The sequence below is a fragment of the Ambystoma mexicanum genome, chromosome 6q (genome assembly GCF_040938575.1).
Source record: "Ambystoma mexicanum isolate Mex_15411 chromosome 6q, UKY_AmexF1_1, whole genome shotgun sequence".
NCBI lineage: Eukaryota > Metazoa > Chordata > Amphibia > Caudata > Ambystomatidae > Ambystoma > Ambystoma mexicanum.
The window spans coordinates 520,195,256-520,267,344 of NC_090937.1; positions in this window are offsets into that span (position 1 = coordinate 520,195,256).

The window sequence follows — 72,089 nt, forward strand, 5'->3', positions numbered from 1 at the left end:
GTTAATTGTGAGATAAAAGTGAGACAAAGCATGATAGCGATTTAAAATACAGTTTCAACTACTGCTGTGTATCACACAATACTGACACACCCCAAGCTGCATGACTTTGTGAACTCCTAATTCGGCCAGGCCATGCACAGTGGGATTCGAGTATGTGTCAAAGATCGCACATTTTGTTCAAGCGCTGTAGCCAAGATTCTTTCACACAAACTGATTGAAATGTCAATTGTTTTAATGAGGCAAGTACTAGTGTGTTACATTGGATGCAAAATGCGGATGCAAAATGCGGATGCTTACCCTGCAAGATATGTATTGCGGCAGATGGAAAATTGCATTTGAATGTTTCAAAGAGGTGATTGGCGCTATGAAAAATATGTCCTATTATCTGTTTCTCTATCATCTTTGTATTTTTAGAGACACCATGCATTCCAACAGTTGGGATGCGCAGCCAGGAGCCCCTGAAGAAATGAAGTGTGCCACCCAAAAACAGTCAGCTGTTGGATTTATGGAGATTTGTGCATGCCAGCTGTTTTGGGACCCCAAGGATGGGGTTACATAGTTTTTCCAATTCTGTAAGGGGCAGCTAGGGTTGATGGAGTGTCTGGGACCCCAACACAGTGGAGTTGTTCTTCAGATTCAGCAGAGGGCATTGGAGGGTTGTGGTTCTCAGTATGGGTAAACAGATGGGGCACCCCCGACATTGGAGAGTTTATTTTCTGGTTCTTCAATATACCTCGGCAACAGGTACCGCGGCAATGTCTCCACAAATGGACACCTAACTGGGGGCGCAAGAACCAGCAACGGCACCAACTGTTTTGTTATCACAAGAGATCATGCATCTAGGCCATCACTGCCATCAAGGCAACAAATATGGAGCGCTGTAGGTGGTGATGTTGACACCCCCTAAGTGATGTTACAGGATGTGATGGTGGACACTACAGTTTTTAAGTGTAAACATTGTTTTGCTGGGGATGGAGATAGGGCCGCCATATGCCGGATGAATCATTACAGCATCTAAATGTATTGTGTGTGTGATACGCAATGGATGAAGGGTTTTATAACCTTTAACCCCTTAAGTACTAAGGACGAGTAAGCTCGTCCTTTTTGCAGATACTTGATTAAAGCTCATTCATTCAAGAGGTCACAGTTTCTTTTTTATATTTGCTGCTTCTAGGTAACATAGAGCAGGCCATTAATTTTTTATTGTATGATTTCAAGTACCGCGAATATAGAAGCCCAGGTACAGCAGCATTTGATTTAGCCAAAATCAAAGGCGAGTTAGCCCTGCCGGGAAGTTCGCCCGTAGATATCTGTAGATGGTGTATTAACCCAAACGTTTTTGGCGGTATGGATACCAGGCTAAAACATCCATTTGCTTGTGTTCTGTCAGTGCCTTCCATTTGGGGCAAGAGCTACATTGTGAGAAAACGCTGACACCATGATGAGTCATACTCCCAATAAAGAGGTTTGGTTCTATAGCTGCTGGAAGCTACTTTATACCACCTTGCAACAACAGTTTAAGCACCTTCAGTTTGTATACCGTATGCCAGAAAGTCTAAACCACAATTGTTTACAAATGCTGAGCATTGTGAATGTGATCGCCATGGAGCATTTAATGATGGCGGGCGGCCACAGAAGTGGTTTAGTAAAAACCTTTACTCAATATTCCCATCACCGCAATCTAAGCATTTGTTATATCATGCAGAACTTGTTCAACCAGGGGAAAGAGCAACAGATCTATACCGCTAAATGCAAGCTATATAGTGTTATTTGAAAACCCTGTGATAAACAACAATTAGCTGTGATAGCTTGACAGATCTAGCCATTCAATTTTGATGGAGGCTTTTGAAGACCTGACCAGTAAGAACGTACGGATATCAACAACTACTCTAGAGGATTATAGATTGTGCACCGATATATTCTTGCCAGGGCTACCCACTGTTTATGCCCCTAAAGAGACATCTAAAAACACCATTAATCGCATTAACCCGTCAGTAGCTGGCCATGCTTTCACCATGTCCACATGCATACAGAGAAACATTGCTTGTATGTACCACCTCTCAACAACATAAGGCCATTCTAGCAATGGCCTCTGATGATCTGACTGCAGCTATTTCGTAGATTTCCAAAATCACTTTAAAAGGACACTTCTCCCTAACACACAGTGAAGTAAATGTGTTCAAAAGAAAAGGGGCATCATCAAGAAACTGGTTAATAAGCGGATATCGCTACAGGCTAACAGAAAAGTGATCTCTCAGGCCGGCAGATTCATAGGATCTCTCATAGGCATAGCCCTACCACGAATTACCAGTTTTCTCATGGGTTAGTAATGACGCATACCCATAAAATGTATTTGCTGGACAAGCAGCAGTTAGAAAGTCTGGTGACCATAATACCCTCTGTGGATTGTGATATACGGAATGTTGCCATCATGCTTTAAACAGATTCAAAGTACTGGTCCATGATAAAGCAGCCTTTTGTACAGATATTCTGCATAAATACTTAAACCATGCTCGGCACGGTGGTGCAAAAAAAAAAAAAAGTAACCGTATATATGCCATCCGAAGAATCTAGTTGTGTGAAGGCTCTGGCGTGGGCACACCATGTTGTGGCATACGTGGTGAATACCCTTAGCTAATGTTATCAACACAGAACTATTGCTACATAACTCGGAACTTGGAAAGGATGTGTTCCATGGACTGATACAGGGGAGTTTTTCTACAGAGGCAGGGTTGTGAAAACTTGTTTGCTTTAATACTGCCTGATAATATATAGGCCTGAAGCACACTTGCATTACACTGTAGCATTACGAATAGCTGGACCTGAAAGTGACAACTAAGAAGCCATTTTGTTTTGTCTGCCATTTTGTTGTCGCTCTCTCTATTCTCTGATGCTCCGCACAATGTTCTATGTCCTAGGCCTAAAACTTGGTAAGATAGCCGCGATTTGAACTCTGAAATGCTTACATAGGCAGGAATATGAAGCAACTGCAATATATTGTTTGTCTTGCATCGTAGAACCTTGAAGCTGTGCATGAGCACGACTAATCAGCAAGCCAGGTGCCATCCAGTCTCGTTAGTGCTATTGTAGAGGGCAGTAAAATAACAATTATGTGAGGCAGTATGTGCTACTCCGCCGAAGCTGGTATTTTCTCTGCTTTAGAACTGTCTGACCTTATCCCAAGAAAGCAGCACCAAGATAAAGTTAGTTGGTAGAGCAAGGAATGTCACCTTGCGAGAAGCAAGATATTCTCCGACATGCTTTGTTCCCAGACAGTAAATTGTCTTGGAAATGGCGGCAAGGAAAGGTCAATGTTTAGGCAAACAAACTATGTATATGATTTGTGAACCCTAGCTCGAGAGTTACGTGCAGGGGGCTGGGCAATGCTTTGATATTGCAAATTGACCTGTATGTATATAAAGTGAAGCTTTTCTGATGCTCACTCTCTCCCCTCTAACAGTGTCTGCGTGCACACGATGTGGGGTGTTGAGATCCGCTTGGCCATATGTGTACTTAGAAGAAAAACATGTTTTGCCTTTGAACCTCGTGACTGGTGCGTCCTTAGAATATGGGTGTAAGTCTTAATTCATTAGATGGTCTAACAGGGTTCTAAGGGGCTCAAACCTGCACAATCTAGTACAGGATGTTAGAAGCCAAGAGCCCACTTCTATAATAAATGCCACCATCGGTTGGAGCATGTTCATACAAGCGTCGCTGATTTAAATATCCCAGCATTCGTTGTCTGCAATGTCACCCAACAACGTATTTTGGCACAGCTAAAAACTGGTGCTGCAGCTACCCCACACCAACAACACAGCCCTCTAGATCCATTGAGAACAATCACTTCTGTACACAGATCCTGTTACCACAGCCCTGAAGAGGGGTAGAATACCAAATGGTTTAAGAAGTCTTTATCCACCACCTTACAAATCTACGACGCCCCCATCACCCATACCTCCAAAGCATCTAGGCTACATCAGAAACGTCTCCACCCTATTTGGTTTGATTAATGCGAGCCATCCATTGTCTGAATGCATATGTTTATTTTCTTTTTGTATTTAAATATTTGCGGTATATCCTTTTTCCTTTCTGTGTTAAGTATGTCTTTTTATTTTTTTATAAATAAAATGTGTTTTAAATTCATAAAGTGGACTGGTTCTTTATTTTGTTGTCCTATTTATTATGTATTATACCACATAATGCTTGTTGATTTTGAAAATGTATTTTATTGATAAATGTACATCTAGCATTTTTGAAACATCGTAAACATTTTGGGAGATCTATACAGCATAGGTAATGTCTTGTTCAGAAATCTGGTCACCATTTCATTGTTTTGCTTGCAATTGTTTGAATACGTTTTCAAAACAGGTGGCAGTAATCTCCATTCTAACATTCGACTGATAAAGAATATACATTGCTGACCATAGGTAATGGCTTTGGAGTCTTGGGCCAGCACGGTGGTATAATGTAAATACTTTGTGATGTTTTTCACATTATAGTCCGTTAGAACTTCAGCGTACATGGAGTGTTGAGTAAAGTGTAAACACAGTTAGCACATCCCCCTCAACCGCACATCTATCCAGTCTGTTCCCCCATGGGCCTGCAGAGCGGTGTTCATCACCAGGCTAACCGAGAGATTACTGGGTAGGCGCTTGGGGCATTCATGGCTGACATAGACACTGTGACATTGTTTCTGAGCGTGTATTTGCTTACGCAGAAATCCTTTTATTTGTAAAGTATCTATTAAAAACCAAAGTGTATGTTCCTTTGTACGTTGATCTCGAGAACACTTTTAAAAAAGCTCCACACTAACAATGAGTGCGTAGCGGTTAGTTTTCTTTATCTCAGCACGCAGGTTCCCGCTCCTCAGAAGTTTTAAATGACCTGCTGATGTGTGGTCAGGTGTTAGATCAAAGGCCATTAGGTATAGCTGAGGGAATACACATTGCGTGTGATTGAAATGGCGCATTACACATCTGCTTCCCCAAGACAGCCAACAGTCCCATGCATTCCCTGATTATGGTGGGAAATTCAAAGTTAGGTGCGTATGCTTTGGTAGGGATCAGCAAACTGTCGTTATGAAGTACTGTTAGGAAAGATTTCATAATTGTATGTAATTATCCCTCCATGTGTCAACCCCCAAACTTTTTGCTGCTGTTTACAACCTGATCTAGACTTTGCCAGAGAAGCGCAGCCTTCCGCCACACTCCTCTGGGCTTTCGTTCAATTCTTATGGGGAAACTGACATGCCCTTAAGACAGTCAGTACTGGGAGACTTCGTTTCCCTTAGTCCTTTCCTCATGTTGCAGCTTTTGTGCAACATGAAACAAGAGTGCACTGTAACTTACTTTACCGCACTCTTGGATCTCTAGTCATTTGAAAGGCCCTAGAAAATCTCACTGGACTTATTATGAACTGTGCAAGTGTGTCACGGACAGGACTGGTGGCAGCTATCGTTTCTCTTGTGTTTTGAACCCTTTTTTGCCATGTTATCCGGGCTTACCGCGTTTGGAACAAATAGGTGGCCTGGCTCCCAAAATGGCCATGCCACGAGGTTCTTTGTCCTGTCCGCTGGCGGTCTTGCCCCTTCACCTTCGCCAGGTCTAGCTGACCCGGGTCAGTCCGTATTTGGTCATGCACTTTCCCGCAAAACCCAATGCTTTTGCAGGCTTCTGCATGCCTTATGTGTGCCTCCAGGATGTGGACTGGGATGTCTGATCCCAATACACATCCTGGGTGCCAGAGAGTCTAGAGTGTCCTGAATGCCTGGGACCACCATGGTCCGTGATAGGTTCACGTATGGTGTGAGTGTTTGTGAGCAGATCTCCCATTGGGTCCTCTCCGTTTTGGCGTGAAGGGAACTTTGGATAAGAGGAGGCTGAAAACACCACTACCATGTCGATCTCCTGAGTTCACACCGAACAAGGGATAAGGAGTCAAGTAACCTGCAACAAGAAGCTGAGTCTAGGAAGCGCTGGTGACCCGCTGAAGGTTTGGCACCCTGAGGCGCTGTCGTCCTGCGAGACCCCTCTGCATCTGATCGTCCTAAAAGGTCTGCGAAGGCGCTTCGACCCATTGGAATATTGGGATCAACTATTCACGGCACCTTCATCAAACCCTGCAAGTAAGCCTCTTCGGAAGTGTCCCTGGGCCAACCAGTGGACTGACCAGCTTACGCATGATGCTTTGCTCTGTCACCGCAGCCGTTTCGGGGAAGCCCTTGAAACTTGGTCTACTGCTTACTCTGTGTCCACGGCACCCTCACACCGAAATTCGTACACTTGGCATTCCCAGGTATGAAGTGAGACGAGTGTGCCCGGACCAGAGTAAACGCAGTTGCCGTGTTGCCCTGCTGCGGTAACAACCTGTGCACGTCCGCTGCATTTGGGACACCCTCTACCCTGCATCCTGGTACGCAGAATCTACATGGTGTTGAGACGTCCTGATCATTGCAGCTGAACCTGCCAGCAACGTGCACTGAACTGGAGAAGTCTGGGTCTGCCTGCGTTGGGGACCGGTGAGTAGTCCATACCCTAACCGATGGCCCCTCGCACAGGAGCCCATTTCTTTTCCACCGCTGTTGCGAAATAGCGACTCTATCCCGCACTCTCACCCTGCCTCTGCCCACAAGTTGAGGCCTTGCTTGAGTAGTGGGGACTTGTTCTGCATCGCTTCATTCACCTTCCTGAACTTCCTGAGGCCCTTGAAGAGACTCTACTTTATCCATTGGCACCAGCGCGTACAGGTCCTTTTGAGCATAAGGCTCCTCTCTTCGTAGGGCTCAGACTTCCTCCTACTTAGGTGTATTTCTGATGTCGAACTGGGTCTAATGATTACTTGCACTGCCTGTTTTCCTCATCATCTAGGTGGTCTACATATTACGTGCTCATAACTCCTTAGACTTCTCGGTAGTGTATATATAGTGTATTGATTGTGATGTGTTGGTTTACTTTAGTATTATTGTAATTCTTTGCTATGGTCGATGTTATAAAAAGCTTTTTAATTAATGTGTCTATATTTTCAAAATAACACCTTTCTGGAGTAATTTGTAAGTGTCCTTGCTTTGTGTGCTCATTGAGGTCTTTCCGTCACCCTCACCCCTCTTGAGATTTAGTCTTGACCGCCGCCATCGCTACCCTGATTGGTCTGGCTTGTCCAGAGGTTACCCTGTTCCAAGAAACTAGGCTGGCCTTCTGAACCTCTGCCCCTTCAGGTCAGAGTTCAGAAATCCATCTTAACAAGATCTACATAGTTCATATTACAGTGTTTGAAGATGAAGGGATCGTATGCGCTAGTGATCGATACTGTCATGCACAACAAATCAGTTGCACAACCAGCACAACCACGCACCATATTGCCTGACACCCCGACACACACTGCTAGACTCCCCGGACCACAGTCCGCCTCCCAAGCCATCCCTTCACCTATGGTGCGAGGGAGTCGTCATCATCGGCGGTTCCGGGCCGTGCGCAGAGGCCGGCCTGGTTTGTTGCCTCGTTTTCATTGGCAACTCCCGTGGAGGCTGCGTTCAGACTTGAGCACCCGATCACGGTTACTTCCTGGGTTCGCGATGGTTCCCCGATCACGTGGTCAAGTTTCCGCTCATGTGACTGGGAGCCAACGCACGTAAAAGCCGGGAAGTTCGAGTGGCTCACCGCTTCACAGCTGTTTCACAACTCTGTTTGGCGCTTTCAGGATTTTTTGTTGTTTGATTCATCGGATTTTGGACTCAGGCGTACGAACCACGGATTTGCTCTCTCTTGCTCCACGGATACTGTCACTCGGAACTTTGTACGGATTTTTGGTACTTTGGACTCTTTTGCTACGCTCAACGGATTGCTTTTAGATTTTTCCCCTTCTGGCTTTTGATCTTCCAACCATAGACTTCGTGATCAATTCAAGTTCCCTTCAGCTACGGAAGAGCTACATGCACCAGCCGGTACCTACCATCTAGAACACGGCTGTCCGGATCTTTGACGCTCCCTCGCATCTGACCCTAGGCACCCTAGCTCCCTCTCGCTAGATTTAGGTAAGAAAGTTATTTAACACTCTTTCATATCAAAGTACTGTGTTTGCCTGTGCTAACCTTGACTTCCTTTTAACAGCCTCTGGGATCCTCGGCGTCATCAGATCCAGTGAATCACCAAAACCACCTGTGGCCTCAAAGCTTGCACAGGGAGTTCTTTACTTCTTTCTGTGGGTGATTTGTGGACAGAGGCCCCTTTACTCTTCACTACGCGGCAAGTCACGACAGACTGTGAAGCTGTTGCATTGTGTTGAGTATGGAGCCTGCAGCTGAGGATCCCGTGGCTGCCTTGGTACAGGCACTCACATTGCTAAGGGGGAATATGGGTGCAGCCACTGCTGCGATACACCAGAACTAGATTTGATCCAAAGTACACAACACCCTCTGCCTGCAGATGCTGAGTTCGGAGAGGCCGTGGCCGCGGCTCAAAACCCACCTGTTTAGCCTATTGCTCCTCAGCCCCCTAGTGTCCCTACCACACCTCAGTTGCCAGTCCTCATGCCCACGTCATTTCCCTTGGCCGCCCCCGAAAGGTTCCACGGTGATCCTAGGAAATTTCGTACATTTATAAACCAATGCAAACTACACTTCCTTTGCAGACCTCAGGCTTTCCCCGATGCCACCACAAAAGCGGCATTCACTTTGTCTCATTTGGCCGGCACTGCGGCAGCATGGGCTAACCCTCTGTTGGAAAGTAATAATCCTGTTCTATACGATTTTTAACTGCTGATCACAGAAATGTCTCGTGTGTTTGATACACGCCACAAAGCACAGTCCCGAGACCTCGAGTTGCTAGATTTGACTCAAGGAAAGGGATCTCTCATAGAATACATTGCTCGATTCAATCAGCTAATTGCTGAAACGTCATGGCCTGAACAAAAAAAGGCAGTTGTCTTCTATAGAGGGCTCAACAACACCATGAAAGACGCTATGGCTGTCATCCCTTGCTTGCCCCCAACTCATACCGATTTAGTGGATCTCGCATTGCAGATCGACGCAAGGCGTTCCGAACGCCGTCTTGAAACCGGAGTTCCCAATACCAATCTGCCTTCCTCCTCCTCTGACAAAGGTGTCGAGCCCATGCAGATAGGTGGTATTCATAGCCCTATCACACAAGTAGAGAGAGACCGCAGAAGAAATGACCATGCTTGTTTCTATTGCGGCCTGAATGGCCATTTTGTAAAGTCATGTCCTAGATGCCCTAAACTCAAGAATCCGGTTTTTCAGAATGCTCGACCTTAGATCCGGGGGCTGGCTCGAGCAATACTTCCCTTTCCCCGGACAGGTACCCCAACTTTGGTAGGATTAGGCCAGTGTTAGTGCAAGCTACGATAAAACCAACACCCAATATTGTTCATGCTGTCTCTATTTATTTAGACTCAGGCGCCACCGGCAACTATATCGACATCAAACTGGCTGGGTCCTTAAATCTGCCTCTGATTACCAAGGAACGTCCAGAGCCGGTACAGGCGGTGGATGGCACAGCACTGATTTCAGGCCCAATCAAGTAACAGACTGCCCCAATCACTCTAACTATTCAGAACACGCATCAGGAAGTTATCTCATTCGACCTGATTACTATGCCACAGTTTGGGATCATATTGGGTCTCCCATGGTTGCATCTACACAACCCTTTGATTGATTGGAAGTCTGGGCAGGTTCATTTCGAATCTGAAACATGTCAGAACTTTTGTCTCATTTCGCCTGACAACACTGTATCACCTCCACGAGCCCTAGGGGCCATAGCACAACTCACACTACACGAGAACGCTACTATGGCCATAGAGCCTCATGTGGTGAGGGCTGTTGCCACTGGTTTTCCTACAGAATACGAGGATTTCCATGAAGTATTTGATAAGGGTTCCTCGGAGGTACTCCCGCCACATCGTTCCTACGATTGCCCCATCGACTTGATTCCTGATTCTGTGATTCCCTCAGGTCGTATCTATTCCTTGTCTCCCTCTGAAGAACAAGCTTCAAAGGAATACATACAGGTAGCCTTGAAAGTCGGTCATATACGTCCCTCCACCTCACCGGCGGCTAGCCCTATTTTTTTTGTCCCCAAGAAAGAGGGCAATCTACGTCCTTGTGTGGACTACCATCGACTAAATTCTATTACCATCAAGAATCGATATCCGATTCCTTTGATTACCCCTTTATTGGACAGGTTAAGTCATGCCTCCATCTTCACAAAACTTGACCTCCGTGGGGCCTTTAATCTGGTCAGAATTCGTTCCGGAGACGAGTGGAAAACGGCCTTCTGTACTCGCTACGGATTGTTTGAATATGTGGTCATGCCCTTCGGGCTTTGTAACGCCCCTGCTACCTTCCAACGTTTCATGAATGAGATCTTTCATGATTTGTTGGATGTGTTTGTAGCAGTATACTTGGATGACATCTTGATATACTCACAGAACATAAAGGACCACATATCACATGTACGCGAGGTACTGTCCCGTCTCCGCCAACACTCACTCTATGCCAAACCTGAGAATTATCAGTTCCACACTGAAAGTGTGGAATTTCTGGGTTTCCATATCACCCCTGGGGGTCTGGCAATGAACCAGTCCAAGGTCCGTGCTGTCTTGGATTGGCCTAAGCCCTGTAACATTAAGGCCCTGCAATCTTTCCTTGGGTTCTCAAATTTCTACAGGCGCTTCATCCAGGATTTCTCATCCCTTGTAGCTCCTCTCACTGCCCTGACCAGTCCCAAGTCCCCTTTTGTGTGGTTACAGGAACACCAAGCCGCTTTTGATGCCCTGAAATTAGCATTTACCACAGCTCCCGTCCTGAAGCACCCGGACCCAGAACTCCCGTTCATTGTGGAGGCTGATGCTTCCTCCGTTGCCCTTGGTGCAGTTTTGTCCCAACGCTGTCCTTCCTCGGGCCAATTGCACCCGATTGCGTTTCATTCTCGAAAGTTCTCTGCTACAGAGTTGCACTATACCGTCACGGAGAAGGAGCTGTTGGCCATCAAGGATGCCTTCCAGGTTTGGCGGCATCATCTGTTGGGGGCAAGGCACGCTGTCACTGTGTATACCGACCACCGTAATCTTCAGGATTTGGCCTCACGGTGGCACTTGTTTTTTGCGGCCTTTGACTTTCAGATCAAACATAGGTCCGGTTTGTCCCATGGGAAGGCGGACGCGTTGTCCCGCTCTCCGGGTGGGGTATCCTTGCCTGTTTTCCCAGAAAATTTGTTAGACCAGCATGTCATTTGTATTTGCACCGCTCCTCTGCCTTTGTTGGATTCCATTCGCAAATGGGTTTCACTACATCCTGATCAGGTTACTGAGTGGGATCCGGTGTTTCATGACGGGCTATCGTATATCCAAAACAGATTGTGGTTACCAACGACCGACGCTCGTAATCCTGCTTTGGAGTGGTCCCACGATAGCGCCATCAATGGTCATCCCGGACAAAGACGCACGTTGGACCTCCTCAGACGTTGGTGTTGGTGGCCCTCCATGAAACACGACGTAGAAGGATATGTTAACACCTGTGCAATATGCGTCCAGTGTAAACATCGCAGAGGGCGCCCGCTGGGGCTTTTGCTTCCTTTACCTATACCCTCCAGGCCCTGGGACACGGTATCCATGGATTTCGTAACAGATCTACCCCGAACCAAGGGATTCGATACCATTTGGGTAGTAGTCGACTCCTTTTCCAAAATGGCTCGATTCATTCCCTGTTCCGGTATCCCTTCAGCCCCGGCCTTGGCCGATCTTTTCTTCAAATCGGTCTTTTGTCTCTTTGGGTCGCACACAGTTATCATCTCAGATGGGGGTCCCCAGTTCACTTCTCGTTTTTGGCGAGCACTCACGGTCCTTCTAGGCATCGATTCCCGTTTCTCTTCCGCATATCATCCAGAAACGGACGGTCAGACTGAGAGGGTGAACCAAGCCATGGAGCAGTATTTGCGTTGTCTAGTGTTGCAACACCAACAGTCCTGGCTGAGTTTGCTACACCTCGCTGAGTTCTCCTACAATAATGCAACGCACTCCTCCATTGGCTCTTCTCCCTTTTATGTTTTGTATGGTCAACACCCCCGCACTTTGCCTATCCCAGACCTTGCATCTTCTGATAGCCCTGCTGCTGCTTCCTGTACCCGCGACTTATCGGTCGTTCATGCTCAAACCCTTACTCACCTTCGGGAGGCTCAGGAGTCTACAAAGGCTGCAGCGGATCGGAAGAGGGCAGTGGCACCTTCCTATGTTGTGGGGGACAGGGTTTGGCTCTCTTCTCGCCATCTCAAGCTTCCTGGTTGTCGCAAACTACTCCCTCACTTTGTGGGTCCATATAGGATTTCCGCTGTAATAAACCCTGTGGCTTATCGCCTCTCGGTTCCTGCCTCCTGGCGCATACACCCTGTTTTTCACACCTCTTTGCTGAAACCTTGCCCGGCTCCTACCCGTCTTCGGTCTATGCCTGGTCCTGTTTCAGTGGGGGACTCGATGGAATACGAGGTTTCGGGTATATTGGGTTCCCGTATGGTTCGGGGTGGTCTCCAGTACCTTGTGGATTGGGCGGGTTTTGGCCCCGAGGAGCGTTGTTGGGTCCGTGCGTGTGATGTCCATGCCCCTAGGCTTGTTTCACGTTTTCACCGGGATCATCCTTCTTGCCCACGTGGTCGTGGGCCATTGAGGGGGGGCTCTGTCATGCACAACAAATCAGTTGCACAACCAGCACAACCACGCACCATATTGCCTGACACCCCGACACACACTGCTAGACTCCCCGGACCACAGTCCGGCTCCCAAGCCACCACTTCACCTATGGTGTGAGGGAGTCGTCATTATCGGTGGTTCCGGGCCGTGCGCAGAGGCCGGCCCGGTTTGTTGCCTCGTTTTCATTGGCAACTCCCGTGGAGGCTGCGTTCAGGCTTGAGCACCCGATCACGGTTACTTCGTGGGTTCGCGACGGTTCCCCGATCACGTGGTCAAGTTTCCGCTCATGTGACTGGGAGCCGACGCACGTAAAAGCCGGGAAGTTCGAGTGGCTCACCGCTTCACAGCTGTTTCACAACTCTGTTTGGCGCTTTCAGGATTTTTTGTTGTTTGATTCATCGGATTTTGGACTCAGGCGTACGAACCACGGATTTGCTCTCTCTTGCTCCACGGATACTGTCACTCGGAACTTTGTACGGATTTTTGGTACTTTGGACTCTTTTGCTACGCTCAACGGATTGCTTTTGGATTTTTCCCCTTCTGGCTTTTGATCTTCCAACCATAGACTTCGTGATCAATTCAAGTTCCATTCGGCTACGGAAGAGCTACATGCACCAGCCGGTACCTACCATCTAGAACACGGCTGTCCGGATCTTTGACGCTCCCTCGCATCTGACCCTAGGCACCCTAGCTCCCTCTCGCTAGATTTAGGTAAGAAAGTTATTTAACACTCTTTCATATCAAAGTACTGTGTTTGCCTGTGCTAACCTTGACTTCCTTTTAACAGCCTCTGGGATCCTCGGTGTCATCAGATCCAGTGAATCTCCAAAACCACCTGTGGCCTCAAAGCTCGCACAGGGAGTTCTTTACTTCTTTCTGTGGGTGATTTGTGGACAGAGGCCCCTTTACTCTTCACTACGCGGCAAGTCATGACAGATACTGTTTCAACAATCCCCATGGTGATTATTTTTGTGAGCTGCCCCAGGAACAGGTTTTCTTGACTGGTACCATGGCTACTGGTAGTAATGCTGAAAACCTTAAAGGCGACCCGCTCCACATGGTATTTCAGGTTAGATAATTGCAATGCCTCTGTATGGGCCAGTCTAGTGGTCAGAGAGATGCACAAACATTTAATGAATAAACTCGCTGATATGATGACTAGCTTGTATTGTTCGGTGTCCCTGCTCATGAGACATAAAAGCATCCGTGCTTCAGGATAGTTTCACTTTAGGTCAACGCCATTGAGCATTAGTTTATTCTAGAACAAAAGGTCTGCGTGTAGACAGCCTAGTAAATCAAATACTGTACTGGGCAAGTTGTGCTTTTGAAATGCCCTGCATTGTCATGATAAAAGAGGCCTGCTGACAAGTGCCTATCCAGGGTATTGTGGCCATAATTTAATAGGCTCTCTGTATAGGCCCTGTAGGCAGACATATTATCACTCTGCATTATCAGTTGATCCCCCCGTGTCACATCCACCTGGTTAAACATGGTGGCTAAGGGTTAGGTGATCGTGGCCACATGTACTCTAGCCATAATGTCGGTTCTGTCCGCCTTTGTTATTTTACAGGCTAGATGCAGCAGCACATCGTTCAAATCCAGATACATGTATGTTGTGCCTGATGCACAGAATTCTTTGGTGGCTTGCAATGATAGAGCCGCCAGAGGGAAGACCTCAATGAAAAACCTGTATTCAATGATGGTCTGGGTCGGTGGTATTGTGAAGTGATTGAGCTCCGATTTCACACACTCCCCAGAGGTTCCATGCAGGAAAGCTATTGTTCTTAAAAAGATATCACAGCCCTTGTGTCTTTTAGGTATAGCTCGCTTCTTCTTCTTCTTACTCGTCTGTCCACGTCGGACCCTCGAACTGCTTTTCTTGGTGGGTTTTGGTTGGTGACCCAGCTGGGAAACTGACCTCTTCCTCTTAATGGTCCTACATGGTTTATAAATGACAGACTATATATGGATTGAGAAGTGATTTGCAGTGGCAGTGGGAGTGAAGTCTTACCATTCTGCTATTCACTGGAGGTGGAATTACCTGCTGTGTATTCCCCTACAAGCATTTAAAAACTCATTACACGTGTGGAGGGCCGCGTGGACGATAAATGGATTGAGAAGTGGTTTGCAGGTGCAGTGGCAATTAACAGGCCGAATCATGGAATAATTAGCGCGGCGCAAGTGGGCAAAAACGTGCGAATCGCAGTTGAATAGCGAAAATCGCAGTGCAAGTGCGAAAATCGCACGAAAAGCAGCGCACATCGATTCATGGAAGGGCGTGCGCGAGAAAACCAGCGGATGTGCGAAAAAAATGTGCGCGGCGCACGTTGGCTCACAGGCCATCTAACTGCGTGCGCCAGGTCACAGCGAAAATCGCACAGGCCACAGCGAAAATCGCACATAGCGCGGCGCACGCAACAAAAGTAGGCAGAACACGGGCGTAACACTTGGAATGGGGAACAACTTGCCAAAACCTGGGCGTCACGGGGGAAGTACAGGGCACAAGTGCGCGGAACGCCCACACGCTCGCCTACAACACGTATTCATGGAATAGAATAGGGCAAAAAAGCGCACGCTCAAACCAGCGCACAGGCACAAACACGACCGCCACAAGAAAGCAGGCGGTAGCGTCTCTGCGGCTGTAAGAAATGTGCGCCAAAAGGGGCGCCAACAAATAGCACCTATATACTGCCATGATGAATGTCCTATACTGTGGCCCTCCAGGACAAATGACGTGCAAAGGGGTACCCACAAACACGGACACCCGCTGACCAAAAATACGTGTTTGTGTATACCGGGGTGCGCGGGAAGTCTCACACGCGATTTGGCCGGGTACGTGTATTTCAGGGGTGTGCGGATAGTTCCACACACGATTTCAGCAGGGTACGTCTATTTCAGGGGTGCGCGGGAAGTTCCACACGCGATTTCATCAGGGTACGTGTTTTTCAGGGGTGCGCGGGAAGTTCCACACGCGATTGGCCCAGTGCGAGCAGGGTACGTGTATTTCAGGGGTGCGCGGGAATTTCCACACGCGATTTCAGCAAGCAAAGTGTATTTCAGGGGTGCGCGGGAAGTTCCACACGCGATTCGGCCAGTGCGAGCAGGGTACGTGTATTTCAGGGGTGCGCGGGAAGTTCCACACGCGATTTCAGCAGGGTACGTGTATTTCAGGGGTGCGCGGGAAGTTCCACACGCGATTGGCCCAGTGCGAACAGGGTACGTGTATTTCAGAGGTGCGCGGGAAGTTCCACACGCGATTTCATCAGGGTACGTGTATTGCAGGGGTGTGCGGGAAGTTCCACACGCGATTGGGCCAGTGCGAGCAGGGTACGTGTATTTCAGGGGTGCGCGGGAAGTTCCACACACGATTTCGGCAGGGTATGTGTATTTCAGGGGTTCTGGGGAGTACCACACGTGAATTGGCCGTGTGGGTCCTCCCAGGTGTACGCTCCACAACCTCCACGGACCCTGCAGGCAGCCCACACCACGGGGGACTACCCTGCACCCCTGCTCATGTCCCGCAGGCAGCCCATCCACCATGGGCATGCCCCCCAGCCAACCCACATGTCACCTTGCACTACTGATCAACAATGCATGTCTCCCACCACCCCCACCCCCCAGCACTGTGGGGCACCTGCCAGCAGGCCCCCACTAATGTCCAACTCATGTCTCCCACCACCCCCACCCCCCAGCAGTGCAGGGGCAGCCTCCACCAGGCCCCCACCCATGTCTCCCACCACCCCACCCCCCAGCAGTGTAGGGGCACCCTCCACCAGGCCCCCACTCATGTCTCCCACCACCCCCACCCCCCAGCCACCAGGGGCACCCTCCAACAGGCCCCCACCCATGTCTCCCACCACCCCCACCCCCCAGCCACCAGGGGCAGCCTCCACCAGGCCCCCACTCATGTCTCCCACCACCCCCACCCCCCAGCAGTGCAGGGGCAGCCTCCACCAGGCCCCCACCCATGTCTCCCACCACCCCCACCCCCCAGCCACCAGGGGCAGCCTCCACCAGTCCCCCACTCATGTCTCCCACCACCCCCACCCCTCTGCCACCATGGGCAGCCTCTACCAGGCCCCCACTCATGTATCCCACCACCCCCACCCCCCAGCAGTGCAGGGGCAGCCTCCACCAGGCCCCCACTCATGTCTCCCACCACCCCACCCACCTGCCACCATGGGCAGCCTCCACCAGGCCCCCACTCATGTCTCCCACCACCCCCACCCCCCAGCAGTGCAGGGGCAGCCTCCACCAGGCCCCCACTCATGTCTCCCACCACCCCCACCCCCCTGCCACCAGGGGCAGCCTCCACCAGGCCCCCACTCATGTCTCCCACCACCCCCACCCCCCAGCAGTGCAGGGGCAGCCTCCACCAGGCCCCCACCCATGTCTCCCACCACCCCCACCCCCCAGCCACCAGGGGCAGCCTCCACCAGGCCCCCACTCATGTCTCCCACCACCCCCACCCCCCTGCCACCATGGGCAGCCCCCACCAGGCCCCCACTCATGTCTCCCACCACCCCCACCCCCCAGCAGTGCAGGGGCAGCCTCCACCAGGCCCCCACCCATGTCTCCCACCACCCCCACCCCCTAGAAGTGCAGGGGCAGCCTCCACCAGGCCCCCACTCATGTCTCCCACCACCCCCACCCCCCAGCAGTGCAGGGGCAGCCTCCACCAGGCCCCCACTCATGTGTCCCACCACCCCCACCCCCTGCCACCAGGGGCAGCCTCCACCAGGCCCCCACTCATGTCTCCCACCACCCCCACCCCCCAGCAGTGCAGGGGCAGCCTCCACCAGGCCCCCACCCATGTCTCACACCACCCCCACCCCCCAGCCACCAGGGGCAGCCTCCACCAGGCACCCCCTCATGTCTCCCACCACCCCCACCCCTCTGCCACCATGGGCAGCCTCCACCAGGCCCCCACTCATGTCTCCCACCACCCCCACCCCCCAGCAGTGCAGGGGCAGCCTCCACCAGGCCCCGACTCATGTCTCCCACCACCCCACCCCCCTGCCACCATGGGCAGCCTCCACCAGGCCCCCACTCATGTCTCCCACCACCCCCACCCCCCAGCAGTGCAGGGGCAGCCTCCACCAGGCCCCCACTCATGTCTCCCACCACCCCCACCCCCCTGCCACCAGGGGCAGCCTCCACCAGGCCCCCACTCATGTCTCCCACCACCCTCACCCCCCAGCAGTGCAGGGGCAGCCTCCACCAGGCCCCACCCATGTCTCCCACCACCCCCACCCCCCAGCCACCAGGGGCAGCCTCCACCAGGCCCCCACTCATGTCTCCCACCACCCCCACCCCCCTGCCACCATGGGCAGCCCCCACCAGGCCCCCACTCATGTCTCCCACCACCCCCACCCCCCAGCAGTGCAGGGGCAGCCTCCACCAGGCCCCCACCCATGTCTCCCACCACCCCCACCCCCCAGCCACCAGGGGCAGCCTCCACCAGGCCCCCACTCATGTCTACCACCACCCCCACCCCCCAGCAGTGCAGGGGCAGCCTCCACCAGGCCCCCACACATGTCTCCCACCACCCCCACCCCCCAGCAGTGCAGGGGCATCCTCCACCAGGCCCCCACCCATGTCTCCCACCACCCCCACCCCCCTGCCAACATGGGCAGCCTCCACCAGGCCCCCACTCATGCCTCCCACCACCCCACCCCCCTGCCACCATGGGCAGCCCCCACCAGGCCCCCACTCATGTCTCCCTGCACCCCCACCCCCGAGGAGTGCAGGGGCAGCCTCCACCAGGCCCCCACCCATGTCTTCCACCACCCCCACCCCCCAGCCACCAGGGGCAGCCTCCAGCAGGCCCCCACTCATGTCTCCCACCACCCCCACCCCCCAGCAGTGCAGGGGCATCCTCCACCAGGCCCCCAACCATGTCTCCCACCACCCCCACCCCCCAGCCACCAGGGGCAGCCTCCACCAGGCCCCCACTCATGTCTCCCACCACCCCCACCCCCCAGCAGTGCAGGGGCATCCTCCACCAGGCCCCCACCCATGTCTCCCACCACCCCCACCCCCCTGCCACCATGGGCAGCCTCCACCAGGCCCCCACTCATGTTTCCCACCACCCCACCCCCCTGCCACCATGGGCAGCCCCCACCAGGCCCCCACTCATGTCTCCCTGCACCCCCACCCCAGAGGAGTGCAGGGGCAGCCTCCACTAGGCCCCCACCCATGTCTTCCACCACCCCCACCCCCCAGCCACCAGGGGAAGCCTCCAGCAGGCCCCCACTCATGTCTCCCACCACCCCCACCCCCCAGCAGTGCAGGGGCATCCTCCACCAGGCCCCCACCCATGTCTCCCACCACCCCCACCCCCCAGCCACCAGGGGCAGCCTCCACCAGGCCCCCACTCATGTCTCCCACCACCCCCACCCCCCAGCAGTGCAGCGGCAGCCTCCACCAGGCCCCCACTCATGTCTCCCACCACCCCCACCCCCCAGCAGTGCAGGGGCATCCTCCACCAGGCCCCCACCCATGTCTCGCACCACCCCCACCCCCCACCCACCAGGGGCAGCCTCCACCAGGCCCCCACTCATGTCTCCCTCCACCCCCACCCCCCAGCAGTGCAGGGGCAGCCTCCACCAGGCCCCCACTCATGTCTCCCACCACCCCCACCCCCCAGCAGTGCAGGGGCAGCCTCCACCAGGCCCCCACCCATGTCTCCCACCACCCCCACCCCCCTGCCACCAGGGGCACCCTCCACCAGGCCCCCACCCATGTATCCCACCACCCCCACCCCCCAGCCACCAGGGGCACCCTCCACCAGGTCCTCACAATCCCCAATCATGTGCCTAATGGTCAGCCTCCACAGCCAAAAAGTCCTACCAAGTAACCCATTCACCCACATGGAAATGGAAATTACATGTTACACCCCCAATGTTCATGAAGCTAATGAACCCATGTCCATCACACACAATGGTTGCAATTGAATGGGAAAACACCCAACATGACATGCATGAAACCAATGAGATGATACCACACAGTGAAGTATGAAAACAAAGTTGTATTGAAAAAAATAAAGAATGCTAAAGAAAGGAAACAAACTACAATGGGAATGAGAAAAAATAAGCTGCATGTCCGTATTTAAAAAAAATAACTGCAAATCAGAATCCAAAAAAATGTCGTCCAAAGTCAAATGTAAAAAAATCTCCATGCAATAAAGAACTATGTAAAAAAATACCAAGGGTCCATGAGCCCAACTGAACAAAGGAAACCTACTAAAAAACCTAACTAAAAATCAACTATATACAAAAAGTGGAGCAGTGTCCGTCGACTCCAAATCATAATAAGAAACAAAGGAAACCTAAAACTAAAGAACTATATACAAAGGCGGCGGGCAAGTCCAGCGGCTCACTCCGTGGTGTCCCGGGCCAGGGCATCATCGAACTCCTGTTCGATGTCCCGGAGGCGGTCCAGTTCCGTGGCCCCGAGGGTCCGCAGGGACGACGCCGTGTCCTCCTCCAACCCCCTGCGGATTGCCTCGAGGCACTCGGCCCGCCTCAGGGCCCTCCGCATGGAGTTCTCCGCCCTGACCATTGTGAGCCGCGCCTCTTCCGCCCGCCGCCGCTCCGCAGCTATGGCATGGCCCAACCGCTGCCACACGGAAGACACTCTCTGTCCTGGGTCCTCCTGCCCTCCGGCCGATGCCTGCCCCTCCGATGTGGAAGGCCCCGAGCCTTCATGTCTCCCACCATGTTGCTGCTGCTGCTCTGCCTCTGCCCGTGCACTGCCTCCTGCTGCCTGCACATCCTCCGCCGGGTGGGGTGCAGTTGTTGATGTGGCCACCCCTGCTGGACCTCCGACTCCCGACTGTGGCAGGGATGCCTCCTCCACCAGCCTGGCCGCACCGTCAGAGGCAGCTCCACAGGGCACCCAGGTGACTGATGGGTGGGAAGATGGCACAGAGGACGACTGGCGCGTAGGGGGTCCAGTTGAGGAGGGGGTCGGAGCAAGCCCCATCAGACGGAGCAATCCGGCCTGGGTGACCTGTCCCAGCAGGCTGACGTGGTCAACGAGCCATTCGAGATGACGTGCAGTCTCTCCATGAAAAGACTGCAGGTCACCTCGCATGGCCCGTTGACGCAACGCCACACCAGCCAGGACAGGCTCAACCCGGACCTGGATGGCCACGTCCGCAGGCAGAGGAAGGCCAGTTGACGTCAGCTCATCCCCTGCCTGAAAACGGGTCTGGACGTAGGCATCCCTGCTGGTGCAAGATGATGCAGGGACAGGATCGGGGACAGGATTGCACACAGGCACCTCCGCGGCGGCCTGTGCTGCCTCCTGTCCCTGGTCCTGCACTGCACCACTAGCACCAGTGGGATCCCCACCTCCAGACCCCGTCTCTGGTGCTTGCACGGCCTCCTCCTCCACCAAACCCCCCACCAACCTGGATGACTCCCTGCCATCTTCCCCTGTTGGGCCCTGTGGGGTCCCAGCTGCCCCTTCTGCTGCCGAGGAGTCCAACTGCAACCTCCGCCTCTTGGACCTCCCCCCGGCAGCTGCGGCCGGGGACGCGGCACTGGACTCCTCACTCCCCGACGAGATGACAACACGGGAGGGGAGCCGGGCCTTGCGTCTCCGGCTGGCGGTCGGATCCCCTCCGCTGTGCTCCACAGCACCTTCTCCGCCCTCTTCATCAGTTGACGCTGCCGACAGGGAGAAACAAAACACAGGCATCAGGGCACTGTACAATGGACACATACACACATGACAGTTGCACATGAGTGGCATTGGCAAACCTCAGACATGTCATCACAATCCACAACACACATGTCATAGCAACTCGCACACATGAGCCATACCACAGCCATATCGCAACTGCCACCACCATCCCTACACATACAACAGCATCAGCAGCCAAAGGGGAGCCAGACATCACATGCAACACAGGAAGTGCACCACACATGTACACACACCACCACACTTGCATGCATGTCTACACCTCTGCCAAGTGTCGCACTGCTCAGACGGGCATCCATGTCACATCTGCCAATCAGGCTTCCACATACCGCTGTCACATGCATCCATGTTGCATCACTGTTGCACCCTTGTCAAATACACACACATGCACATGTACACAGTGCTCGTACATGCAGCCGAAAACAACATACATGCCTGACATGACGGACATGTCTACTTACATACACATTCATCCAAACATGTGTGCACGCACAACTGCATTTGCCATGCAAGCCTACACACACAAGCACCATCCATGTCTCACACATTACAGCCCTCGCATGTGTCAGCCCCACGGCCCTGTACACCCCCACCCATACTCGACCCCATACAAACAGATGTGCAACCTGCACAATACCGAATAATCACCACACGCACTGCTCACAATCAGGATGCATGTACACTCACCGCTCGACTCCAGACGGGTCTGCTTCTCTAGGACCTGGACGTGGAGCGCTGGGGATATGCGTTCCAGGACCCCCATCTGTTCTTCCGACAAGTGGCCCCGGCGCCCCTTGACATCCGCTGCCTTCAAGAGGCGCCGGGCCTTGTTCAGGGTCCTGGACCTGAAGTCCTCCCAGCGCTTCCTGACATGTTGTTAGTCCCGGACTGCCACCCCCTCCGCGTTGATGGCATTCACGATGTCAGTCCAGATCCGAGTCCGTCCTTCCTTGTCAGCGTGGGAACTTCCGAAGAGGGCATCATACTGCCCCAGGACTTGCTCCACCAGGACACCAACTTCGGTGGCACTGAAGCTGGTGCCCCTCTGCCTCTCTGGCCGGGGGTTGTCAGTGGTCACAGATGGTGTTTGCCCCGACATGACAACCCCAGAGGCAGGAGTGGGTGGGCAACTGGGTCCTGGGGCTGGGCTGTGGAGCGATGGAATTCCAGTCGGGAGTCTTTGGTTCCAGCAGGGGTGGTCACAGCAACAGCACCCCTGGCTGATGTGCAGGCAGCAAATGGCAGTGCACGTGGGCAGCAGGCATTTAGGCTGCAGCAGATGGCAGGTGGGAGCGTGCTCGGGGCTCTGGGGGGCAGTAGTTAGGCCTTCTGGGCAGGAGCGTGGTCTTCCGTGTGCTTACTCGTGGCCAGCTTGGTACGGAGTGATTTGGCACGTGAAAATCCTGCACGTCAGCGTGAAAATCGAGGAAAGGCCCTTAGCGCGTAAGCGCATCAGCACGCATATGCGATTCTATTGGACCAAAGGCCCTCAGCGCGTAAACCCGTCTGTGACGTGACCCGCACGGGTGTTTCCCACACAGCACGTGATGACAGAGCACACGTGGAAAGACTGCACGTCAGAGTGTCATCGCGTGTAATTGGACAGCACGTCAGAGTGTCATCGCGTGTAATTGGACAAAAGTGCGCGTACACGCGATTGGCCTATGTACATGTATATCAGCGGTGCGCGGACACTTACACACGCAAGTACGTCAGCGCACCTGTATCCCGGGGTGCGCGGGAATTTCCACACGCTATTGGACTGGGTACTGGATTTCAGGGGTGCGCGGGTCACACACTCGCCTACAACACGCGCAACGCATAAATTTGCGCGCTAACAAAATAACAAGCTCAGACCCAGGATGAACATACCGTTCCTAGCAGCAGTGGGCGTGGGCTACCAAAGGAGGAGGAGGAGGATAGTCAGGGCCAGAATATTCACACCCAGAACCAGCCTTTTCGGGATGCCTGATGACCAGGTGCATGGGAGGTACAGGTTTCCACCACACATTATACTGGACCTGGTGAGTGAGTGGGAGGATGACCTCACATCACCCACCCTGTGCTCCGAAGCACTCAGCCCCCTGGAGAAGGTCCTCAATGTACTGCACTTCTTAGCCACTGGATCATTTCAGCGGACAAGTGCCATTGTGGGTGGTGTATCACAGGCCACCCAGTCACGCTGCCTACACCAGGTCTTGAACATCATCACTGCACGGCCATCAGTCCGCAGGCACATATACCTGCCCAGAACACCTGCAGAAAGGCATGCTGCCGCCCTGGATTTTTACGGTGTGGCACGATTCCCCAAAGTGCTAGGTGCCATCGACTGCACCCATGTGGCTCTACGTCCCCCCAGGGCATCAGAGCACATCTATAGGAACCGCAAGCACTGGCATTCCATCAACGTGCAGGTAGTATGTAATGCCAAGGGAATCATCACCTCAGTATATGCCAACTATCCCGGGTCAACCCACGACAGTTTCATTTACCGAATGTCCACCCTAAGCCGGGACCTAGAAGCTGGGCGGCATGGCGATACATGGCTGCTTGGTGAGTATGAATGCTACTGCACATGCATGCATGTCAGATACTGAGCAAGGTCATAACCCCACCAATGATACCAATCACCACCTCCACAGGGGACAGTGCCTACCCTCTCAGCCCCCACATGATGACGCCAATTCGGAACCCCACCACGCCACCCGAGGTAAGATATAACACAGCCCACATTACAACCCGGGGCATAGTGGAGCGCACATTCGGAGTGCTAAAGTCAAGCTTTCGCTCCCTTGACCGTTCTGGCAGCCAGCTGTTGTACGCTCCCCCAGTAGTGTGCAGGATCATAGTGGCAGCATGTGTCCTGCACAACGTTGCAACATGCCGGGGCCTGGCCGTGGACATGGTGGTGGCACCACATCCCCAACCACATGCACAGCCGCTGCGCATGGGAGGGGAAAGGGCACGGGGGGAGGTAGCCCGTACACAGCTAGTGGCTAATTACTTCACATAGAAATCACACCCCTGTGGAGTGCACACTGCCCTGGCACATTCCATCTGACAATCAATGATGACTCAACCTGACACTGATCCTGAATGTCTGGAGAATGAACCGTGAAAACCATATCAGCCTGAGATTGTTCACCTGGAAGTGTCACAATGTGTGCATCCCTACCCACACAGACACCACCAATGCAGTTTTGTGAAGTAACACATTCAAGCAGCTAAAATGAATACCCACTTGCAAAATGCAACAAGAGGACAGTGCCATGTCAGCCAACCCATCCCCAGCACCGCCACACGACACACCGTGCCATGTCATGCTATTTGCAGGTAAACAAAGTAATCCCCACAACATGACACTAGTGTCACAATGTACAGTGTCCCTATTAGAAACTTGCAACACCTGAAATGCTCACAGTAATGCCGGACCAACAACAAACTTGAGCACGTACTACCATTAACATGACATCACAAATGTTAAATATTAGTAGTGTCACCACCTGGAAATGCCTGCACTCCCACCACTACCAACTGTGCAGTGTTGGCGCCATGTAGAGTTGTAGGTGCACTGCTGCCAACATGGACCCCATCTCCAGACTAGAGGTCCTTGTGTAGACATGAGGTAGGGACCTGCAAATTGGGAGGTAGACACAGAAGCTGAGTTACACATCAATGCAACATGCAGTGTACAACACAACAGCAATATGCACTAGGAATGTATACACAGTATTGACTACAGACTGCCCACACAGCTCATGGGAGTCCAACGTCACTGTGTAATTCACTGTCACTTGGGCACACCCTTTGCAAGCCTATGGAAACGGGAAGCATGAGGGGTGTGTGTGACTCAAACCCAAGCATCTGAACCAAATACATTACAAGCCTGCATGTGCCCAGCCACAATGCAGCGTATGCCCACAGGAACCACGGAAGCCAACAAATCGTCCCAAAAAAATTGGGAATAAAATAAATAAAAATAAAAATAAAAATAAAAAAAAAAATAAAAAAAAAAAAAAATGGCCATTGATGGGCCCGGGGGGGTTGGGGAGGCCACCCAGGAGGTCCGAGGACAGGATGCACACCAGAACCCACCTGCGTGGATCCTGGGAAAAAAAACACCTCAATGGGCTCATGGCCCACACGGCTACCCTATTGTGGGAGTATCACTGCTGTCGCTATTATCACCCTGTGCAGCTGCATCCGGAGGTGGTTGCACTATGGGAGGCAGCCCACGCAAGGCCCTAGTCTGCTCCTCCATGGCTGCAAGCATGCGGGTGTGGTAGGTCTGGTTCTGGAGGATGAGTGTGCGGAGGTCCCCATGCAACAACTCATGGGATGCCCGGACCTCCGCCCTCGTTGCCTGCATCTCAGCTGAGAGCGTACGGGTGAGACGCTCCAGCTGCTGTTCTGTCCTTTGGTGTGTTGAAGCCTCAAGCTCAACAAGAGTCGTCCTGAGGTGAAGGAGCTCCTGCCTCAGGGCTTCCCTGTGGCCCTGGGACTCAATGGAGATGGCCTCCTGCAGAGTCGCCAGTGCCGTCCGCCTGTCCCTGTTGGACCCCAACATGTCCTCCCTGTGTGACTGGCAGATGGAGTCGGTTGCCTGCTCTAGTCGCTCCATCAGCCTTTCAGGGGTGACAATGGAAGTGGCCACCCTATCCATGGCCTGAGCCATCATCTCGGATGATGCTGCCTGTTGGGTTGCCATACCGTAAATGGATTGCTCCCATGCGGTATTGCCAGGTGGCGTACGGCCACCACGTCGGCGGGCACCACACCTGTCTGGGGCAAGGCGAACTGCGCCTTGCTGTGCCGGCACTGCCTGAGGCTGCAGGACTGCATTCCCCCTCTGATCTGCTGGCCCAGGAACAGGATCAGATGTCGCGGAGTGTGACCCTGCATCCCTAACCACCAAAGGCGTAGCTGCCAACACTGACATCCCCATTGAGGGTTCTGACCCTGGTGCAGGTGGGTGGGACAGAACAGAATCCCTCCCTGGAACACTCATCTGCGACGGCACGTAGGTCTCATCCGAATCAACACCTGAGTACAGCTCGGGGGAGATGCAGCCAGAGACACCCCTTTAGAGCATGACCTGCAGCACTTGTGGGTTCTCACCCACCACCACACCACGTCCCTCACTGGTGGTTGGTCGGCCCTCGGACACCTCCTGGGTCTGCACCATCTCCACAACCCCAGCAGTATCAGGTGCGTCTTCCCCTGCAAAGACATAAAAACAAAGAAATGGAAACAGGCATTAGCACCATGGCACACAATGAGGGCTGAGAAGCAAGAGAACCAGTACTTGATTGACACATGTCCCACATGACTAAAACCCTCCCATGCATGCACCCTCACTGCGTATGAAGGGCAGGCAAATGGCACACACTGATGACACCAAGATGGAAGATGAACACATTTTCTGCATGCTGCCTGGCAGTGGCATGACACATTGGCCTGTGATTGCCAGGTGAAACACACATGCCATCACACAGATGGCATGTACCATTGCTATTGAGCGAAGATGGAGAGGAGGGCAGTACCTATTCATTCAGTCCAGTTCCCGCATGTAATAGCTTTTCTAATTCAAACAGGTCAGATTCTTCACCTGGAGCTGCCAGTCCGAAATGGTCCAATTGCACAGGGACATGTTTGAACAAATGATATCCAGGTAACAAAGTCACTCCACTTTATCATAGCCATGTCAGACATGTGACTAGAGGACTGCGACATGCCTAGTAAAAGTGGTGGAATGCAAACAATCTGACTAAATGAACGGTGAAAAATTAAGCAACAACGTTGTGGCAAGTCGACACTTCAAGGGCAACTGGCGTGCAGTTGGGCTAGATGTCTACTGTTGGCAGAAGGGATACTGCTATGGCCAAATGCAGCTGCGCAGGATGTATTGCATATAGCACATGGCTGACCCATACGACTCAGGTGCACACACTCTCACCTGGCACACAAACAGAAGCCCTCACACACACCATGCACATGGATGACACACACATGCATGTGCACTCACCGGACAATGCCTCGTAATCAGCCAAATCTCCCACGCCTTGGATCTGTTCCTCCGTGACGTAGGTCCCAGCGACTGACTCATGTGGAGTGAGTTCCATGTCTACTACTGGAGACCCACCTCCAGTCACTAGAGTTGCGGCATGACTTGAGGCCAGCTTACTCTTTGCCCTGCGCTTTAGGTCATTCCAGCGCTTATAGCAATCATTGGCTGTGCGCCTCACGATTCCAAGGGCACTTACGATGTCTGCAACGGTCTGCCAGTGTGCCTGGCATTGTGCAGGTGTGGTCTTGGATCCTGCAACAATGACCATCTCGTTGTCATGTGCGAACACATACTCGACAAGTGCATTCAGTTCGTCATCCGTGAAGCTGGGCTTCCTGGACGGGCCGGACTGTGTAGCCGTGTCTGGGGCATCAGCCTGTGCCGGACGAGCACTCTTCCTCTTCCGCTTGGAAGGTGGTGGTGATCCTGAGTGTCCTGCGCCGCTCTGGACACTAGGGGCAGGAGCCCTGGTGGACTCTGTATCAGGAGTGTGGGATTGCACACTCAGCATGGGAGTTGGTGCAGGCATTGGCTCTAGTGTGATGGTGTCAGGGGGAATGTCAGCAGCATGGACTAGGACCGACACTGTCCGGGCTGGGTGTGTGAGGGCTGGGGTGGATGGAGCCGCAGCTGCCCAAGCAGCCTCTCCGCCCTGCCTACTTGGTGCAGCAGATGACCTTGCTGCCCCAGATGCACGTGGCATGGTGACATCAACGTGCACCAGCGCACGTGTCATAGGCCTGCTGACCTGGAAGTCAGCCATGGAGTCAGCCAGGTCTGGTGCCACAATGGGCTGGTCCAACAAGGGCTGAGCATGGATGGTGTCAGCCACATCAGCCTCAACGGGAGGAGGGGGGGGATTATGGGTGCCCTTGACTGGTCCTCCACACATGGGGGGACAGGCTCACCCTGCAAGTAACAACCACGTCCCCTACCGGATCCACCACGGCCACCACTTGTGGCTCTTCCACCTTTGCCACCCTTACGGAATCCTCGCCTCCCAGCCATGGCACTGATGTTAATGTGCGTATGGGAGTGGCTGTAAAATATTGTCCTGGGCAATTGGGGGTCAAAGGGGTTGGGTACCAGATGGTAATTGTACCCTAGTTCTCTTGCAAGGCTGATTGTAACCCCTGGGGAAAGATGACGGGTCACGCTACGCACAGGAGCCCCAAAAAAGGGAGATGACGTGCACGCAACCCCTCCTAGACCACGTGTGCAGAAAGAAAAACCTGCACTACGCTGTGGCACCCAGTAACACAAGAATGAACGTATGCGTGTCACACGCAGCCTAGAATGACCTCTGAAGGGGTAGGCTACACACGGGGCGAGCACAGATGTTCGATACGTGCGTGACTCACCGTCTGCCAGGTAAAAGAGCGTGAAAAAGGAGCGCGTTTGGTTGGCAACACCCCCGCCAAAAGAAGATTTGTACGCTGTCTGAGGAGACAGGACAACAGTAGAAGGGAACACTGTTTGAGGGAACAGGCCCAGGTAAACCAGTAAAAGAGAAAAAAGAGAAAAAGCTGTCAGAGGTAACAGGGAATACGAATTTGAAACGCCGTGAAGTAAATCGCGTGTGAAACGACAAGAAGTACAGAATTCACCCACTCGCTCTCCACGAAAAGCACGTACAAGGAAATGGTGTTCTACGCGTACCTTTTATACAGGCCCATACGTCCAGCGTCACTTACGCGGCGTGTACGCGCTAGGGCCATTTCCACCAATTACACGCTTTGTCACTTATGCGTGTAGGGCCATTTCCACCAATTACACGCTTTGTCACTTCTGCGTGTAGGGCCATTTCCATCAATCACACGCGATGACACTCTGACGTGAAGTCTTTCCACGTGTGCTCTGTCATCACGTGCTGTGTGGGAAACACCCGTGCGGGTCACGTCACAGAAGCGCTTACGCGCTGAGGGCCTTTGGTCCAATAGAATCGCATATGCGTTCTGACGCGCTTACGCGCTAAGGGCCTTTCCTCGATTTTCACGCTGACGTGCAGGATTTTCACGTGCCAAATCACTCCGTACCAAGCTGGCCACGCGTAAGCACACGAAGACCACGCTCCTGCCCAGAAGGCCGAACTACTGCCCCCCAGAGCCCCGAGCACGCTCCCATATGCCATCTGCTGCTGCCTGACTGCCTGCTGCCCACGTGCACTGCCATTTGCTGCCTGCACATCAGCCAGGGGTGCTGTTGCTGTGACCACCCCTGCTGGAACCGAAGACTCCCGACTGGAATTCCATCGCTCCACTGCCCAGCCCCAGGACCCAGTTGCCCACCCACTCCTGCCTCTGGGGTTGTCATGTCGGGGCAAACACCATCTGTGACCACTGACAACCCCCGGCCAGAGAGGCAGAGGGGCACCAGCTTCAGTGCCACCGAAGTTGGTGTCCTGGTGGAGCAAGTCCTGGGGCAGTATGATGCCCTCTTCGGAAGTTCCCGCGCCGACAAGGAAGGACGGACTCGGATCTGGACTGACTCGTGACTGCCATCAACGCGGAGGGGGTGGCAGTCCGGGACTTCCAACATGTCAAGAAGCGCTGGGAGGACTTCCGGTCCAGGACCCTGAACAAGGCCCGGCGCCTCTTGAAGGCAGCGGATGCCAAGGGGTGCCAGGGCCACTTGTCGGAAGAACAGATGGGGGTCCTGGAACGCATATCCCCAGCGCTCCACGTCCAGGTCCTAGAGAAGCAGACCCGTCTGGAGTGGAGCGGTGAGTGTACATGCATCCTGATTGTGAGCAGTGCGTGTGGTGATTATTCGGTATTGTGCAGGTTGCACATCTGTTTGTATGGGGTCGAGTATGAGTGGGGGTGTACAGGGCCGTGGGGCTGACACATGCGAGGGCTGTAATGTGTGAGACATGGATGGTGCTTGTGTGTGTAGGCTTGCATGGCAAATGCAGTTGTGCGTGCACACATGTTTGGATGAATGTGTATGTAAGTAGACATGTCCGTCATGTCAGGCATGTATGTTGTTTTCGGCTGCATGTACGAGCACTGTGTACATGTGCATGTGTGTGTATTTGACAAGGGTGCAACAGTGATGCAACATGGATGCATGTGACAGCGGTATGTGGAAGCCTGATTGGCAGATGTGACATGGATGCCCGTCTGAACAGTGCGACACTTGGCAGAGGTGTAGACATGCATGCAAGTGTGGTGGTGTGTGTACATGTGTGGTGCACTTCCTGTGTTGCATGTGATGTCTGGCTCCCCTTTGGCTGCTGATGCTGTTGTATGTGTAGGGATGGTGGTGGCAGTTGCGATATGGCTCTGGTATGGCTCATGTGTGCGAGTTGCTATGACATGTGTGTTGTGGATTGTGATGACATGTCTGAGGTTTGCCAATGCCACTCATGTGCAACTGTCATGTGTGTATGTCTCCATTGTACAGTGCCCTGATACCTGTGTTTTGTTTCTCCCTGTCTGCAGCGTCAACTGTGAAGAGGGCGGAGAAGGTGCTGTGGAGCACAGCGGCGGGGATCCGACCGCCAGCCGGAGACACAAGGCCCGGCTCCCCTCCCATGTTGTCATCTCGTCGGGGAGTGAGGAGTCCGGTGCCGCGTCCCAGGCCGCAGCTGCCGGGGGGAGGTCCAAGAGGCGGAGGTTGCAGTTGGACTCCTCGGCAGCAGAAGGGGCAGCTGGGACCCCACAGGGCCCAACAGGGGAAGATGGCAGGGAGTCATCCAGGTTGGTGGGGGGTTTGGTGGAGGAGGAGGCCGTGCAAGCACCAGAGACGGGGTCTGGAGGTGGGGATCCCACTGGTGCTAGTGGTGCAGTGCAGGACCAAGGACAGGAGGCAGCACAGGCCGCCGCGGAGGTGCCTGTGTGCAATCCTGTCCCCGATCCTGTCCCTGCATCATCTTGCACCAGCAGGGATGCCTACGTCCAGACCCGTTTTCAGGCAGGGGATGAGCTGACGTCAACTGGCCTTCCTCTGCCTGCGGACGTGGCCATCCAGGTCCGGGTTGAGCCTGTCCTGGCTGGTGTGGCGTTGCGTCAACGGGCCATGCGAGGTGACCTGCAGTCTTTTCATGGAGAGACTGCACGTCATCTCGAATGGCTCGTTGACCACGTCAGCCTGCTGGGACAGGTCACCCAGGCCAGATTCCGCCGTCTGATGGGGCTTGCTCCGACCCCCTCCTCAACTGGACCCCCTACGCACCAGTCGTCCTCTGTGCCATCTTCCCACCCATCAGTCACCTGGGTGCCCTGTTGTAACGCTCACCTGATTCCCGCAGAGGCACCGGTCTTGACTGGGTGAATGCCGTATCTTCAAAGGTGATGTGTAACACACGGTTGGCTCTTTGGGCTGGACCTCTGTGCACTGTATGTCTGACTTGAAGAGTAAGATGTCTGCAGATCGAAAATATGGGATTAATGAACTGGGGTTATTGGGTGCCTCTCTCCTTTTCCCTTTCTCTTCTCCTGTAGAACCCCAAAGGTTAACGCCCTCACCTTAGGTAAGTGAACGCCGAGCTCTCCATCTGCCTCGGGGCAGGGTGCCGTAACCAGTTTCTTCACTGGATAAGGGTGCAGGCCTCTTGACCTCAGAGGACTGCTGTCCGTCGTTAACTGCACGAACGGTAAGTTCTGGGCACTTCAAATGTCTTAAAAGTCTTTTGTAATGATATCTCTTGTTTTGCAGGGTTCCGGCGATGGCGGATGGCGGGCTGATGAGAGTTGAGGATCGAACCCGCGTGAGGAATAGAAGCGCCTGGAAGCACGTAAGTAAGCGCGTGTAGCCTGCTTCACGATGCGCACTAACTGTCCCTTTTATCTTGCAGGTACAAGTTCGGAGCTTTAGAGAAGCTGAAGGTTGCTGGAATACCCACTGGATTCGGCGTGGGAAGGAGTGATGGCATGTGAGTAATAAAGTTGCCCAATGTCTTTAAACGCACCTTCTTTTGTCTTTCAGATGCGGGATGCAGCGCCGAAGGCCTCCGGAGCGTGCGAAGAGCTGGTAAGCTTTTGTCTTTCAGATGCCGGAATGCAGTGCGAAGACCTCCGGAGCATGCGAAGAGTAGGTAAGCCTTTGTCTTTCAGATGCCGGAATGCAGCGCGAGGCGTTGGTGACAGCCGATGGACCAGGTAAGAGATGCGCTGCCACTGAAGACCGTAGTGCTAACCTGTTCTTTCTTTGTCTTTACAGGTGCTGCTGAAGACTGGATTCCAGGATGGTAAGCCTTTGTTCCCTTAGGCCCAGGATCAGAAGCAGAAGACACGATGAGCGTTCTGCTGCAGAGAATGCAGAATAACACAAAGCAAGATTCATCCATCGGGTGTGGTTTAAATAGCCTCCTGTAGTGCTTAGGTGTCTCCTTCCACAGCCACGCCTAGGTAAGAAAAGAGTTCCTGCTTTCCAGAAGAGTTCCAGTGTTCTGAACCTAGGGAGTGGCTCCTGCCCCACCCAACAGGAAAAGTAGTCCCAAACAGAAGAGGATCAGGGGTTCAACTGTCAGGTAAGTAAGCAGCATGGTCTGCTGCAGGTAAGTCCACCCAAGCATTATGAGCCCGGCGCTTCCAGCGCTGGGACTGGGCATCTTTATGAGCCTGGTGCCACTGGCGCCAGGACAGGGTCCAAAAGGTCCCAATTGGGACTGGCTGGCACTCGGAACCGGAGTTATGGGTCTGCTTCCAAGGGAGTCGGGCAAGTCCTGATCTTTTGGAAGCAGAGATCATGACACCTGTGGAGCTGCCTCTGACGGTGCGGCCAGGCTGGTGGAGGAGGCATCCCTGCCACAGTCGGGAGTTGGAGGTCCAGCAGGGGTGGCCACATCAACAACTGCACCCCAGCCGGCGGAGGATGTGCAGGCAGCAGGAGGCAGTGCACGGGCAGAGGCAGAGCAGCAGCAGCAGCAAAATGGTGGGAGACATGAAGGCTCGGGGCTTTCGACATCGGAGGGGCAGGCATCGGCCGGAGGGCAGGGGGACCCAGGACAGAGAGTGTCTTCCGTGTGGCAGCGGTTGGCCACGCCATAGGTGCGGAGCGGCGGCGGGCGGAAGAGGCGCAGCTCACAATGGTCAGGGCGGAGAACTCCATGCGGAGGGCCCTGAGGCGGGCCGAGTGCCTCAAGGCAATTCGCAGGGGGTTGGAGGAGGACACGGCGTCATCCCTGCGGACCCTCGGGGCCACGGAACTGGACCGCCTCCGGGACATCGAACAGGAGTTCGATGATGCCCTGGCCCGGGAAACCACGGAGTAAGCCGCTGGACTTGCCCGCCGCCTTTGTATATAGTTCTTTAGTTTTAGGTTTCCTTTGTTTCTTATTATGATTTGGAGTCGACGGACACTGCTCCACTTTTTGTATATAGTTGATTTTTAGGTAGGTTTTTTAGTAGGTTTCCTTGTTCAGTTGGGCTCATGGACCCTTGGTAATTTTTTACATAGTTCTTTGTTGCATGGAGATTTTTTTACATTTGACTTTGGACAAAATTTTTTGGGATTCTGATTTGCATTTTTTGGTTTTTATACGGACAGCAAGCTTATTTTTTCTCATTCACGTTGTAGTTTGTTTCCTTTCTTTAGCATTCTTTATTTTTTTCAATACAATTTTGTTTCCATACTTCACTGTGTGGTATCATCTCATTGCTTTCATGAATGTCATGTTGGGTGTTTTCCTATTCAATTGCAACCATTGTGTGTGACGGACATGGGTTCATTAGCTTCATGAACATTGGGGGTGTAACATGTAATTTTCATTTCCATGTGGGTGAATGGGTTACTTGGTAGGGCTTTTTGGCTGTGGAGGCTGACCATTACGCACATGATTGGGGATTGTGAGGACCTGGTGGAGGCTGCCCCTGCACTGCTGGGGGGTGGGGGTGGTGGGAGACATGGGTGGGGGCCTGGTGGAGGCTGCCCCTGCACTGCTGGGGGGTGGGGGTGATGGGAGACATGAGTGGGGGCCTGGTGGAGGCTGCCCCTGCACTGCTGGGGGGTGGGGGTGGTGGGAGACATGGGTGGGGGCCTGGTGGAGGCTGCCCCTGCACTCCTCGGGGGGTGGGGGTGCAGGGAGACATGAGTGGGGGCCTGGTGGAGGTTGCCCCTGCACTGCTGGGGGGTAGGGGTGATAGGGGAAATGAGTGGGGGCCTGGTGGAGGCTGCCCCTGGTGACTGGGGGGGTGGGGGTGGTGGGAGACATGGGTGGGGGCCTGGTGGAGGCTGCCCCTGCACTGCTGGGGGGTGGGGGTGATGGGAGACATGAGTGGGGGCCTGGTGGAGGCTGCCCCTGCACTGCTGGGGGGTGGGGGTGGTGGGAGACATGGGTGGGGGCCTGGTGGAGGCTGCCCCTGCACTCCTCGGGGGTGGGGGTGCAGGGAGACATGAGTGGGGGCCTGGTGGAGGCTGCCCCTGCACTGCTGGGGGGTGAGGGTGATAGGGGAAATGAGTGGGGGCCTGGTGGAGGATGCCCCTGGTGGCTGGGGGGTGGGGGTGGTGTGAGACATGGGTGGGGTCCTGGTGGAGGCTGCCCCTGTACTGCTGGGGGGTGGGGGTGATGGGAGACATGAGTGGGGGCCGGTTGGAGGCTGCCCCTGCACTGCTGGGGGGTGGGGGTGGTGGGAGACATGGGTGGGGGCCTGGTGGAGGCTGCCCCTGGTGGCTGAGGGGTGGGGGTGGTGGGAGACATGGGTGGGGCCTGCTGGCAGGTGCCCCACAGTGCTGGGGGGTGGGGGTGGTGGGGAACATGGTTGGACATGGGTGGGGGCCTGCTGGCAGGTGACCCACAGTGCTGGGGGTGGGGGTGGTGGGAGACATGGGTGGGGGCCTGGTGGAGGCTGCCCCTGGTGGCTGGGGGGTGGGGGTGGTGGGAGATATGAGTGGGGGACTGGTAGAGGCTGCCCCTGCACTGCTGGGGGTGGGGGTGATGGGAGACATGAGTTGGACATGAGTGGGGGCCTGGTGGAGGCTGCCCCTGCACTGCTGGGGGTGGGGGTGGTGGGAGACATGAGTGGGGGCCTGCTGGAGGCTGCCCCTGGTGGCTGGGGGGTGGGGGTGGTGGGAGACATGAGTGGGGGCCTGGTGGAGGGTGCCCCTGCACTGCTGGGGGGTGGGGGTGGTGGGAGACATGAGTGGGGGCCTGGTGGAGGCTGCCCCTGGTGGCTGGGGGGTGGGGGTGGTGGGAGACATGGGTGGGGGCCTGGTGGAGGCTGCCCCTGCACTGCTGGGGGGTGGGGGTGGTGGGAGACATGAGTAGGGGCCTGGTGGAGGCTGCCCATGGTGGCAGGGGGGTGGGGTGGTGGGAGACATGAGTGGGGGCCTGGTGGAGGGTGGCCATGGTGGCAGGGGGGTGGGGGTGGTGGGAGACATGAGTGGGGGCCTGGTGGAGGCTGCCCCTGCACTGCTGGGGGGTGGGGGTGGTGGGAGACATGAGTGGGGGCCTGGTGGAGGCTGCCCCTGGTGGCTGGGGGGTGGGGGTGGTGGGAGACATGGGTGGGGGCCTGGTGGAGGCTGCCCCTGCACTCCTCGGGGGGTGGGGGTGCAGGGAGACATGAGTGGGGGCCTGGTGGAGGTTGCCCCTGCACTGCTGGGGGGTGGGGGTGATAGGGGAAATGAGTGGGGGCCTGGTGGAGGCTGCCCCTGGTGACTGGGGGGGTGGGGGTGGTGGGAGACATGGGTGGGGGCCTAGTGGAGGCTGCCCCTGCACTCCTCGGAGGGTGGGGGTGCAGGGAGACATGAGTGGGGGCCTGGTGGAGGTTGCCCCTGCACTGCTGGGGGGTGGGGGTGATAGGGGAAATGGGTGGGGGCCTGGTGGAGGGTGGCCATGGTGGCAGGGGGGTGGGGGTGGTGGGAGACATGAGTGGGGGCCTGGTGGAGGCTGCCCCTGCACTGCTGGGGGGTGGGGGTGGTGGGAGACATGAGTGGGGGCCTGGTGGAGGGTGGCCATGGTGGCAGGGGGGTGGGGGTGGTGGGAGACATGAGTGGGGGCCTGGTGGAGGGTGGCCATGGTGGCTGGGGGGTGGGGGTGGTGGAAGACATGGGTGGGGGCCTGCTGGAGGCTGCCCCTGCATTCCTCTGGGGTGGGGGTGAAGGGAGACATGAGTGGGGGCCTGGTGGGGGCTGCCCATGGTGGCAGGGGGGTGGGGGTGGTGGGAGACATGAGTGGGGGCCTGGTGGAGGCTGCCCCTGGTGGCTGGGGGGTGGGGGTGGTGGGAGACATGGGTGGGGGCCTGGTGGAGGCTGCCCCTGCACTGCTGGGGGGTGGGGGTGGTGGGAGACATGGGTGGGGGCCTGGTGGAGGCTGCCCCTGCACTGCTGGGGGGTGGGGGTGATGGTAGACATGAGTGGGGGCCTGGTGGAGGCTGCCCCTGCACTGCTGGGGGGTGGTGGGAGACATGGGTTGGGGCCTGGTGGAGGCTGCCCCTGCACTCCTCGGGGGTGGGGGTGCAGGGATACATGAGTGGGGGCCTGGTGGAGGCTGCCCCTGCACTGCTGGGGGGTGGGGGTGATAGGGGAAATGAGTGGGGGCCTGGTGGAGGATGCCCCTGGTGGCGGGGGGTGGGGGTGGTGGGAGATATGGGTGGGGGCCTGGTGGAGGCTGCCCCTGGTGGCTGGGGGGTGGGGGTGGTGGGAGACATGGGTGGGGCCTGCTGGCAGGTGACCCACAGTGCTGGGGGTGGGGGTGGTGGGAGACATGGGTGGGGGCCTGGTGGAGGCTGCCCCTGGTGGCTGGGGGGTGGGGGTGGTGGGAGATATGAGTGGGGGACTGGTAGAGGCTGCCCCTGCACTGCTGGGGGTGGGGGTGATGGGAGACATGAGTTGGACATGAGTGGGGGCCTGGTGGAGGCTGCCCCTGCACTGCTGGGGGTGGGGGTGATGGGAGACATGAGTGGGGGCCTGGTGGAGGCTTCCCCTACCCTCCTCGGGGGTGGGGGTGCAGGGAGACATGAGTGGGGGCCTGGTGGGGGCTGCCCATGGTGGCAGGGGGGTGGGGGTGGTGGGAGACATGAGTGGGGGCCTGGTGGAGGCTGCCCCTGGTGGCTGGGGGGTGGGGGTGGTGGGAGACATGGGTGGGGGCCTGGTGGAGGCTGCCCCTGCACTCCTCGGGGGTGGGGGTGCAGGGAGACATGAGTGGGGGCCTGGTGGAGGCTGCCCCTGCACTGCTGGGGGGTGGGGGTGATAGGGGAAATGAGTGGGGGCCTGGTGGAGGATGCCCCTGGTGGCGGGGGGTGGAGGTGGTGTGAGACATGGGTGGGGGCCTGGTGGAGGCTGCCCCTGCACTGCTGGGGGGTGGGGGTGATGGGAGACATGAGTGGGGGCCTGTTGGAGGCTGCCCCTGCACTGCTGGGGGGTGGGGGTGGTGGGAGACATGGGTGGGGCCTGGTGGAGGCTGCCCCTGGTGGCTCGGGGGTGGGGGTGGTGGGAGACATGGATGGGGCCTGCTGGCAGGTGCCCCACAGTGCTGGGGGGTGGGGGTGGTGGGGAGCATGGTTGGACATGGGTGGGGGCCTGCTGGCAGGTGACCCACAGTGCTGGGGGGTGGGGGTGGTGGGAGACATGGGTGGGGGCCTGGTGGAGACTGCCCCTGGTGGCTGGGGGGTGGGGGTGGTGGGAGATATGAGTGGGGGACTGGTAGAGGCTGCCCCTGCACTGCTGGGGGTGGGGGTGATGGGAGACATGAGTTGGACATGAGTGGGGGCCTGGTGGAGGCTGGCCATGGTGGCAGGGGGGTGGGGTGGTGGGAGACATGAGTGGGGGCCTGGTGGAGGGTGGCCATGGTGGCAGGGGGTCGGGGGTGGTGGGAGACATGAGTGGGGGCCTGGTGGAGGCTGCCCCTGCACTGCTGGGGGGTGGGGGTGGTGGGAGACATGAGTGGGGGCCTGGTGGAGGGTGGCCATGGTGGCAGGGGGGTGGGGGTGGTGGGAGACATGAGTGGGGGCCTGGTGGAGGCTGCCCCTGGTGGCTGGGGGGTGGGGGTGGTGGGAGACATGGGTGGGGGCCTGGTGGAGGCTGCCCCTGCACTGCTGGGGGGTGGGGGTGGTGGGAGACATGAGTGGGGGCCTGGTGGAGGGTGCCCATGGTGGCAGGGGGGTGGGGTGGTGGGAGACATGAGTGGGGGCCTGGTGGGGGCTGCCCATGGTGGATGGGCTGCCTGCGGGACATGAGCAGGGGTGCAGGGTAGTCCCCCGTGGTGTGGGCTGCCTGCAGGGGCCGTGGAGGTTCTGGAGCGTACACCTGGGAGGACCCACACGGCCAATTCACGTGTAGTACTCCCCAGAACCCCTGAAATACACATTCCCTGCTGAAATCGCGTGTGCAACTTCCCGCGCACCCCTGAAATACACATACCCTGCTCGCACTGGGACAATCGCGTGTGGAACTTCCCCCGCACCCCTGAAATACACGTACCCTGCTCGCACTGGGACTATCACGTGTGGAACTTCCCGCGCACCCCTGAAATACACGTACCCTGCTCGCACTGGGACAATCGCGTGTGGAACTTCCCGCGCACCCCTGAAATACACGTACCCTGATGAAATCGCGTGTGGAACTTCCCGCGCACCCCTGAAATACACGTACCCTGATGAAATCGCATGTGGAACTTCCCGCGCACCCATGGAATACACGTACCCTGCTCGCACTGGCCCATTCGCGTGTGTAACTTCCCACGCACCCCTGAAATACACGTACCCTGCTGAAATCGCGTGTGTAAATTCTCGCGCACCCCTGAAATACACGTACCCTGCAGAAATCGCGTGTGGAACTTCCCGCGCACCCCTGAAATACACGTACCCTGCTGAAATCGCGTGTGGAACTTCCCGCGCACCCCTGAAATACACGTACCCTGCTTGCACGGGGCCAGTCGCGTGTGGAACTTCCCGCGCACCCCTGCAATACACGTTCCCCGCTTGGCGTTTGCTGTTTGCCAGCCCGGTGAACTGGTCCAGGGTTAGCGCAGCCCTTTGCGATGATTTAGTGATTTTGATGGCTTTTCCTTGCGCGAGGGCGTTCTTGGGGGCGTTACTGGCGCTGCTGCAGGGTCGCTGCGATTCTCTGCGCCACGGCTGGTTTGGAAGCCTGAAATCCATGAATACGCTGTGCGCGGAAATCGGTTTTAGCGCACGTGCCTGGCGCAGTCAATCGCACGCAGACACTGTGCGCCTGCCGCTTGCGACACTTTTCTGCGAAATTCTATGAATTACCCAGTAAGTCTTTCTGTTCTGCCTATTCCCTGGAGGTGGAGTTACCTTCTGTGTATACCCCTACAAACATGTAAAAGCTCATTACAAACGTGGAGTGCCGTGCGGGCGAGAAGTGGGTTGCAAAGTGGTTTGCAGTAGAAGTGGCAGTGAACTCTTTCTATTCTGCCTATTCCCTGAATGTGGAGTTACCTGCTATGTATTCCCCTACAAGCATTTAAAATCTCATTACACATGCGGAGAACGGCCCGGATGATAAGTGAATTGAGAAGTGATTTGCAGTGGCAGTAAAGTCTTTCTATTATGTCTTTTCCCTGGAGGTGGAGTTACCTGTTGTGTATTCCCCTACAAGTATTTTAAAAGCTCATTACACGTGTTCATTGCCGCACGGATGATAAGTGGATTGAGAAGTGGTTTGCAGTGGCTCACGGTTGGCGAGTGTAGTGAGCGTGGTGACTGCTCGCTGACCAATTAACAATTAAGATGATCCACTAATTTGACACAAGTGATACAACTGACTGTGGTTGTCCTAACACCGGTTCAGTGGAGTGGGTCTTTTTTCTGTTTTTCATTTGCATTTTATTTTAAGAGGAGGAGCATTTTTTCCCATTTTCCCCTCGACTGCTACATGCTAAGATCCTTTGCCTGGGATTTCTTGTGATGTCAGCGGGGTGTGTTTGTTGGAGTTTCCTTTGAGCCCCCCAACGGACCAGTAACCATTCTGTGTTTGCACACTTCACCGCTTGTGGTGTGACTGTGGGAACTTTCCTTTGAGCTCCACTGTGTTGTTGTGGATTTCAGTTGGCTTCAGCTGATCAAATTTGATTACAGTCCTCAAACCACATCATATTGTATGGCAGGTTACTGGGGCAGTGATTGTGGGCCATCTCCTTTGATCTTCTTCAAGTGCCTGCATCAATTACTGTTGATACGTTTCATTTCACGCTTTACTATTTTTTTTAAAAGGTGCACTCACGCGTGTGCTTAATACTGCCTACTTGTCCTTTTCTACATTTATTTACCACGCCATTTTTTTAAAAAAAGGAGCTGGTTTTTATTTTTTGTACCTTTTTCTGAATTGAAGATTATGTGTGTACTTGTGCCTCTTTGAACTTTATACATTTTAAATAGTGAACTGACTTCTTTTAGTTTCACTACGTTTACACTGAAATTGTGCGCCTGTGCCACTTGGAACTTTATGAATTTTGTATAGTGAACACATTTGTTTTAGTTCTTTTTTTACTTGTGCCACTTGAAACCCTATGAACTTTAAATAGTGAGCATACTTGTTTTCATTTTGTTAACTGTGTATTGAAATTGTGCATCTATGAACTTTATGATTTTTAAATAAGGAACAGACTCCTTTTATTTTTTTCAAGGATTGCACTAAAATTGTGAAATTGACATATTGTTATTTTCTAGAGTTGGTACTGTTGCCACGATTCTTCCTTGCACTGAGTTTTTCCCCTCTCAATTTGAAATGACATGAAAGGGACTCAGGAGTCAATTGATTAATAATGATTCTATAGAAGTTAACCAAGCAGTGCAGGTTATGGAAAAGCCTATATCCGACCTACCCTTAGCCAAAGATCAAATAGTGGATGCCAGTACTATGGCTGAGCTTCAGGACAAAGATGAAATATGCATTAACTATAAGAACATTGTATAATTAAGGCTCAAGTTCATAATGCAGGATAGGTTTGCTCCAGTTTGCCTGCAATTAGTCCTAAATGGGAGGAAGATAATCCAAATTCTCAACCCTCTGTTTTATTGTGGGTTGATGGTTACATAAATGTCACATTGGATGAGGAAATAAGTATTTCCCATCAAGAAGATTGTATAATGGCAGCTGTAACTCATAACTTATGAGCTGACAACTCTAATCTGGTGTGACGTGGTATGCAAGCAGAGTATAGTACCAACCATGTTGTGGGTATTAAAGGGGTGGACCTTGAAACACCCAAGAGTACGACCCTGTTAAAAAAAATGTATTAAATCAACACTCCTTAATAACACATCCGTAAATCTTGTTAGACAAAACAGGACAACTCAAGGGGCCATTCATAAAATGTCAAAGTCCAACATCTCATTGAAAAAAACATAACCTGAAACAAACTGTTCTTTCTTCCCCCATCACCGGGCAGAACATTTAGAATAACTTGCACATTACATCCATAATTCCTGTGAGGCAGGTTGCGAGACTGGATCATTCCATGATGGATGACTGAATAACAAACCCCAAAGGGAAATATGAGTTACATGATATGAGCGTCATAGAGATTGCTGATCCCACCATGGAAAATAATGGTAATAATAACTTTGACACCCTGTCTCAAAGCGTTGTTCAGCAGACCCGTGAGGCTTCATTTGCAGGATAACCTACAGATTTGACAAATGTTGTCGATGAGCATGCAAACAAACAACAATGGCTCAGAGATAGGGTCTTCAGTCAGAGGTGAATGATCATGCCTCAGGACATGCCCCTCTCCATCATACCCTCAGGGAAGTAGATGACAGAATTTGCTTGACACAACCCACGGCATCAGCCTTACATATGGCCCTCAGCTCCTTTGTTAACTTAACTGGGCATACGTTAGAGTACATTCTGAACAATTGGGAGAGTTGTTTAATATACTCAAGGCCCTAGAAAAGAACTGTGGGCTGATTCTTCAGCAAAAGTCCTTGCCAGTTGAGGATCTTGTCCAGAGGGCCAGCCTGACGGAAATAAACAGACTAGAAGGCCAGGCTAACTCCTTTGTGAGAATAGCTAAACAAGGACCTACCCCAACTAGGGCGAGAGGTGTCCCTAGTTTGGGGGGTTTGCCCATTGAGAGAATTGTATACAATGGGGTATCTAAGATTAGATTGTCTGAGGTGCCCTCTGCCGCTGTTAGAACTGTATAACCGTTAAAAGTTCCCCAATGTTGTAATGGAAATATTAATGTAACCACCGATTAAGCCCCTGTGACAGAGGGAACTCACAGTAATAACCTAAATGGGTACAGGGTGAAGAAACCTAGGAATGTTAAAAAACATTAAAAAACGCAACCATTCCAGAGTCAATGGCTAGGAAAAGCCTTAGAGGAAAAGGTCTTCAAAAGTGATGACTGCTGTGTTGGAAGAGAGTACTTGGGATAGAATGTTTGAAGTAGTTGGTTATGCTAATGGTCTTGGGGAGATTCAGCAGGTATTAAGTAATCATAATCAAAAAAATAAGAAAACAGAGTGCCTACAACGGAAAAGGCCTGTGATTAGCATTCAAGTGGATCCTCTAGTGAGAATTCTGATGTATTTAAATAATGGAAAGACAGAGGGGCAATTTCCCAATCAGGAATTGGGGGAGATCAAGCCTCCACTGGTTACAGTTCATCTATATTGGTACCTATAAATAATGATACATTTGAGACAGGTCTTCTGCGGGGGGCTGGAGAGCCGGTGATTGGAGGCTTATCCCAGACGGAAAATGAGATGGACAAACAATTGTTTGAGAAATTGTTTTTTTTTAGTTTGGGCCATGCCCGGCTTGTCCCAGTAGCAGTTGAGGCCTCTTACCCAGTTAGTGATAATGTGGGGACCTCTATACAGGACCCAGAATGTGACAAACTCTGGGTTAAATTGTATGTTTCCGAATGTAATACTGACAGCTAATGTTTGTATGAAAGATACCTCTTGGCAGCATGATAGGAACCTTCAAAATCCTGGAAGCTAGAACTCCGGAGTATTCTAAGGGGAGCCAAAGGTAGGAAGAGTAATTTTGGTATTAAGAATATGAAGGTTGGAAACAAGACATTTAAGGTTGCTAATGTCAATTATAATAATGACTTGTGTGCCGCTAACAAAAAATATTACAGATGACAATAATTTAGGGTATAAAGAATCCAGTGTCTTTGAATCGGGGAAACATACTTAATATATTTGCAAAAATCCAGAATGTCTGTCTCGTATCCTCCTGTGATCTCAATAGAATACAATTCCTAGATTATGAACAATGGGAGGAATGCAATATCTATTTTAACTTCCAATTGGTACTGAATCTGGTAATGACATAAAGTGCTGCTCTGGCAAAATTGGGGTTGGAGGTGAAAGTACTTGAAGGGGAGTATCACCCTGCAAGAAGCAATTTCCAGTATGGTGAGAATTTTAAAGTGGTACTCCATCAAGACGGATATAGTCCCCTGCAAGCGAGGCAACACCATAGAGTCCACAATAAACAAAAGGACGAGTGGGACCAAATGAAAGCAGCACGGTGGAATTGATCCATATAAAGTACTTAAAGAGGTCAGTGGGTTGATTGAGAAGGAAACAACATTTAAATTGTTGTCATGGAATACCAGGCGGAACCCTCACATGTTAACGAACACTGAAACCACTGCCATGTTGAGAGGGTGCAACTGTATCTTCTTGCAAGAGTCATGGCTTCTGGACAATCTGTCTATAGATGGTTTTGAGGTATTCTCCCAAATTGCTAACGAGAATAAAATAGGGAGGCCTTCAGTGGGTCTGATGATCGTAATAAAGGGGACATTGGGCATTAAATCAATAACTGTATCTGATCTCCCTTTTTGGGATCATGGCATTGAAAGTCTCCTCTGATGTGGTTGATCTTGAAATTCTGTTTGTTAATGCCTATTGGCATAAGGGAAACTCAGAATTGAATAATTTTTTAGAAACTATTATTACCCTATCACATGATTGCCAATGGGTGGCTCCAAATCAGAGGGTAATCTTTGCTGGGGATCTTAATTCATATGCTGTGTATCAATTGATGACAATGAACTCTGCGAGACCCTTCCAGGTATGGTTAAAGGAAATCAAAAGCGAGAATGGGGGAGAATGTGGAATCTCTCATTGGAATCCATGGGCCTGATTTGTTTGAATGGGGGCCTTGATTCATCTGATACCGCAATACATACCTGGAATAGAGGAGACAGCTCCTGTAATATAGATCATATCATCACAGATGTAGTTCTATCTGAGCTGAATACAGGGGTTGGGGTTTCCGTCAATACATGGAGTGATAATAGTGTCCTGAAAGTGGATTTTGATATATTGGGAGAATAGAACAACCAGAGGAGATCTAACCAATCTTAGCACAGTGGGACAGGGAAAAGGGATTAGATGGTCCAATCAGAACATAGGGATCTTTAATAGCGAATTAACTTCCATTGTGAGTATGAGTACCCTTTAGTGGAAACTGCATGCATTTAATCCTAACAGTTTTGACACTTTTCTGGGCTGCTTGCTTGATAGGGACAATACCAATTCGGATATTGGGTAGGTCTGCTGAGAGCTGCGTATCCAGGGTATCATGGCAATAATTTAAAAGGCTCTCTATATAGGCCCCACTAGGCATACATATCATCACTCTGTGTTGTCAGTCGATCCCCAGTGTCACATCCACCTGGTTAAAAATAGTGGCTAAGTGGTAGGTGATTGTGCACCCGAAGAAGCCCAAAGTAGACTGTTAGGCTGGGCTGGGTGCTGCACGCTGAGTGTTGCCTTTGGCAAGAGGAAGCCGCTTGAAGCTTTCCTGCTTCCGTAACGTTGTTGCTACATTGGAGGTACAGGATTGGATTGAGGATTGAACATTGTCATATGCAAATAATATAGTCTCGAACAGTGAACAGTGAACTTTATTCACGTATGTGACTTTAGCGCTGTAACGCTCTGTAACACCGATTGAAGCTTTCCTGCTGTCGTAACGTTGTTGCTACGTTGGAGCTACAGGATTGGATTGAGGATGGAACATTATCATATGCAACTAATATAGTCTCCAACAGTGAACAGTGAACTTTATTCACGTATATGACTTTAGCGATGTAATGCTCTGTAACGCTCTCTCCTTTCTATCTATTTAGTGTGGTGATTGGTCCTGTGCTCTGTGGTACCGCCCCCTATCTACCCGTAAACCCGGTCTTATACCGTGTCTCCAGCGTACCCGCACGCACACCCGAAGTAGCCCAAAGTAGACTGTTTGGCTGTTCAGGTGGCAGCGGGGCGGTGGGGGCTCCACGCTTGCCTGTTCTTGTATGCTGATATTGGCCCTCCAATTGAGGGATGCGGTGGCAGTGGGGTAAGCTCACGGTTTTGGATTTGAAGGAGTGAATTGACTGTGTGCATACTGTATGGCCAGTTGATTACCTATGTGGTGTTTCATTTGTTGTAGTACGGTTGTGTGGAATATAGATCTATGAGTGAGCACGTAGAGATGGTATGACGCACTCAAGATATTCCTATAAAAGGATAGTGCCTTTGACGAGAAGGGAGACAATGACGGGGGTGCGTGCATACGATGACATTCTTTCTGCCCCATTGGTCTTTACTCCAGTGAAGGGCAATATGAAAATGGCATTGGAAATGCCCTTACCTTCTTCCCATCCAAGGGAAAATGGTTTGTGAGCCTTCAAAATGAATGTAGGAGATGAATCCATCCTATTGATTGAATCTGGACAGACAAAGGAGGATGGAAATATTAGCGAGAGTGCAAAAGAGCCCCTAAAATTGACTGTGGAAAATTCCTCCTTGCTCCTGATTGCTTCTGGATTAAGCAATGAGGGAGAAAATGACAATTCCCCTATAGACAGCTCACTACTTGCCTTATCTCAATACCCATTGAATCAGGAGGCTGAGTGGGAAGTAGCGCCGACCCAAAAAGAAAATCCACCTGAAAGGGGTAATTGGGAGAATCTGCATGAGGGGCAGTTAAATGTGCAAATCTCAGCTGAATTGCAATTCCATACTTTGTTAATTGGCAATCTGATCAAGGCTGTAGAAATGAATAAATGCGGTTATATAATGTCAGGGGGGGAAAGTGGTGCTCAGTAAAGGGATCAATACTGAATCCATAAATGGAAATGGGGAACCAGGGATGCTGGATAAAGTCATAGGGACTCGCCCGCATGAGCAAATATTGGGGGTTGCCCCTGCTGTTGGTGATGGTTTTGAGGGGGGTTGCACAGAAGCGAAAGAGGTACATGCATCCTCACCAAAAAGTCAGGAGGGACTTCCAAAAAAAAGCAAATAATACAACAAAGCGGAAGCCCGTCAAAGGGCATAATAGAGCAGCAAAAAATAATTGGCGAAACATGATTAGGGAAGAGGTATCTAATATTGATATGGAGAAAAATGTAGTTGTGTCAAGGGAGGACGATGTGATTTGTACCAGGGAGGAAGGCATGGTGGCGGCTGGTATGCTCACTGAAACTATGAAAAAAAAGGAAAAAATAAAAAAGAAGGAGGTAGACCTAATGTGAGCAATGATCTACAGAGAGATACCAGGAGTAAGACCAGCCTCCTAAATTTCTTCCCTAAGAAAGATGTGGTTAATGAAATTGGAGGTAAAGAGATGGAACCACTCATACAAATTGAAGTTATTGTTATTCCTGACCCCATTAATGTTCATTTAAATTCTGATAATGTTCATTTAGAATTTATTGAACTTGATGAAACTAGACATCACGGTAAGTATGTTGTTGCTGGCAAGATGAATGAGAGAGGGGACCTTGGCAATGAAATTAATCTATCAATGTTCAAGTCAGTTCCTGTCCACACTGATTACAGGAAGTTGTCGCCCCTGTCCTACTCTAGGATATTTGGAGTTAAATCTAATTTCCAATCTAATTGCAGGGAAAACATATTGTGAAATATATGGGAGAGGGTCAGGAGGTGTGGAAGAAATGTTCTGCAACTAAAGCACTTGGAAATGCAATAGAGAATGCTGATGATGGATCGGTGGATGATAAAGAAGTATTAGCTTTGACTGAAAGAATGGTATGGCAAGTGATGAAATGATTTATTGAAGGGGGAAATTCAGTAAACAACAGATTCAAGGGACAATATCTAGATGGTATAGAGGAGGAACTACCACTGACAGAAAGAACTGTGCAGAAAGTGATGAAGCTAAGGACAAATGAGTATCCAGAAATCCCTACAGCAACTGAGACTCTGGGGTCAATCCCTACTGAAGAAGTATTGGAAGATCAGGGTGAAAGGAGAAGTGGAATGAGTGAGATAGAGAAACATCTAGTGGAGTGTGGAGTGTATAAGGAATCAGATCAGCAGTATGCTAATAAAGAGGTCCCTAGGAACTGGCCATGTGATGAAACACAGTTGAGACAGCCTCACTATCTGGAATTTCCCAGTGTCCTCACTACATAGAAGGAGAATTCTGGCTTTATTTAATGAGATCCCAAATCTTAGTCTTTTCTCTTCAAGGGATATTAAATTGATTGATTCTGTCCACCTGGAGAGATACGACTATGTTCAAATTGTCTTCTAATCGAGATCAATTTATGAAGCAGTGTTGCGGGAGGCGGAAACATTTTACAGGTTTGGCTATGACCTATTTAATTAAAGTAGAGGTCTGCAAAGTAACAATGAAGGCTCTGGTATGTTGTTTTCAAAGAATAAGGTCATTGAACAGCCTGAGAAGCTAACCAGTAAGGCTCAGAAACAGAACAAGATTGATTTAAATGACTCTAGCCTGAGGTGGTTAGCAATGACCCTTTGAAACTCTATTATGGAGCTTCAGGGTCTAAAAACCTAATAGTTAGCCCCACAGGTAGTTTTAGCCTAGTGTCTTGGAACACAAGGGGACACTGGTTTCTAAATATTCTCCAGAAATATGTCATCTGTTATCAAAATTCACCTATTTTTGTCTACAGCAGACCTAGTTCACAACTCCTTATGTCTTAGACGGCTTCATAGTACACTCGGAATTAGTAACACAAGGGAAATTGGGTAGGCCGTCTGGAGGTTTGATCACTGCCATACAAGTCGAACGGGGATCTGTAATTATAAAAATATTCTGACTGCCAAAATGGTGCATAGCAGTGCTATTTAAGTTAATAAATTGTGTTGGTCTCTGTCATTTCTTGCTTGTTAATATTTATTGGACTGTAAAAAGCTACATGATGGCCTCATTGGAATAGCTTGGTGCAATTATAGACGAAGTACATCAACTTCACTCTGATGTAATGATAGTGCTTGCTGGTGAAAATGATGTACTAATTCCCTCTGATAATGGGGAAAACGTACTCTTAGCACAGATTATCGCCTTATAAGAGATCATATTAACAAAATTGCCCAGGGACAACTGTGTTGTAAATTCTTTGAAGAATGGGGATTAAGAAACGCTGGAGAGTTACAGGATGATTCGGTGGATAAAGCCACATGGTTCAATGGCAAGTTCTCCTCTAAAATTGATTACATTTATCTCTCTACTCCACTATATGGCCTTGCGAGTTCATTGTGTACGAGAAAAACTAATTGTAGCGATCATAAGATCCTAGAGGTACAATTTGAGGGGATGGAGAGTGCTGCTGAACCTGTGACATGTACTAACACATATTTGGTTAATACATCTGGTAATCGCATCACCTGGCACAATGATAATATGGTTAAAATTAACGCTGTTTTTCAAACTGATTTCAATAACACGAGCCTTGGGAAAAAGGTAACTCTGTATAGTGCTGATGCCTCTGATCACTATGTTAAAACAACTATTGAACAGACAGTCTCTGTATCGAGCATTAAACAAAGGAAGATAAAGCATTTACATATCTATGATGCAGTAGTTAAAACATAAAAAAATAATCAAGTGAGGGAGTTGAGACATCTTCGCAAAGAGCATCTTGCTCCTATTGTGAAAGAGTCCCTGGGGAAATACATCAAGAATACATGGAAGAACAAAATCAAAGCCCAGGAAGCAAAGATGTATCAGGCAGATGGAGAAGCTATGTTGGCAGCATTAAGGGATCCCTCCGCTAGATTTCTTTGGGCCTCAATAAGAAATCGACATATGCCTCAGGCCCAAGTTCAAACTTGCGCAGTAACTGACAGCAGTGGAGGGGCCATTTTGGCACTGTATACGCCCATTCCAAGCTCGGGAACCCATTGCCAAATTCGGTTATTCATCATGATTGGAATTTTCCATTTGAACAAAATGATATCAGATCGTTGATAGCTAAGGCATCATCTTCTAGGGCGGGTGGACCAAATGGGTTAGCGAATATTATCTTCAAGGGCAATATGAATGTCTGGACAACAATTCTATTTATGCTGTTTACTGATATAGTGAAGTTGAGAGAAATCCCGAATTCATGGCACATAACATATATAGTGCCAGTTTACAAAAAAGGTGATAGGTCATCCCCTGCAAATTATAGACCAATTGCACTCTTGGATGCAGATTCTAAGATTTTTTCAGTATTGGTACTGAAACACATCCAAGAATGGGCAGTGGCAAATAAAATCTTATCACGTTTGCAAGTTAGCTTTCGCACAAATGTTGGTACTGATGCAGGGGGGCTTCTAATGAATATTCTGCAGGTGAAAGCATGGAAACAAGGAAGTCAACCAGTATATGTAGCATCCATAGACTTGACTATGGCGTTTGATATGGTGAACAGGAGCATTCTTTGGGGGAAGTCATAACATCTGGGATTGCCATCCTCCGTACTTTCGATGTTGTATCATATGCATGAAGGCACTAAGTTGCAGGTGTGTCTAAGTAATTCCAGATCATTGTCGCAGGCAATTAAGGTTACGAATGACTGTGACAAGGTTGTGTCTTTGCACCGACAATATTTAACCCATATGTATCAAACGCAGGTGATGTGTTGGAGACAATTGCATTTGTTCCACCAACAGTTGAGGGAGTCAAGATATCTTGGACTGCCTAAGCAGGTGATTTCATGTTATTTGACCACACACCCCAAGGTATGCAATGTTTACTAACAGCATTTAGAGATTATACAATTGCAAATGCCCTTATGATGAACGTAACTCTACGCCTTCATTGCAGTGTAACCAGGGCAAACCCAGTGTGGTTTCTGAATCATGAAAAGCTGAGTATGAAACCTCATCTGTGCTATTTGGGCTACCCCATTTTTGGAAACAAAAAGAAAATGAATAATAGGCAATTTTTGGATGGAAAAGTAAAGGTAATAATAGTTCATCTAAAGAAATTGATGTGAAATATGGGAAATTCTCACTTGATCCAACTATGCAATATTATAAATGTAAACTAATCCCTTAGTTCTGTTATGGTTTTGAACTCTTTCCGAGGTGGGCGATAGAAGAACTAGATAGATATGAGGCAAGGATACTAAGATCTGTGTTTCGATGCTTACTTAAATGTGTTCCGCTGGAAGCGCTGCGCTATGAGGTGGGCCTGTGTTCCAACAAAAGCATGGTTATGTGGCGCAGAGTGTGCTTATTTAGAAAATTGATTACTTGTCCTAAAGATACTATCTATGATATGCTGAGAAAAGGGATACAAACTGGAACATGTGTATCAGAATTCCTAAAGGAATTAACAATCGAATCAATAGCATATTAAGCTACTTTTGGAGCAACATGTGAGATGTTTATATTCAATCCAAATAAGGCAAAGAAATATTCAGAGCAATTGGATTGTAATATAACCTGTGCTAGGGTTGAGGGAACCAAACTATGCAAACAGATGATATCTGGTTACAAAAGGGGAGGTAGTATGGAACCATACCTGATAAGATTTCCAGATAAAAGATGGCGGAATGATTTTATGTGTTTCAAATTTAATGTGTTGTTGACTAGAGAAATCACAGATTTGCGAGAAACGGGGAACGTAATACCATCACTGTGCCGGTTCTGTGGCACTCTAGGGATGTGAGAGACTCTGCAGTACTTATTAATTTACTGTAACACACTGAGAAATGATTGTATACATTACTTTCTGAAATGTGTTAATGGGGACAATGTTGATCTTGAAAGGTTATGGCGCGATATCTTATATGGGAGAGATATTTCCCTGCAGTGTGGAGTGGTTAGATTTCTGAGAAATACTTGCCAATTAAAATTGCCAATAGAAATTGAATCAAGAAATTAATTGTAGATGTATATTCAGTGAATAAAATGAGGTAGGTGAACTGTATGTAATACTGTTGTATTGGAATTGGAAATAGGGAGATAGTCCATGTTCATGCATGTTCATACAAACTGTCCTTGGTCATCTCTTATCTGTATGTTGATGGTGTCGAATACATGGGGACATAATCTGGTTTGTTGCATTGAATGTTCACAATATTGTTTTTTGTTCCCTTCTAAGTAGTGGCATGTAGATATCCCCCACCCTTTGATACTGCACGACATCAATGTAAATCGGTAAACTGTAAAACCCCTATTAATGTCGGCGCAGGTATTGTCCCACAGTACTTCACTTACAATGTTTTGCATGGTTCCCGGTAGGTTATGCAGCCCCCCCATTGTTGAAAACCTGACAGATGCGTCTGGACCTTGAAGAAAAAAGTTCTGTTGGTGCGGGTCTAGCTGTATCACCATACTCGGGTATGATTGATAGAGCTTTGTTGATGTCTCTGGCAAGTCCCTGTGTATTCGGGTAATACCCATCGGTGAACCGCCTGGCCAGATCCTCGGTCGGTTTGTTCTTTTTTATGAGAAATGTGGCTTCCGCTTTGCCTAAAATATCCCAAGAGTGGACATACTGAACTTCACTGAATGCCACCATCCATTGTCCCTCCAAATGTATGGGTTTGGCCAGCTTCATGGTGAAGTTGGACATTTTGTTTCCCAGGAGTATCTCGGCTGAAGCGTTGCTGGGGAGCATAATGTAAAAAAGTGTAGACTCCATGCGATGCCACTTATACATCATGCCCTGTAGAGATCCGGTTTCCACCCAACAGTTTTTTTCCTAGCGCCATGACCTAGACTCTTTACAACGTTCTCTGTTCTATAAACTTACTTTTGGTCTTTATTCACTTTCTGGAACTCCTCCCTGTAAAAAGCAACTTGAACAGCCTCCCTACTTTCCCATTGAGTCACTTCTTCTATGATAAAGATCTCGTTTCTGTAGTTCTGCTCATACCCCTTTGTAAAGATGGCCTTTGAGATCTGCACATGATCCCCCTTTTTCAAGGCTGTTTGTGTCATTTTCTTTTTTAAGTCTTTCACCATACAGTTTTCTCCAGACCTCCAAGGAATTCTGCATTGTCACACCAGCGGGGGTAGTTTTAATAGATCTATGATGCGTGTTGTTATGCACATTAATAAATGTAGATTACACCTCCACATATCTATGAATGTTTTTAGCTGGGAAGAATCGCTGGGAAGAATCGCCAGAGCCGTGCTTTAAAGATGCATATAAAACATTAAACAATAGAGACTTTTAACTTCAGAATGCGTTACAGAGTGATGCACCCTGTGTTGTTTTAGAACACTCTGTAACAGCTTATTTAAAAACTCCTAACCAGCGTCCATCTGCAGTTTGACGGGAACTCGACCTTTGTTAAATATGCGTTTGAAATCCGTCACCACACTTGACTACTCCCATCTTAAATATAGGGCAAAGTAGGAGTTTCTCCAGCCCCACCAATTTCAATAAAGGTTTTACAAATTGTACCCATTGTGTCAGTGTCATACTTGTGATACGATGCCTTCCCTACAGGGTCCAGAACTCCACTGCTAGATTCCTCCTTGCCCTCGGCTCCAGAGAGCACATCATCCCCAACCTCTTTGCCCTACACTGGCTAACGGTTGGATGACACGCCGCATTCAAAGCCAAGTGCATCACTCACCGTGCCCTTCACAAGACAGGCAGAGAATACATCCAACAGATAATTGCCCACTACCTACCCAACAGAAACTTGTGCTTTGGCACTGCGCTCCTTCTTGTGATCCCTACTTGCAAATCGACTCGATTAAGAGGCTCCTTCTTCTGCGTCCAAGCCCCCACTATTTGGGATTCAATGCTGATTAACAACCAAAGCATAGAGTACCACTTGGCCTTCTGAAAGGCCCTCAAGACGTTTCTCTTCCCCCCAGCACCTCACAAACCCTATCTACTTGAGCTAGTCAACCACTTCAGTTAGACAGGAGCAGCAAAGTATTTCAATTTAATCACTGAACGACGGTAAGGATAAGCTAAATACCTTTGGGAAGAACAAAGGAGAGTGTCCATGCCACATCTACAAAACCAAAGAAGCCAGCAAGAGATCACGGTAGGTATCACACTACATGCTGTTGGAAAATAGCCAAAGGCAAGTCCATTTACCTGCACACATCCACAGCCATACACCACACCCAACGACACACTGCACAGCACCTCTGCCATTAGAATGCAGTTATCCCCCACAACAAGATTTCGGTCTAGCTGGACACATCATTGAGTCTACTAGTCTCCCACACTCTCCTGTCAACATAAAAGCACCCATACATGTTTCAGTACCCAGCGATGGAAGTCTGCATAGGTAGAAATAAATGTGTGTTTTTACAGGTTTTAATGCAATGCCACTTTAGATCTCTTTTTTAATGTTGCTTCTTCTAATGTGTAAACTCACCCGTCAGAGGCAAACTTGGACCGCCACCTCTTTCCACCCATGTGCTTTATTTTGATTCTTACTGAGACATTTCCATTTTGATCCTTAAGGTCTTTTTTTATTTTAAGGCTATTTACTAGCTTTTCATTTTACCTGCATTTGCATTTAACAATCCAGCCCCTTCAATTCTTTCTACATGACAGTGTTTTGTTATATAAACATATGTTGATACATTCTGTGGCTCTATTATGTTTCCTTGCAGCTATTTGATCGAGGCCCGTTTGTTCGATTTTTTTTTTTTTTTAACAGATGTTATTGCAAATACATGTTTAATACCAACCTCATCTACATGTGAGGCAAAATGTGTTAAAAAATAACAAATGGGCCTGTGATGAAATGGGCATGGACGCATTGTGTTATGTCATGGCATATTATTAAATGTTTTCTGTCATTTTTGCCCTATCATGTCAAAAAGGGCTCTGAAGCAGTGGGAAGTTAGAATGTTGCAGTCCACTCAACCCCAAATAATTGAATAATACACATTAGTGGCAATTAGTTGAGTTAATGGGCCACATTGTCCAATGTATCCATACAAAACCTAACTCTATAACCCTTCCTGTGCTAGGATTCTCCTGTTGCCCCCTTCTAAACGGACACAGTATCCTCAGCTCAGATTGAGAAGCGGGGTGAATTATCCAGATTACCTCCCAGATTAAACCAGCCTTGGCCAAGAGGAATCAAACTGCAGCCCCTTCAAGCTCTTAGAAGGCCTAAAGAACATCCAAGCGACTGTGTCATTGTCTCACTCCCAGTGGAGCCACAGACCAAAAACCACCCTATTTTACCTTTTGGTCCGGTCTATAGAAGCTGGCTGCTCATGACCTACTTCGGCCTACAGAGGAATTGGAAGAATGTGTGCACTCCTGCTGCATTGGGCATCACTTGAGTATGGTATCTAGACTTTACATCGAAATCATATTCATCTAAGACCTTTCAATCGAATTTTATTCAACGAAAATACTTTCCATTGAAATGCATTTTCATTGAATAAAATTCAATTGATATTCAATATTTTTTTTACATTTTAAATTAGGGTTAGGGTAAGGGGTAGGCCAAGGGTTAGGGTTAGGGCAAGGGTTAGGGTTAGGGCATGGGTTGGGGTTGTGTAAGGGGTGGGCAAGGGTTAAATATAGGGTAAGGGGTAGGGCAATGGTTAGAATTAGGCGTATGGTTAGTGTAAGGGGTAGGGTAAGGGCTAGTATTAAGGTAAGGGTTAGGGCAAGGGTTAGGGTTAAGGCAAGGGTTAGAGTAAGGAGTAGTGCAAGGGTGAGATTTAGTGTTAGGGTAAGGGGTCAGGCAAGGGTAGAATTAGGCTTATGGTTAGAGTTGGGTTAGGGTTAGGGATAGGGTTAGGGGGGTGTCTTGGGAGTTGGTGGGAGTTTGGGGGGAACCCTCCCAAAATCCCCCCCAAAAAGAAAACAATGAAACGTTACATGATGCTGGCCAGTGCCAAAATCCTTTGAAGATTTTAGCACTGGACAGCTCCATGTAACGTTTTAACGTTACAAAGAAACATGCATACTGATGCTATTTTTCGCATTTAAAAGTCCATATCCATCGAAACTTTCTTTCTTCGAGGGACAGGTTTCGATGTATATGCACTTTTACATGTAAAGGATAGCATTTCGATGGATTGCATTCGATGCATTTCCATTGATGGATTTTCATTTCGACGCATTTCCATTGATGGAAACACCATAACCCCTTGAGTATATCTAGGCAGTGCAGGAAGGCTTCCAAGAATGCTTAAGATTCCAGACAACCTCTAAATATGGGACTTATAATGGACAGTTACCCTCCTAAAGTGCTCTAATTAACGTGCATCTCGCAGTTCAACCAGCAATGCATTATTTTAGAACTTTAATTCTAAAGTAATTGTTATACACTTCATTCTAGTAGTTGTTCACCAATTCTGTACATAAAAGGACACCTCTGCAGAAAACCAATTTTGTGCGGCTGGGCAAGGGGGGATCCACTTTGTCAAACACCTTTTGTATCAACCAGCACTCATTTTACACACAGTCAAGCCCTGCCTCTGGTACCTCCGTATGCAGTCTCCAATTAACCAAAATGTGCTGTTGCCATCTGCACGAGCAAAGATCCAAAATAATTGTCTAGTTAGCAAATCCCCACAACTCCAAGGAACCCTCATGCACACCACAAGGCTATCACAATCCACAACATGACTTAACGTATTACAACCACACTAGTAATGGCCCCCACAAACGTTCCACTGGCAAAAAAGGGAAGTTTTCATTTCCGCTTTGATTACATTTCCTGAAAAACACTGACAACTTTACAGTCAGCGCATTGATCGCTATCACTCCACTTTATGTTACCTTCCCTACATGTTGTGAGTTAAGCCTACATATTTTGTCTCCCTGACGTTGTTCACTCTTCCCCATTCCTGCTCACCGTTGTGCCCTCTTTTTTTCACACCACAAACCACTGTCTAGGGATCACAATCAGCTACTACACAGACAAGGCTCAGCATTCAATATTACTGCGGTGTTGATAAGTGCAGAATGAAAGACAAACTAAATAGCACACCATGCATGCAGTCTACCCTCACAGATTACACATTGCACGTCCATCTACCATTCAATTGGTTGGACTTATTTGATACATGTTAACTACTTCATGTCATTTGCATGCACATATAGCATTCCTATTAGACTCTATTGAGGGGGAAATTGTTGGATCTGTAGGATAGTAGCATTTGAAGGTGCATACATTGTCCAGTTGTTAGGGAGAATTCTCCAGAATGGCTAATTTCCCTTACCTACTGGGTCCCTCAGCAGCTTTGCTGGAATTCTAGGATTTTTGTTTTCACCTGGTAAGAGTGTGAGCCTTTTTTCCCACTCTTACATGTGTTTTGCTGTATGTGTTTAACATTGTCTTATGTTCATTGACTGTGGAGCCTCACCTACTCCATAGGCATCATCTTTTTACTGTGTGTTACACAGCACCTTCAGTGCAGTGACACAGGGTTGTCTTTTTAGACTTCCCAAACTCAGACTCCATTTTTTGAGACTGACTACTGTCTCCCAGAGCATGTAAAGTTGCTATTGACTTTATTAGTCACTTTTAAAACTCACAAACCCAGTACAAACTATCTTACATAGAGTTCTGGAAAGGGTTAATACTTACCCCTTTTTGTCCTTTTCTCTTGGAACATTGTTTCATTAAGACTTGGCTGGTGGCAGTGGTTATCTTAAATAGCCCTGGTATTGTTTTAGGCTATCTTGGTAGCCTCAAACTTAAACCCCCTGGACCATATATGTTTTTATATGGTTCCGGCTGGGTTTATTCGACATTTCTTTTTGTAAATGTCTTTGTCGTGTTTTACTCTGCGTGCCAAACCAGGTTTGGTTCCTTTGTTTGCTGTCCTTTTGCGTGCTTCTGCACAGAAGCCCTCCTTAGGTACCCTTCTGTCTGAGGGCGACAGGATGTGAGGGAGGGGTTTCGGACTCCCTGCACAGGGTCTCCTTGGAGACCCTCGTCGCACTCTGATATGATTGGCTGTGGTGACTGTCCCGGTGGGACAGCCACCCTGTTGTGTGATTGACAGCCAGCCTGTGTGAATGGAGAAAACTGCATAAAAGGCAAGTCTCTAGGTCTGGAAAGACAGAGTTGCCACTGGATCTAGAAGAGGACGTCTACCACGACTGAACCTCCCGGTGAAGCCCTGCTGTGGGTCCGCATCTCCAAACTTCGATGACAGGGAATATCTGCAAGGAATCTTCTCCCCTTGAGCTGGTGGGAACAACCAGTTCACCAAACTGCTCGCCAAGCCTCCCGAATTTGCTATACAGAGCTACAGTGAACCAGATAGCCAGGAGGAACAGACCCTGCTTGCTTTTTGAGGAGCGCACCTTTTATTTGTTACTTTGCTCTTCTGCTGTTTTCTTCCCTGGGCATTGCAGGACCCTCCAGTCTTCCTCCTTCTTGTCAGTCTGACAGTCCCTTCAGGAATTGTGAGCCTGCAGGACCTGCCAGGAATGTCTGCCTCAGCTACAGCAGTCTTCTGCTTTAAAGGTACTGTGCTAACCCAGTTGTTCGTTTCGTCCAGCCGCTGTGAAAATGTGTGAAATATTTCGCCAATCAGGGGTCTTGTCCTTCTCCATTAATTAAAGTAACTTTTCGTCCGACCAACCTGTTCTGAACTCTTGGCAAAAACTTAACCGCTAACTACTGTGAACTGTGTGATCCTCTGCAAAGACTTTGGTCCATTGACTTTGGGCCCGGCCCCTTTAAATTGATTTCCTCACTGTTGTTCCTTTTTCTAGATTGCCCTGCTTTCTCACTTGTTGGTGCTGCTCAATTTCTGTCTAATTTTGTCGTTCCCTCCCTCTTAACTTGCTGGAGTGCCATTTTGCTCACACTTCATTTTGAGCCTAACTTGTCCAGAATCTATTTGGTGCGGTGTAGTGTATTGGTAACCTGATTTCTCTACTGCTTGATAATAGTGAGATGTTTAATAACTGATGTGTAAATACATGTATATTCTTTTACTCAGGAACGTTGAGTCAGTATTTGTTTGAATCATAGTATTTGCTGTCCTTTGTGCAACTATTGATACTGCTCACTTTACTCTTGAGATGAGTCTGGCTGCTCAGCCATCGCTACCACTTTACTGTGTAGTATGGACTTGTACCAAAGGTGAATTTGTACCGTCACTAGTATTCCTGATTGTGTGTGGTGTTCCCAAAGGTTACTGCATGTAATTCTGCCTCACACCAGCTATTTCACATATGCCGCTAGTGGTGCCCATGATGTCTTGATGAACTAGGAGTGTAGTTTATGATTAAGGTTTTGTGGTTCCAATCTGCACTGGGAGCTAGTGCAAAAGATATGAGAATGTGAAAGGACAATTACGTCCATTACAATTAACATTACCAAAGGTAGGTCATTTTCTATTTCAGTTTGATCTCTCGTAATGGTGTACGTACTTAGACATTTGATGGGAAAACAATCTAATGGATTGAGTTGCGGGTATTTTGATTGTGGTAGCTAATATTTGGTGGCAATACCTGCTGCATAATGTTTTTGATGAAGCAAAGGATGGAAGTACTGGGTATTATAATAGCATGTTCTGGCAAATGTTGACATCCTGACAGTTTCTGATACAATCACCATGATTCATGGAATTATTTGTGCCGAAAAACGGGGATTTGTGTGCCATTCTGCCCGCAAATCCCCATTTGTTAAACAGGGATTTGCGGGCAGAATGGCACACAAATCCCCATTTTTCGGCGCAAATAATTCCATGAATCAGCCCCAATGACTCAACAAAAGTCTTGTTAGATGGATAATGTGTTGGCATAGTCTGAGGTGAGATGAAGTTATCAAACATACATTTCTTTGACCAGAAACATTTCCTATAAACATTCACACATCTCATTAGCTCCCTGCAGATATTCATTAATGGGGTTGACCATCGGTGTCGCAAAAAGGTCTAAAGAGGACTTGAAGGGTTGGATCAGCCTTAGTCCTCACCACTGCATTGCACTGGTGCTGATAACTAAAACGGTTCCCTTGGCTTGTGGACAAATGAAATGAGATGAAAGAAAAAGCATTTCACAGACTATTCTTCAAGGTGTAAAACACTTCAACCTAAGTGGGCAATAACAAGGACATTTCTCTTCTTCTCTCAGAAGAATCACGCGTTTTTTATTTTTGTTATTCCATGATGTAGTTTAGGGAAGCTGTGCCCTACACTCTTCCACATTGTAGATACTTTGAGACAGGGTACCCTCCCTAGGACTCGCCTCAATAGTTTGCCTAGTACTCGAGTATGTTAAAGAGAGCAAGAGGATGTGAACGCTTCATCATATAGAGACCATCATACATCTACCAATCAAAAGACATAATGATGAAAGACATCACAATATTCTAGTGTCTTTGGGTTTCTAATGGTTCCATCACGCCTCCTCTCATCCTGAATATGGTTAAACAACTCATTATCTGAAAAACTGGTTTTAGGTGGTTCTTCTTCGTTGGAAGGCTGCTAGGAATACACTCCTCCCTGTTATGACACACACATACTCTTCAGTCAGGCTTAAAAAAACTTATGTCAGTGCGCTTCTAAGGTCATTTGATTTTTACTGTTATCCTTGTATTATTTCTTGGTTATTGAAGTCCATGCAGTTTCTAAGTAACTTGTTTTGAAAGGCCAAGTTGACATTATTTTTGTAAGCAGAAGCACATTGGTAAGAATCGTGCCTGCCGTCTGTGGACGTTTTGTTATGAGTGAGCTTAGCATTAGACTCCATCTCATAGAAAGTGTATTTGTAAGTATTCGCCTGCTGCGATGATGGACGCTGGAATATCACTCGAAGCACGGCCGAGAGATCGCGTGTGTTTCTGTGAGAGACTGTGAGTGGTCTTCGGGCCCAGCATGACACACACATCATAGGGTGTTTCAGGATGTCCTCTGAGCTGTGTGGTTGCCTTTGGTTGCAATGCAGGCTATAGCTTAGTTTCATTTTTATTAGCTCATAAATGTATTACAGAAAGGCTCAGCTGCTCTGCTGTCCTTCAGGAACCAATCAAAATGAGACAGCAGTGAAAAACAGCAAAACACAAGTTTGCTCTAAATCACTATTAGTTTAATTCAGAACTACACAACGGGGACGGTCTTGCAGGGGACATTATTGTAAAAGCTCCTTCGAGAAAAATGTTCACATTTCGACTAAAAGCTGGCATTATTAATTCAACGGACGCACGACATGTCTCTGTTACAGAACGTACATGTCAAAGGAAAAGGTTAACAGCAATTTATGGAGGGCACACAGTCATTTCTGCTCCAAATGAACACTTCGTTTCACCACCGTGCACATAAAGAATAATTCAAAAGCATATTCAACACCAGTCCTACTGCACTCTGAAGTGCGGAACATACAACACTCCTGAAACCTGCACGTTATCATTTAAAACAACATAACACGTTAAGGAAAGAAAAAAATGCATTTATGAAAACATGTCAAAAAAGTAGAAGACACAATTATTGATGCATTTAAATTAAAAACAAATGTTTATATTTTAGGGAAATGTGCGCATTTTGAAATGTGTAAAACTTGACTGCTGTGCACATACATGTTATGGAATATTTGTGGAAAGAAATAACTAAAAGAACACATATCAATACCACCCTAAGAAGCAATACAGGAGGTTGTGTATTCCTACATTCCAGTATAGTATCGTTGGACAGTGGTCCTTATACCTATTTTATGAATTGTAAATTCACTTTCGAATTTAGATGATCACGATTCATTATTTTAGCAGCTCAAATTTTAGGCAACATCTTTTATGGTTTGCCTCATTACATTAGGTTGACACAAATGCAATATCCCAGATTAGCACCTTTTACAGACCCTTGGGGGGTAGGGGGGGGGGGAATTGGGGTTAAACCAATCATAATCCAGGGCATCCAGAAAACGATTGCTTGTGTAGGCCAGCATTTTACCTAACTGTATCCAACACATCCTGCTAAATAGTATGCCACTGGACGTTACATGTCTTCAATCTGTGTGCTAATATTGTTATAGCCTGTGCCAAGCAGAATTTCTAGTGGTTATGGAACCTTGTCTTTTTCTCAGGTCAAAACATTGGTGTTCTTTGCCAAATAATCACCATTATTGCCTGTTTCTGTGTACTACAATGTTAGTTTAAATACCCTGCATGTATCTATTAATTCTTCATATGTGAATGAACACAACATGAATGTATCAGAATATCACAATTATTACCACTTCAGAACCGTAATAAAGCGTACCTTATTTGCAAAGTAGCTACTCATTGAAGACCAAAGATGCCTACCCACAGGAGATGAGATGTTCAGAATTTTGCACCTAATTTCCACATGAATATTTAACATTCTCGCATGCAGGATCTCAGGATCTCTGAACTGTTTTCAAATCATGTTACTTGGAGTGTGTGCGGTGAACCTCTGCCATTTTCTTTCACTAGTGACATTGGGGATCTCCTTGTGAGGTAGCTGAATTCATGACCCGCAGTGTCCAAATATGGTGTACATTTGGGTGTAGGTGAGACGATGGCACAGGCTGGGGTAAGAAAGCTAGCAGACATCTGTTCATGAGAAAACACACAACAACACACCAGCCCACATACCGTGCAGAGAATGATAGATGATGAATCCACTCCCATATTATGGCCCATGTTGTTACACCTGTTCATCTCCTCCTCCAAACTCACTTCCCTGTTTCCAATTAAGCAATGTTGTCCTGGTAGCAGCCTGGCACATCAACTAGAAAGGGAAAAGAGGAGCATGTTTTCAATTCCTGTCAATCACTCTATGAAACACCTTACCCAGGTGAACCCACACAGAAGACCTCCTGGTCTACAGAAATCATGCTGTTCCTAATATCACAATAGACTAACATGGGATTCCACTTTTAAAATCCTGACCAACGCGGTCCTTAGAATATGTGTCTCTGTATAATTAAAGACCTATATCTCAATGATTGTTCAAGACAATTCCCTCAAACAGGGCCATTTAAGATGATATGCTAAAACCAAACTGATGAATGTAAAGCAGAGCACCTCCAAACAGCAGACAGGGATAATGGCCCACTGCCCAAGTTAAGGGCTGGAGCGAAGTGAGGTTCTCTTAATGAGAGTGGCGGGCCGTTACCCACAGGGTGGGCCCAGCTACTGAGGGGCATATTGCCATTAGCAACAGTGTAACATGCTACACGGGTGCTAATGTTTTATTTTTTTTAATGGAAAGTATTTATATCTGTGCATGGGACGCCTCTCAGCATCCAATTAACAGAGAGAAAATACTCTACCAACATGGCTGCCATGAAATAGGAATTTAGGGATCTGCATGGGGCCCCTCTTCTATTTCCATGGTGTCCGGAGCAGGGACGGGAGCAGCAGCAGCTGCGGCCGCAGGGCTCGCTCCCTCAGCGAACAGGTAAATGGAATTGGGGGGAGGGATTCTTTAAAAAAGATGGGTCAGGTGGATGAAGATGGTGGGCGGGGAAACCAGCCATCAAGCAGTGTAGAACGCAGGCTTTCAATGGTAGTGTCAGCCCACCCCACGTTCCTAGCCACCTGACTGGCTGGCTCCCTAGCACAGGGTGCTAATGGTTGGTCAAGCCCATGCACGTCAATCAGAACTCTTCAAGACAGAAAAATTAAACCACACCAGCCAGTCAAGATAACGAATCCCCACCAGAGCACCAATGTCACAAACAAGCATGAAGTAGAAATGGGACTTATTCAGTTCACTCCCACCGGCAGCAACAAATAGGTCTGACCACAATCTTTAAATAAAGAATATCCTCCAGATTGGACTGTATAACCTCTTTTTTACAGTTTGATTCTCAGTTAATTTGAAGCTTCTCAAAAAACATGCAAAGCCTATTAGGCCACTATCCTACACTCAAGGGAATAGCACCAAAGTCCTGAGTTCTTAACTCTAGATGGCCACACAAGGAAAGAGGGGTAGGACATGCTTAAAATGTCCCTAAATGTAGTATAGACTCAATGAAACCATGCCTCCACCCCCTTCTGTTTTGTTGAGGCAGGCATATGACTCAAACATCCCAAACCATTTAAAACATTTGCCAACTCACGTTCAACTTATTTAAATGAATACTCTATATGATAAATAATAATGGTGCAAGCATAGTTAACAGAAATGCCTTGTTCAATATATGTTCAAACTATATGCAATGGATCCAAATCAAGGTGTGACAATATTCCGCTATATAAACTCTTAATTGTGACCTTCGCAGGCTATTTAGCATCTGTGCTTTAACAAAACCTTGAGCTGGGCGCAGTGAGACACTGTCACTCCGTAAGTGCTGCCAGTAGAAAAGCAGCAAATGTAATGAAATAATCTGCCTTTATTTATTGACATTTCTCTACAGCACACACTCTTCCCAACCCAGTATGCATGCTCCCCAGTGAGCGAATGATGAACCACAGAGGCCTCAGGGGAACGGGGCTATATTTAAACGTGTCATGCAAAGAGGTAGAAAGGGCTTTGCATCCCCCCAACTGATTTGCTTTCCCATAAGGACTAAAAGAAATATGGTCATGTTTTGTTTTCAACGGCTCCCACAGCAACCTCAATGGTATATTTCGGAAGACATGCCATACTTTGAAGAGCTGTGCAACATTCCCACAATTACATACATGATGGATTCACACTTCACAGTTCACTTCAGCACTTAAAGGGCTGTCTGGTGGCCGATCTTATTGTATGCTTGTGAAGGCACTCTGCCCCTCTACATTCCTTAGCACTAGGAATGCACTAGTGGAGAGCGGAAAACAGCCATCTTCCACAGAGAATCAGACCACACTGAGAGAGGTGCAAGCACTTGATCTGGTGCCAGTAATTTCCACACAAAACACAACTCAACCAGCTTGTGTGAACACCACCATGCGTACACCCAACTAGTCTCCAGTGAGTTTCTAAAGCACCTCTTAGGTGACTTAGGGAAAACGAATCAGGATCATTTTAATGTAACCGCATAATAGTTAATCTGCCCTTCTGTCAAATAACGGGATTGTCCAACTCACTTATCATCAGAGCACAAATCTCACCTGGGGCTACATTGAGTGTGACACTGATCCACCCTACCTTTTGAAAGTCATTCTGCTGTCCAGAGAGCTATGTAAGTACAGCATTAGGATACCTGCAGTAGTATAGTAGGGGGTCTTGGTCTCATTAGATAAGAAGAGGAAACTCATTACGGTAGGAGTAATACACTCAAAGTCCAAGTGCACTTTTGAAGGATCCCTTACCAAAAAACACAAGCACTGTTGTTCTTCTATATTTTCCTCACATAAAATAATACTTTTAGAGGAAATGTCAAATGATTTGACTCCAATAGGTCATTACACGTACCACCCTTCACTCGCCCAGGTTTCTTAATGTCACACAGTACATCTCAGCATGGAAATGGATATATGCCAAACCGCATTGACCTCAGATGACCAATAAAACACTCCACTCAGAGAGATGCCTCTTTCAGACTGGAGAGGGGAAGTGATCAAAACCATTGCTGACAGGAAACTGCTGCCCCAAAGAAAAAACATCTAAGAAAGATAGACACATGCTGCCCCTTCCCGCAATTTAAAAATGGTTGGGAAAGACCATTACATCCCAATGGATAACAACATGACTCGGCCTCTCCTCTCAACCAGACGCCAGACTGGGTCTGTATTAGTTCGGCTTAGCCTTAAACTTCACTAAAAGGTCTCCTCATGAGTAATCCTATTTGAAGCACTTCAGGCAAAATCTCACTCCTAATGAGTCAAGAAGAACACATAGTGGACAACAGTATATATTACAAAAGAGCTGGTGAAACACAAGCACCCTGTGGCACTCCACACTGTAGCCTCTCAGGTTTTGATCGAGCTTTGCCCCAGAAGATTTTGGACATCCTATTTTGCAAGAAGGATTCGATCCAGAGGGCTTTCTTCTCGAAGCCGCCAGCAATGTTCTTCAAGCGATCTATTCATTTACTGTGGTCCACAAGGTGGAAAGCTGCTGAAAGTCAACTAACATCAGCAGCCCAGCCTTGCTATTATCCACAATTTTAAGCATTTTGCTCTGGAGGTCCAACAGGACACTTTCCGTACCTTGATGAAACCTGATTGTCTGGGGTGTCCGATTTGTGCCTTTTCCAGGTGTTCTTGCAGTTGCGAGGTGGCCACTTTGCCCACCACCTTCATAAGAAATAAAACATTTGTAATGGGTTTGGATGACCCTGGTTGCGGCTCTCTAGTATGTGAACTCTTGACATGTTGGTTTGTTTATATTTAACTGGTGGTGACGATTAATGTGAAGTTTTTGTGAACAATGTATCATAGAAGAAGAAAAAAAAATTTAGCACCTGAAAAAGGGGATTGATTGCCCAAAATGCATTGAGCATCGTCTGCATTTAGGCATCAAACATCTACTGGTAATTTAAACATCAAAATGATCAAAGACATGTATTTTACTTGAACTACATGATATGGTTTCTTTTGAATTATTGTCCATATTTGATCTTTATAAAGGCATCTACCCAGTGATCTGGCATTATGGTGTGCAGGGGTGGGAGGGCTCATAGATTGGGCTCTTTACCTATCTATTTATACCTACTGCTTCGTGTAAGGGAAGGTATTCCTACCCTGCAACAAAGCCTTACAGAACCTTCTATACTGAGTTGTTTCTGTAAGAGTGTTTTTCACTGTTTGAATGCACTGTAACTTAGTAGATTTTATTATATTTCACGGTAGACAGGAAGAGATTATTTTCAGGGGCTGTACATTAGTGTGCCATATTTTAACACCAAAATAGAACCAAATACTAGTGACAGAGAAATGGTGTTCTATGTCTTGTCAGGCAGAAGGAGGTTATAATAATCGTAATGGACAGTGCTGTCTTTTAGTGGTTATGTTAAATACTAGTTGAAGAGAAAACACTTCATATTTCTTAATGGGCAGGGACCGATTATATGCAGTAGCTATACATTTCTGCCCCTTCTTCAAATAGCCAGACCAAATATTAGTTATTGGTAGTTGTACAGAAGATATGTTATACATCTTTGTAGGCATGCAGATGTTTTATTGTATGGCTTTAACTTAGTTTCTTAGTTGGTTGAGAAAAAAATCCATATTTCTTTATAGATAGTAGAGGAGTATATTCTTTGGCTACAAGTGAATGTGCTATTTGTAATGTCCAGACTTAATAGATATATATATTTTTTTTAATTGGGTTCTTTGCGGTTTTACATATGAAAACATTTTACATTATAAGACAACAATTAGGTAATATATTAATAGAATAGATATAAATCACAAGGTATATAAAACTAGTTCAATAAAAAGGGACAGCAAAATATCCAGATGTAACCAGCGAAATGGTGAATTCCTTATACATTTCATATGTTTGCCATTAGAAGCACACATTTAAATATGATTATCAATAAATTAAAATTTTTCTGTGCCTTGTAACCTATAACATCATAAATAAAAAAATGTATCATTTTCTTGTAGGCTATCAAAGCTCCCTATTATAGGGAAAGATCTTCTTTCATAAGATTAGATACATGCCAAAAATGAGTTGGAGAAAGAGACAAGCTTTACGAATATGATGACACATTTCGTTCCCTCCTCTACATAACCAGCATCGCCTTTCTTCCATAGTGATCCCCTGCTAGGCGCAGTGTATTCAAAAGTGGGTAGAATGTTACGATGTAGATACAACTAAAAGCACCTGAGTTCAAGGCTGCAATACTTTAACAGGTAACTGTGTGGGCTACCTGGCGAAAACACCTTGTTTAATATACTCAGCACACCTCTTCTTATTAGACAACTTAAATTGGCTTCTCGAATAATCCCAGGTGGTGGCTTTTACTTTGAGTTTAAGGAGGAAATCATGGAAACACCCTGCAGATGGAAATTCAAGGCCAAGTGTGCCTATGTGCTCCAGGCAGGGAATTTCAAAGTCACAATAATTTGGGTTGACACAATTATTGAAACCATTATCTGCAATAAGATTTAGGAGTGAGTCCCTGTGTCCCTTTGCCCATCAGATTTTGGCAAATAGCTTGCAGTGCAGAATAACCCATTGCGCCTCCAGGGAGATCAGCCCCAGTTCACATCTCACAGCACCAACAGGGACTGCTCTCGGTAGGCCCAACAAGGAGCGTAACAATGTAGAGGAGCAGTTACATGCCTTTGCAGGAAATCCCAGCCCCTACCTCCTATATGTTGGAAGCCTTAGATTATGCCATGCTTGACACCAGCAATTGTGACCATACTACGGCGAGTATTTCGAAAGAAGGTACCACTGAGAAAGCTCTCCATCTGATGGAGGAACTGTCTGAAGGAATATGAAAAGGAGCAAAAAGAGGAGCTGGTGACGTCACGAAAGACGAACGTGACACCCTAAAAATACTGGCTGAAGAGAATGCATGGATGCATGGATCTTAAAGAAATTGATGATGAAGTTAAGAATCAAGCAAAGTTTCAAATTGCACGTCAGCGGAGCACTGCAGCAAATGCAAGCTATTCAATGACTGTACAGATTCTGTAACGCAAGAAGATTAAGTAATCTTAGAAGCTGTTACTCTCACCTGGTCTCTGCAGAGGTGTTGGGGCACGGTTGCAGCCCTCCCGGGGGTGAGGTCGCTTGGGTCCGACTTCGCCCTCAGCAATTATGTGGTCAATGGTGGTAATAGGCGATGCTGCTCGGGACTACTCCTGCGTGAAGAATAGGGGGCGTGAGTATGCCAGCTTGTGCACCTGATCCCCTTCCAGGCCCCTTCTCCCAAACCGTGGGACCCATGGGATGCGCTGTCCCTGGTAAGCTCACCTGTTGGTTAGTTTTGGCGAGCACTCCATCCTGCTGCTTCTGGCAGGGGCACTTGTATGATCTGGACCGAGTTCCTTCAATGGTCGTGCACGTGGTTGTCCAGTCCTGCTGCGATTAAGCCACTATACTTCAGGTAAGTGTTCCAGTTTGCCTTTGTCTTTCCTCATCTGTTTTTGTTGTATTGTAAAGTTTGTTGTCTTCTATTGCTGTCCATTCCACCTTTGATGTTTGCTCTTTCTTCCCTTGCAGGTGATGTTGCCGGCCCGGCAGAAGCTGCAGACCTCAAGGCGACATCCGAAGGGAATGAGGAACGAAGCTGCAGTGGTACAGTAGCTGGTAAATTGTTAACTAGGAGGCGCGCGGGGTTCAAATGCAGCGTGGCCCTAGGATTAATGTTCTAACCTTGTCTTTCTTCTTCTTCACAGGGTCCGAGTTTGTGGATGCGGAGTGCGGTGCTGTGGTGTCGGGATCAAGATCACTGGATGTCAGGAGATGAGTCTGCAGATGAAGCGATGTAGCACCGTTTTCCTGGAGATGAGTATGCAGGAGAATGACTGGTTTCAAAGGTAAGTAAACTGGTCCAATCGGCAGTGAACGTCACGTTGCACGCAAGTGCACAGTAATGCGAAGCACCGGCCTTAAGGATGGAACAGCTTATATAGCTGAGCTTCCGAAGCCATGCCCACCATGTCCAGCCTGCCTGCCGCACCCTGCCACACCCGATGAGTCAGAACATGAAGACCAGGCCTAGGGAGCCACACCTGTTGAGTCAGCACATGAGGATATTCTCTGGAATAAAGGCTTTCAGCTCCTGGAAAGTTCTTGTAAAATAAAATCACTCCTGAACTGAAATAAAGTAAAAGCACTCCTGCACTGAAATAAAATGTTCCTGCTCATATCTCTATATGTGCCTGGTGTCATAGGCCACAGGACTGAGTCCAGCCAGGGCCCCTGTGTTTATAGGTCCCAAAATACATAAGTGAGTCAAGTGGGCCCTTGCCCCCATCACTAGATGGTGTGGTTGTTGTGTTCTGGGGCCAGTGGCCATGACAGAAGATGGCTACATGTAGTGAATAGACTGCAGGCAAAGCAGTCATTGTATAGAAACTGGACATTGGTATCATGAATTTAGTAAGCCAGGACCCAAGGAGAGAAAGGGCAAGAACTGTGTTGCAGCAAGAATAAACTGAGATTGTGGAGACAAATGGCGAGGCTGTCTGACCTGGTGACAAAGCTGAAACAGCCAAGGTTGGTTATCTATTCTTAAAGGCAGTGATCTTGCAAAGCTGAATCATCCCTTGTTAAGGTGCGAAGAAAGAACATCATCCATGCCAACTTTAATTAATATAAGACATTTAAATCCTGAAAATGGACCAAATGGTGGTCTTCTGTCACATGATCCAAAGATGGAAATAAAGTTGAGTGTGGAATCCTAGAACAATGATAGTGAAAACCTCTGCCCCATATATTCCCTGAGGCAAGAATACTTTGCAAGGCCAAGTTCAAAGACAATCTTCATGGCAGAAGGCATGGGTGATGACAGACATTGGGCTAATTGGGTGGGGAGATAAAGTCAAGTCCACTCCTGGCACCTGGGTCTGAGCTTATATGCTGCAAAGTGAACGCAAATGTTCCAGACATGGATTGAGTGTGCCAACCAATTAAAGAGGGCCGTATAACAAAGGGCCTTATAGTTTGAAAACCAGTGATATACTGTGTACTTAATAGTGTTAAAGATTACATGTTTTAGATGTAGGCATAAGTTGTCCACCTGACAGTAGATAGCCAGTCACATCCCAGCCCTTAAAGAAAGTATACTTTGATGTTCCCCTTGAACGTATCACAATCCCTCATAGGTTTTCCTTATTTGCCACGTAGTATGACGTCACATCTGACATATTTTTTGCATATAAGGCTGTTTTTATGAGAAATGCACTGAGAGCTCGACCGAACATCCATTGATGCCCGGTGTAACTCCCTGTTTTACATAATTGTTAATAAAACAGCACCTTTGCCATCTTCTTGCGTTGGTTTAAATATTTGGTGTCAGAGTTATTCTGCATCCCCATCCATGGCATGCACGATACCCAAAGGGCCATATGCTCCACAATTTCCCCTTAATAATGTTAAGCCAGGATATGAATTGCAAGGGTAAAGTCTCCAACCCGTATAAAATACCAGTGATGAAGCTAACCTTTTAAATTTGGATATATATGATCACTGCGTGGCCGAAAATACTGCATTCAGAAAATCCGAACAGTGTTCACATAATTCGCAGTGCCATTGTCCAATGGCCCAATCCCAGCATTGCAAGAGTGGGGGCCACCCACCCAGCCTCCAACACTGTTATACTGCACAAGGGGTGCGAGGGACAACCCTGCAACCCTCAAACCCTGTCTGCGGCATAATGGGTTTTCGTTATTTTTGTTTACTGCACATGTGCAATAAACATGCATTGCAAATTGTATTTTCAGTATTTTAGCATGATATAGGATATTTCAAGCAGGCCCTCCATACCCTTTCCTGGCTGTAACGTTTTTTAATGACCAACCATTTCTGTGGCAACAAAGTCCCACAGAAGGAGGGGGCTGGGCAATTCTTAAAGGGGATGTCCAAATACATGTAACTATTTACCATCTTCAGGGTTTCTCAACCTAGTTTCCAGCTAAAGCGCCCATTGCTGCAGGTTTCTTTTCCCTATAACCATGATTTTCGTCTTTCTCAAATGTATGTTCATATTATTCACCAGGGCAAAATAATAAATGGCATCCAGGGAACACTGTAGCCCTTTGGGGTGCGGTCTAATAGCACTGTATCTTCAGTGTATGAAATCCATGTTATGGTTTCCATACTAGTTTTAGGTGGAAAGTAATAACAAGCTCTTATGATCACATCCATGTCCACCACATACAAGTTATATAGCAGGGGTACCAAAATGCACCCCTGTTTCAAAACATGGTTAGTTGTAATGGGCCTAATAGTCTGTCCCTCCTGCTCAATTTGTACAACCACTGACATGTTTGTGTACATTTGTTTGATCAGTTGTAATATGGAGAGATCAATGCCCCAGCCCACCAATTTTTATAGAATAATACGTAAGACACAATTAAAGGTGCTGGGTTAATCTATGTAACACATATGAAGTTTACTATTAGGATGGCAATAAATGTCCACCATATGGTACTGTAATGTCCAGATGTTGTGTATAGTACTGTGCCCATGCCTGAAACCAATCTGTTGTTTCTTAATCAATATATTTTTGTCTGCACACTTATTTAACTTTCTCAATAATAGTAATGAGAACATTTTGCAGCTTGAGTCAATCGTGGTGGGTAATCTGTAATTCAGGGGATCATATCGAAGACCCTTTTTAAAAACCATAATCAGAATACATTCTATCCAGCTGTCTGGGATGATTTCAGACCAAGCAGTGTGAAGACTCTGTGTGCAGGATATTCCCAGAATGTGTAATTTGTTTAAATCACTATATTTACAAAGCTATTGGGGCCCGGGGCCTGTAAGAGATAAAAGTGGAGTACATTTCTAGTAGACCGAGAATTTCACCTCCAACCCAGTCTCCTGTAGACAGTGGATTTTGGTGTGCAGTTTGTGCTGGTGTGTATTTCAGCATGTGTGTGCTGCTTAGTGCTGATGTGAGACAGTGTTCTCAAACCATGCAAACTAAAGAAGTGGTAGTTTGAATTGGTTAACATAGCATAGCATAGCATAAGCATAGTGTAACATAGGAT